The sequence below is a fragment of the Neolamprologus brichardi genome, chromosome 13, assembly GCF_056152115.1.
Source record: "Neolamprologus brichardi isolate AB-2024 chromosome 13, ASM5615211v1, whole genome shotgun sequence".
NCBI lineage: Eukaryota > Metazoa > Chordata > Actinopteri > Cichliformes > Cichlidae > Neolamprologus > Neolamprologus brichardi.
Genome location: NC_142116.1, coordinates 22,649,060 through 22,721,148, shown reverse-complemented (window position 1 = coordinate 22,721,148; position 72,089 = coordinate 22,649,060). Strand labels below are relative to the sequence as shown.

Genomic DNA, 72,089 nt, shown 5'->3' with positions numbered 1-72,089 from the left:
AAGTCAGAATTATATAGTCACATTTTATTGCAGAGGTCTACAGCAAGGTGTTAACTACTGTTTCATATTTATGCGCGCTTGTATCTTTCTGTGACGCTGTATGTTCAGTCAACTCAGATGTCCACAGGCGGACTCCAGTCACTGCAAACAGTGTGGCCGCAAAGATGAGAGCGCGTTCCTGTTTAAGCAAAAACTACGGTGGCCTTGAGAGGCCAAACGGACTGCAACTTAAGAAAACACCAGCAATAAGAAAAATGCTGCAAAAGCACACAAAACACAACGGAAATAGGAAAAAATAGATTTCCAAAAGCACAAGGGAAGTGTTTCTGGGGAGACAATAACCCGACGGACGAGTTGCAGGAACCAAAATATGCTAAAAATTGCGCTGGGAGACACTTAAAAGAAGTGGAGGATCTATCGGTTTTGTGAGGAAAGAAAAGATGAGAGGTAAGTGTGTTAGCCTAACTATTAGCCTAAAAATCCGTCATCAGTATTATATGAATCATGACATTAAAACACGCTTACCTAGCATATTTTGGTTCCTGCAACTGGTCCGTCGGGTTATTGTCTCCCCAGAAACACTTCCCTTGTGCTTTTGGAAATCTGTTTTTTTTTTGTTTTTGTTTTTGTTTTTGTTTTTCCTATTTCCATTGTGTTTTGTGTGCTTTTGCAGCGTTTTTCTTACTGCTGGTGTTTTCTTAAATTTCAGTCCGTTTGGCCTCTCGGGGCCACCGTAAAAAACTGCACAATATAGCAATAGTGTGTTAACCAGCACAGCATGCATCACAATGAAGAGTACAGAAAGGGCGCTGATTATTTTCTGAACCCAGTGTACTGAGCCAGGGTCAGTGACTGCATCACACACCCACCCCTGGCCTCCCTCCTGTTGACAGGTCTTTGGGCAATAACCCCAAGTTTTTCCCAATGGCTGATGAACACACTGCATGTGTGAATAGGTGAAGCACACAAAGCACTTTGTAGACCTAGCTCAGTCGAAAGGGTGGCATAACTGGAAGTGCAAATCATTTACTGTATAGTGTAGTCGAGCAGGGAAAATACATCTATCTACAGTCGCAAAGGTATGTGAATTGGGCTTTTAAGAATTTAAAGGATTGTGTTCGAGCAGACTGGTTGCTATTTGAAAGGTCACTGACTCTAATGACATTTCTGAGAGGATTTGTAATGGGGCCAACTGATGCATGGCGAGCATGCCAGAAAGCTCAAAAAACATCGCGGCACGCAGACTGGAACATGTCTGCTAATTGATGCCGCCCCCCTTCCATCTGTTGTGTGTTTGTTTGGTATCTCACTCACGTTGTTCTTGTCATACACCTCATTTCCCAGAGATTTGAAGCGGCATGTAAAAGAGACACTTAGTGACACCTTATCATGTCTGAACAGTGTTTCCTAATCCCTTTAATTACGGTCTTGATTTTCTCAGCTTTGTTTCAGATTTGATGAGCTTCCAGTTGCAGCATTAACTGATTCATTAATTCAGTGTCTTGGATGCTGTGTTTGATGTCAATAAAACATGTCAAGTTATTTGTTCACATGCTATTATTTGAACATTTCTGTCAACTGAACAGCAGATATTCAGCAGCAGACAGCAGTGCTGAAAAACTTTGTGTCAATCTGATACAAAGTCAATACAGCGCCAGTGTTGCTGGTACTGATACAGAAACTTTTAACTTATAAAGGCACTTACAAACTCATCAGTTTGCAGTTTGCAGTTTGAATCATCAGTTTGCAAAGATATTTTAAAGATATTTGATTCAAAACCCCTAAATCAACTTTGAGCTTTTCATGTATTCATGTATTAACTGGTGTTTTTGGAGCCCTGGATTGTAAATGTGCCCGTCTCCAAAGCACTTTGGGTCAACTTCTTTTGTTTATTGCACTTTAGGCTATAAATAAAATAGGCGTGACAGTCAACGCAAAAAGGTTCAGTCATTTTTCATAGTGCGAACATGCCCATTTTTCATTTCCAAGGAATAATTAATTTAACACAGTTTAGTGTGCTAATACTGAACTTAAAGGATAAATCCAACAGCGATACCAGTATTGGTACTGATGCTATCGATATTTGGATCAATCCGTCCACCTCTAGTATACAGCAACTCTGACTTATAACTTCTTTATCTAAACTGAAATTCACCATCATCCACCCTACCACAGCTATATAAGTGCTTAATTTCAGCATGTTAACATTTACTGGCTTTTCCCACACTCACAGTCGTAGTGCATAAACATACCAATACGAGCAATGTAACATTAAATGACAGACCTTTAATTTCGAAGGTATAGTGATTATTAAATTTAACATTTTGACCTGATGAAAACCATAAATAAATGTTAATGTCAGTGATGATAGTTCCAATAGGATCACTGTGTAGTGTGAAATTACCTCGTGTTCCCAGGCACTACATTTTACCTCCACACACTTCTGCATTACTTTACAAAACTTTTTATGTTCTACAACTTTAATAAATGCTGCCTTATCCAATGTTGTGTTTTTTTCCTGTTCTGTATTTTTATTGCATTTCCCTGAGCCAAAGAAAATGTTCTCACTTTGGTCCATTTATAATGCACTTTAGGTTTAGGGAAAATCTCTGCAGATGCTATAGAAAGATATAATGAGACACACATTGCAAACGTGTTTATTGTTCATCCTTTTAAAATACCAAACTGCAGCAATGTTGTAAGTACAACTGCTTGTGTTTGATGCACGACTATCGCTGTACTTGTAGTTGAATCTACACTACACTTTGACACTATGAGTATAGCTACAGTAGCTGTACTGTTGCTATTCTTTACTGCTTACTGTTTGCAATCAGGCTTGACTACCAGTTCTTGCCTAACGACAAAGAGCAGCAAGACAGATAAAAGGAACCTGCTTCTATATATTACACCCCGAGGGCTCTGTAGAAAGAGGGGTTCAGGGGGCTTCTTTAAAAGAAATTATATATATGATACAGAGATATACAATACTAAAACTCCTCTAAGAAGGGTCTTTTTTTAATGAAACAATGGACCATGAGGACAGCAGGATTTTGGATGCCTAATAGAAGTATTTTGGTCAAGTGGCTTTTGTCTTTTGTGTGGAGGAAACTGATTTATGCACCTGACGCTGCAAATGTTCACAATTACAAAATAAATCATCCCTGTAAAATCAATAAAAACATGAATAAAGATGACCAAACCCCGATGAGCAACGCCACAGCTACAAACACACACACCATTTTTCTGTGTGTCGGGCACCAGATCCCAAAGGAGGGGGCAACCAAAATGGGCTAAGGATCATTAATCATTAATCATCAATCATCAATCATCAATCATCGATTGATGGATTATTAAAGTTTGAAATGGACAACAACTACAATAGGCACCATTAGATTATTGCAAGATATACACAATAAACATTCTGGTCATGTAAAAGACAAAATATGTGGAGTACACACAGACCTGTCTGCAAGAGGTTATTAATGAAGCTCACAAATGAGTGTGATCTGGGCTTTTAACTAAATGTTAACAAGAGATCAAGTTTCATTTGGTGCTTTTAGCTGTCTGCATAAAGACCTATCTTCTAACTTTATTAAATATCTACAGCTTCAGCTGCCTGAGCAGAATAAATATGAGGGCATCCAAAGCAATTTATCGATTTGCCGACTTCAATATTCTTACTTTTACTTATTCCCCAAACAGACGCAGGATGTTTCAGTTTGTTCTATACAGCAAACCCCGTGTTGCGGTTGTTAGTTAGAAAAAGCAACTTGTTACATTACTTTTGTGCTATTTAACAGCTTGGCCTTATATGTATTTACCCATATAAACCTTAGGCTACAGTCCCACGCACAGACACGGGATATTTCTTTATGTGTCTGGGTTTTAACACAGAGCCACAGCAATGTTGAAAACCAGCCCGCAGTGATGTTACTGTAGAAATGAAGACTACAGTACTACAAGCCTTGCTGTTCATAACTGCCTTTGTTACTCTGGCTTCTTGACTGGCGTTGGCAGCACTCAGCTTTAACATCCCTCTGGGGTCTTTCAACTCCTCAAAAATTGTAGATTGCTCTCGTCTTCTCTCTGCATGTGGCTTCAAGTCAGCTGACTGTAATATAAGTGAACAGGTTTTCTATCCGCCTGCAGATAGCTGAAGAATCCATCTTATGTTACTGAGTTCAAGAAAAATGTAATGTGATTACAGTAATGTGTTACATCCAACACTGGTCAAACTCCTGAAACAGACACAGTCGGAGTACGGGGACATATCCAGGTTGCCGAACAGTCAAATTGATTAGCATCAATGATAAAGTGAGCAGAAATGAGTAGAAGCACTACTCTGAATCAGACAAATACAGGTGGTGACACCAAATCCTAATCTCCTTGTCGTCAGCCTCATGTGGGAATCCCTTGGTGGTTTTCCCAATAAATAACAACTGTTTATGGACCGTGACATTCAATTATATATCTAGACTAATTGGAAAAGAAAAAGTTTCTGGATTGACTTTTGACAAGTCTGTGTTGGACTGGTGCTGAAGGGCGCAGAGGCCATTTCGCCCTGTGCATGAATGAACACATCATTATTATCCCATGAGCAGCTGAGCAGTGCTCTCATTGTCACCTTACTGCTCTTTCACCTCATTTGCATTCCTAGAGCTGGATTTTCCTATTAGAGAAAGTTAATAACTTGCTAATACTCCAAAATTCCAACCTCAGCAAAAAAAGGCCGTTCAGCACTTTAAAATGCACCAACATGCCTCGAACGAAGCCGGCGAGCACCCGTTCAATTTTTCACCCTCTCTACGTTCCCCTATAATCTGCAAAGTTTGATTAACTGTAATTAATACTTGATTCTTGCTGCCAACTGAAGGGGACAGAGTAATTTCATCAACGCTAGAACATGGCAGGGTAATATGAACTCCGTATTTCCCTTCTCAGTGGAGCCATTTGCTTTTTATAAGTCACCGTTGGTGAGGCAATCCAAAGCCATTCCGCTCAGTCCCTATGGTGGCGTATAAAGCACTAAAGGTGAACATCCAGAGCATCACATGCTTCCCCTCAGGCTTTTATGTGTGTAAGCAGCTAATACTGTCAGGAGCCTGTGACCTTTCATGTGGACAGACACGCTCTAACTGCCTGTGATCGATGGAAGAGAGAGAGGGGGGGGGGAGAAGAGCGGTGACGACTGCTGCAGTTTCTGCTCGGGGGAACACATACATCTGTACCACCCACTACACCTGTCAGTCACAGCCAGCTCTCCTCCAGTAATGGCACTGTGACTGAAAGGCCACACACAGCAGGAGAGCACAAATCAGTTTAGATACAGTAAAGGATGCCTAAATTAGGAAGACAACCCAACTATGTACAGTTTGAAGAAATCTAGAGGGTTTTTTAAGAACAGAAAAGCCTTCGCAAACCCATTTTTATTTGCACTGTTGTTCATGTGTGTGTGTTTTGTAACAAAATGCTTCTAAAAACTTTGATTTATTACTTTTATTGGCTGATAAATCACTGACGGAAATGTGTAATGCCCACTGAGACGCTTTAAAATGTGCTCTCGCCTTTGGAGTTTATTGTTCAAAGAGAAAGAGGAAGGACGATCATTTCCCCCGTGAAGAATGACCCGAGGATCACTGCTAAAAAGAATACGAGGAGGAAATTATTCAAATGATGCAGTGCATTGTTATTAGACTCCGAAATATAAATTTACACACTCGTTTTGAGTTCGTGGAGTTTTTTTTATGGCTGTGAGCTGGTTGATAATTAGGGCGAAATTTAATAAGCTCAAAGAAAGACAGAACAAAGGAGGGGGAAAGTGCACAGGTTTCTAGTGATTAAACCGCTGCCTTTGTCTCCTGTTCATTCTGCCACTGCTGTGCAGATAATGTATCACTGATAGTGTTGTTTGTGACATACAACTCCGAGAAGAAATAACGCACAAATTCAGCACTCATCGTCGTATGAATTATTTTTAGCCAACGTATTGAATTTAAAACTAATAAATTTGCCTTTGGTTGACTGAAAGTCGTAATATCATATTGCAATTAGTTTTGCACGTAGAAATGTGGCTGAAAATCAATTAAATATTTTCCATTCACACAAACACAATTAGACGTGCGTCAGTGTTTGTGTGCCTTACTGAGTGTGAAACCAAATGCCAAATTGCAGAGAAATATTTATTTTTCTCAAGAAAAACTTACAGTTTTGCCTCTCTGCAAAGGTGTTACAGTTATAAGAAAAATGCCGGCACAGAGATTTTTCTGGTGTGGGAACAATTTTACATTCAAGTTACCGCTTATTCAGTCAGGTCTCATAGCTCGCTGACTCCATTAAATGTACCTCAGCCAGTACAGTGTTTTCATTATCTACAGCATGTATTTTGACATCCCTAAAGTGAAAAGTAAGAAATAAAGTGTACCCAGTGCCTGGATATGACTGTCTACCAACACACAAACAGAACATGCGAAAAAGGAAAATAAAAAAATCAACAGAATCTGTGTAAATTTGACAGTTTTTTAATGCAAAAACACTTAAATGTTACTCAATTCTAACTGGCCCAGCAATACTCAATATACAGAAGCGTGTTCCTTTTGCTCTATTACTTCTTTTCTATTTCATTACACTGAAAGTGGCTTTTTTACTGTGATAAAATAAAAATTGGTGTCCTATGTGGTCACGAGTCATTGGGACAATTATAGTTTTTGGAGTCGACAACTCTAAAGGAGTGTGGACGGTTTGATCGCTGATGGCGACACATCCCCCTCTCATTTGTGTTGAACTTTAATGCGTTTTGCTTGTAAGATTGGAGGATTAAATTGTTATAAATTAGCGCAGTGAAAGGATACTCCTGCACCTTTTAATGGAAATAAATAAAGTGTGACCGAACGCATCAGGTGCAGTGACTTTACAAGTGTAGAGCGGTGAAATGAGACATCAAAATATGGCAAAGGAACGTTTCAAGGCGTCTTGGGCCACAGGGCTTTGTAATGTTATTGGGAACAGTCACCACGCCTCACAGAGAGGCAAAGGTATTATGGGGTGTTAGACTGAAATGAACGGTTATGACTGCTTATCCACAACTGAGAGTTGAGGAGGGCGAGGAACTGCGTGCAGGTTTTCAGTGAAGGATGAAACAATAGTGTAACTCTAGGTTGAGCACTCTCCTGTCCTGTGGGTGCCTCATTAGTGGGTATGAGTCATTGTCGGCGCAGAAATCGAGTGAATGCAAATGAGCTATGATGGAAGGCATCTCCCCAGGTGGCACGAGCAGAGCACACCTTCACTGACTACTGTACTATAAATCATCCTAGTGTCAAAGCCTCAGTTTTCATAATCATAACTCCCAATAGACGTCCGAACTGTGCATTCACAGTCATAAACCTCGGATTAGAAAGAGAACGAGGAAGTAAAGTGACAACAACATACCAACAAGGTGGCGTGGAGAAATGTTAAAAAGTGAGCGCGGTGGTAGCCTCTGTAATCATTTTAGATATCCTGATGGAGCTCAGAAAGCAAGAGGAGGGTAACGCTGCTGCTTTAACACTGGATAGGCTTTATTCAATTTAAATCAACTGCTTTGCTGTCCAAAATCCAAACAGATCGTGTTTGATTAGCTATGTGAAACAGTTATTGATTTTTGTTTGTTAGACCACGGAGCCATTTGTTTGTGCATGTGTGTGAGTGTGTGCAAGTGTGCGCTCTGGGACTGCACAATAAAATATGTGTACTATAGCAAATCTATGTTCATTTTAATTTCTAATTACATCTTTATTTTCCATTTGGCAGCCGGCCCGAGCTAAATTATCACTCACTCTATTTTCTTTGCACATAGCTTTGATTGTAGTACAGTTATTCGCCAACTATACCAACTGTAGAAGGGGTGTGCGTGACCTGAGGAGGTGACTGGGCTCCCTGCACACCAGAGGTCACCAGGGTCACAGTCAGCGCATTAATCTGAGGGTAAAATGAAGGAATCAATGAGCGGGCACTGCCAAACTCTCGCCCAGGCATGCGCTGTCTCCAATTATCAACATTAGCGAGAGACAGAGTGAGCAAAATTTTCATCAGCAAAATGGACGGGTCTTCTTCTTTTAAATCCTTCTACATGTTACATTAAGGCTACATATTATGGCTCCAGTTATGATCTAAGACTGATGACGAAGTAGTAGCGCACATTTTATAGAGACTATCTGCTAAAATTCATAGCAGGTCCTGGATCAAGAGATGACCTTTAGTGCTCAAAGGTAAGAACAATCAACATCCTCTCTATCCGGTCGTTAAGTCTGACGTCACTAGCCGTGTCTGGGCCTAAACTCCGCTGCAGGTCCATATATCAAACGATCACTATGGCATTACTGAGAGTTGAAAAACTGTCTAAAGTCTTTCATCTTTAATAAAATGATCAGCGTTCTGCTCTACCAGGTGTAACAATTGAGTTTAACATCCAGGCATCCATGAAAACGGAATTTATGACATTTAACGGAGTTAGAAGTTAGCAGGAAGTTAGCTCGCTAGCTTCTATCTAAATACAATATAGCATGTCCTGACTGCGGGGTTTGGAAACAAATTAAAATGTACAGCTCTGTTATCACTTCCAACATAAATGAAGACAGAAAACTAAACAGCAGTGACGTTTGTAGGGTTACTGAAGTTTGGCTAGCTGGTATATAATGATGTGCTACGTGCTAGCGACACAGCTATGTTAGCATAATATAAACAAGCTAACTTTTTTTCCCACTCGATAAAAGTTAACGTGAGTGTTCTCGGTGGTCAGGAACAAATGTAATCGCATGGCAGGATGCTGCAAAAGGACCAAACTTCAGGAGAACAACTGAGATAATCCATCCACAATACGAGGTTAGTCATTCATATACTGCTGCATGGGCTGGGCTGTAGTTACATCCTAAGGTTTTAAAAACTGAGCTTAAATAACTGATTAGCGGTAATAAAAGCCGAGGGAGGTCAACAGTGATCACTGACTGTTTTAGGAGCTCTTTGAGATTAAATAGAAGAAAATACAAAACATTAAACATGTTAACAACACAAAAGCCATATTTAACGCAGACTACTTTAGGCCCGGAAGTAGGATTCGTCACAACATCACTTAACGGCCGGATTTTCCTTGTTTAATAAAATCAGGTTATTTATAACATCAAGGATAATCTATAATAATAATGTAGTCCAGGCTACCAAGAATAAGTCTATGAACCTGTATATACAGTGGTCTGAGTGCTTTACAGTTTCCATGGTAATATTTGTCAATGTTCTTTGTGCTTGAATTCAGGAACACTTGATTGCAATATGATGAAATACCTTATTGTGATACAGTAAAAAGGTAATAATGTTCATCTGGAACACTACAAGAGTCTCTCATCCACTGCCGCCCAGCGTGTGTTTTAGAGGAAAAGTGAGAAAATAAAAAATGGATGCATGAAGCCATGTTGAGCAGCAGTGGAGCGAAGTTTTACCTGTTCTGCAGAAGGTCGAGTGATTCAATAAAGAAAAAAATGGGGGAAAAAAATGCACGAGTGCCATTATGGTACAGGGTCGTTCTTCCCCACGTTGTCTTCTCAGCACCTCTCAGATCACCCACACAGTTACACAGCGACCACCGCCAGGCTCAGTTTGTTTTGCAGAGTGCTGAAACCACAAGAGCTTTCCTCTGTCCCCACTGCCACCCAAAGTTTTTCTCGTGGGTGATCTGAGCTCGCTCAGACGGGGAGGCTTTTTTTTCTCTGTAATGGGAAGACTTTGGCTCCTTTTGTTTTACCGTGTCACTACACTTTACAGAGCACTGTCTGAAATCATTCAGAAATATTAACATCTACACAACACATACATTATGTTAATCCCCGGAACTTCAAAGTAGCCTGCAGAGAATGCGGTTTTCTGAAAAGCCAGTGGATTTCTCTTTTCTCCGTGTATCTTCAATAATAACAAAACTCCTCAGCTGATGGACACAGAAGTCAGAGATTTTGTGCCAGTTCAGAAAAATCCAAATGTGTAGATGAAAAGGTTTCCAGAGAGTCAAAGGAAAAGATTAAAAGGACTGGAGCTAGAAGAATTATGCACAAAAATTCATTCTAAAATAAGAATGTGGAAACATTTGACTTGAATACTGTCTCGTTATGCATGAGCTGAGCCTTCATGCCCTTTGAGTGAGATACACCGTCAGAATTATTAATGAGAGCTAAACCCAAGATATCTGGGCGTCGAAAGGGGTCCCATGATTTGTGATGAATTTCAAAGAATCATCCACTCACCCACAGAGTCACACAGAAGAAAGGCAAAAAAAGAACGCTCATGCCAGTCAAGGCGGATTAAGAACAGAGACAATAACTCATAAAATGCCAAACGTGTATGAAAGTACAAACTAATGGCAAAGAGGGAGCAGACGTTTGAGATGGTGCAAACCAGGCATACAGTACAGGAATGTGAATGTGACTCTGTGAGCTAGCTTCATCCCTGGCAATCTCTACTTCTGCTCCTGGGACAAACTGACAACCAGCCCAGGATGTACCTCTCACCCTGTATGCCCACAGTGACCTTCAATTAGATAAAAGCTTAAGAAAACAGTTGTGAAAAAGGAACACAATTTGTTTGTTATTCAGGAACATTGTGAATGTGTTCAAATTGTTATGTATTTAAACGGTCATAAGCTGTCACTGTAATGTACATAACAAAGTCATAATACAATAATGCAATATCGATCCCCCCATATATCACTCCTTATGCATCATATATTAATTACATAGCAGTCACGCAGCTCCCTGCTTATATGTTGTCAATACAAATAATAGCAGTAGGAAACATAGTTGTAAAAATAGCTATAACACTATAACAATATATATCTATCTATCTCTTTTTTTTTTACATTTATTTAAAATGTATTGCCTCAAGGCAACAATATACCATAATGCACAAACTGAAACATTTGATCTGTTCATGCAGAAGAAAGATTTCTATTTATTGAAAGAAAATTTTTGTTCTAACCAAACACTAGGGATGGAAATAAACGGTTCTGAAATAAACGGTAGTAACCAGACCGAAAAGCAGCGCACATTTCGGTGCTTTATTTCGGTGCTTTTTTTTCCCTGAGCTGTGATACACTTTAGATTCTAGCCAATCATTTTACGTTTCCATGGATAGTAGGCGGGTCCAGGTACGTATGCGCTTTTAGAGCAGAGCTACAGATTAAAATGCCCAAGGCCAAGCGGTCAAAAGTCTGGCTGTACTTCACAGCAAAATATGCAAACTCAGCAGCCTGCAACAAGTGCTTTAAGGTGATACTGTCAAAGGAGGTAACACCTCAAATCCGATGAAACACCTGGTGATGCATAGCGGGGGTTTTTTAAAGCCGAGAAATGCACCGTATTTGATAGCTGGCTGCGAGACCTCACACCGAGCACATCTACTGCGGGTGTGGTGCCTGTTATCGGACCCGGAGTTAGCAACATCCCCCAAAAACCCGAAGAGGAGAGTCCTGGCCCCTAGCCCTGCCAGTGTAGCAGAAATGATGATGGCAGCAGCAGCCGTTCTTCTCTGCGTGAGTAGCTTAATGTTGTTAATGTGTAATTTACATTGAGTAGGCTAACCACTTATTACACTAATGCATGAAAGGTGAACTAGCAAACACCATCATAGCTACATGCGGCTGTCTTCTTGTCTAATGGCAGATACTCCCTTCACCCTGGCCAAAAAAGCTAAAATGACCAAAGAAAAAGTGGAAAACAGTTATACATGAGAGGTTTTTGGACACAGTTTGTGTTTTTTCCATTGTTTAAGCACTGCTTCCAGCCAAGAGTGATACCATAAATCCCCCATAGCTGCAGAAAAGGCTAACATTGTTATCTTTTTACAAACAAACAGCTAAACATGAGAGGTTTTTGGACCAATTTTGTGTTCTCCATTCATTAAGGACTGGTTCGAGCACCGTTTAAGCACCGGCACCATTTCAAAAGTACCGGTTTGGCACCGGTATCGTTTAAATTTTAAACGATACCCATCCCTGCCAAACACATTAAAAACTAGACGCACTGTTTGTTTATGTGCTGCACATTTCACGTTTAATGAAAGCAACATTTAATTGCATGAACATATACACAAAAATCACCTTCCTCACTGATTATAAAAGTTTAGAAAGCAATTTCTCTGAAATAAGGATATCAATCATACATCTATTTCTGATCAAAGCAAGCAAAAGTTGACTTTTTTAGTTCTATATGTTTGGATATACAATATTTGGATGTTTTTTCAAGCTGTTCCTCTTCAGTATCCAACACCCCCCACCCCATGTTTTTTTTTTTTTTTTAATTCTTCGTTTGAATGTATTGGACAAAATATTCTACTTAAAAAAAAAAGTAATATGATGTAGAAAGAGTTGAATATGACATGCAATGAAATCTCCAATCATCTTACTCTAGTACTGAATTTCTCCCTCTTTCTCATTCAGAACTTCTTCCCATTGATTTCCTGCTATTGTGGTACTTCCGTTTCCATCTTCACTTTCACTCTCACTCTGCCAGATCACTGTGACCTTATTGTCCTCATCACCATATGACATCTCATCATCACTCCATTTCCTAATATGTGTGAGTAGAGAATGGGAATTACATATTATTTTAAATCCATTACAAAATACTTCCGTGGTCTTTTGCAATTACAGCACAATGTTGCCCCAGGTAACATGCAGGTTATTTATTTTTTGTACTTTCCTATAATATATTTGATGATGTGTCATGAAAAGTTTTTGAAACTACTACTTTACTTCCCAGTGATGGTGACTGATTTGTAAATAATTATCTGGATGAAAGTGAAATCGATTTTTGTGTGAATGCTTTCATCGGTTAGTATTTGAGTTCCCCTCCCACTGCACATTGTCTCATTTTATTTAGAAAGGCTAAACCACAATTACTAGATAACAATACAAACTGTAGGCTACGGTTACTCAAATACAACAAAGCAAACTGGCAAGAATACAAAAAGACTTCACAACACATTACTATCATTAAGAGGACGCTAGAGCATTAAAGTAATGCTATAGCAGTATTTTAAAGATGTGGCAAATCACATCTTCAGCAAGCTTTCTGTGCTCGTCTAGCCTGCCCTTTAGTCCTTGTGTTATATGTCATGCAATAGAATTTCAGCTACAACTCGAGTTGTGCTGCTAAATAGTCTTAGAACAAGTAAAGATGGAAAAAATGGTAAGAAAGCTTACTTGAGAAAGGCTAACGCTGCTTTAGCATTACATCCCAGTGGTCTGCGGTGACTTTTAAAGAAAGGCAAGCAGAGATGCACATGCTAAAAACCGCCAGGAAAAAAAGTTACTGGCATCTCTGCTCATTGTTAATGGGAAAAGGACACGCCTGTAAAACAGAGACACCTACAGTTTCCTAAGAGCACAAGAGAAGTGCAGCTTTCAGCAACAATAGTTGACTGTGGCCACAAGATGGCAGTAATGTAACGGATGAAGGCAAACAGACAAGAAGTTTAATGGCAGCGCTGTCTGAGATGAAAGAGGAGAGATCGCTTTCTGGTTGTCTTTCTTGTCCTGACAGAATGCTACCATCATATCCTTATAATAAAGATTACAACCGTAAAGATATTTAAACTGCTCAGAAGTCCGGAGGAAAAAATTGAAAGGAATAGTTTCTCCTAAGGATCTGCAGTTCTTGACGATTTGTTTTTACAGACTGTGTGTGAAACTCCATGGGCCTATAAGTACGTCTTCAAATGAAATAGCATATCTGTTAACATATTATCTGCAAGAATTAGTTCTTTCCTTCCACGGTCAGATATGAATTGAAAACTGCTTCCTCTTTGAACCACACATGGGAGTGAATAATGACTGCAGCAAACACATGAGTACATAATGGGAAATGAGAGTTGAACCAAAGGAGAAACTGATTGAGAACATGAGTCAGGGAAGAGGTAGGCTATAGCTCGTGACTGAAACAGACTGAAAGCGAGACTTATGATGGAAAGACAGGAGCGCAAATCGAGATGGCGAAAGAGCCAGTATTAATGCTTCTTGTGAACTGCACAAAATAACTTTACCCATCAATGTTTTAGAGTTTAAGTTAAGGTATAGGCTGAGTATAGGCTGACTTTAGCAACACTGTGCAGCTTTTTTGGGCCTTGGGACCTCCTATTGTAGCGACATTAGCTAAGAGGGCTTTATGTTTCGCAAACACTGTCTGATGTTTTCAGCTTTAGTTTATGGCCTTTTAAAGCAGTAAACACATAAGCTGAAAACAACCAGATGACCTTTTTTAAAACTCTAGTGTTGTGCTCATCAACAGCTAGAGCTTTTTCCTCATTTGATCTGATATATTGTCTGATTTTTGGCCCTTTGGCCTCATGCAATCGATATTCTGTGAAAATCCTTGGCATGATCTGCAATACCTCCTTCAAAGTCAGTAAACAGATCAGATCGCTTGTCAGCGCTGCTGTTTTCAGTTAAGACTTTCCACAGAGGTAAATGCCCATTTCTCTCACAATGACTTTGAGAAAGTTACACCTGCTTTTAATACCACTCAGTAAGACTGCTGTAATTCTGTGTGTGTAAGTGCAAAGTAATGACTTCCCTACTGTCTACAGGTGACACAAAACATGGCTGCTCATTTTCCAACAAGAGTATGACCATGAGGCACCAGTGCTATCCTCCCTCCACTGGCTTCCTGTCTGTTTCAGGATTGATTTAAAGGTTTTATTGTTACATCCTCTGCCTCCACTTCCTCCACACTTGCCTGGAGTTCCTCTCTCTCTCATCTGAGCGCTTGATTGTAGGAGTGAAGACAGGTGTGTTCGAGCTGGAGGAGAGAATCAGCAGCTGCACTACATCACAATCATCAAGCCTGCTTCAAATACTCTGCTCTTCCCCCTACACACTACCAGCACATAGACTCTGCTTGTGCAGTCTGTCACGTTTCTTGCTATCATCTGAGCTCTTATCATTTTGTCTTCTGCTCCTGTGTTTGCCTGAATCCCAGTCCTTCTAGTACCCGTCTGCTTCTCCAATGTAGTTTAACTTCCAGGTCCCTGGATCCCATTCTGCCCACGATCCACACCATCAGTTTTCCTGCTGCCAGCATGCTTCCACTTCAGTCTTTTCCATCCATCCCAATATGACTTCATTAACTAGCCTGCACTTGTGTTTCATCATCATCATCATCAACTTTATTTATAAAGCACTTTAAAAACAACCACAGCTGACACAAAGTGCTGTACATTTGAACTATAAAATAAAATTACATAAGATATAAGTAAAAACCAAATAAAATAAGAGTAAAATCATAACTACTTCAATTAAAAGAGAAACTAAGTCTCGCTGAGGTTAAAAGCCAAGGAATAAAAGTGGGTTTTAAGACGTGATTTAAAAGTGGACAGTGAAGGGGCCTCTCTAACGTGCATGGGCAAATTATTCCATAATTTAGGAGCCACGATAGAGAAGGCCCTGTCCCCTCTGAGCTTCCTCCTGGATCTCGGTACCTCCAGGAGCAGCTGGTCAGCTGACCTGAGAGACCGACAGGGTATGTGGGGATGAAGAAGCTCAGAGAGGTAAGGCGGGGCAAGACTATGAAGACATTTAAAAACAAACATAAGAAGTTTAAAATTAACTCTAAAAGACACAGGCAACCAGTGCAGAGAGGCTAGCACGGGGGTTATATGCTCTCTTTTTCGAGTTCCTGTTAGGAGTCGTGCAGCCGCATTTTGAACCAGCTGCAGACGTGAGAGCAATGACTGACTGACCCCCACATAAAGTGAGTTACAGTAGTCCAGGCGGGAAGAAATAAAAGCATGGATCACTGTTTCGAAATGCTGCCTCGAGAGAAAAGATTTTACTCTTGCCAGTCGCCTTAAATGATAAAAACTGGACTTCACCACTGCTCTGATTTGGTTGTCCAATTTAAAATCACTGTCCAACTTAAAACCAAGGTCAGTAACAACAGGTTTAAAATAGACTTCCAGGGATCCTAAAACAACAGAGGAGGACTCACAGGGACCACTGGGTCCAAACACCAACACTTCTGTTTTCTTTTCATTAAAATTTAAAAAGTTTAGAGCCAACCAAGCTTTAATTTCATCTAGACATGTCAAAAGAGGTTTTATGGAGGTGGCATCCTTGTGTTTTAGTGGCAAATAAATTTGGCAGTCATCGGCATAACAATGAAATGAGATCCCATGCCTCCTAAGGATAGAACCCAGAGGCAATAGATACAGTGAAAAGAGCAGTGGCCCTAAAATTGAGCCCTGCGGGACGCCGCATGACAGAGGAGCAGAAGACGATTCATAACCGAGAAGGCTAACAGAGAAAGTTCTATCTGACAAATAAGACCTAAACCAATTAAGTGCAGTTCAACAATCCGCAGGTAAAAGTTCAGATAGAGCACTGGACTCACCAACACTCAGCCACGTCTCAGTCACACACAGGAAATCCAGATCACGGGAACTGAAGAAGTCCCGAAGAATAAAAGTTTTGTTTAAAAGTGATCTGGCATTCACCAGGCCAATCCTAGCGGGAGCTGGAGTTGGCGCTCGGGGTTCATGAGGTCCAGAAACCCACCGCAGCGATCTCAGGTTCCGATAATGTTGACAGAGAAGGTTTAGCCTGGGAGGGCATGGGCAGCGGGGCCGAGGAGCATCATCATCAAAGCCGACCACAGGCACCAAACAGGCATCAACAGGATCCAGAAAACGCCGACATGCAAACAGCCTTGGCAAGAATCCATGCACTGGTCGGAAAGCAGCAGGATAATTCGTTAGATAAACCTTTAGCTTCACCAGACGACCGCTTCGTTTACCCCGGCGACGATAACGCTTTCGCCGGGAAGGTAGCGTGGGAACCCGGTACAGGTAACCTGGGGTTTCAGATCGAAATGGGGGCAGGGGTTGCTGCCCACCAGCTCCAAAGGACACAATATTTTGGACCACAGGTTTGAGGTCCAATAGTGTCTGGCGATCATACCTCAGCAGAGACTTTGTTTCATGGATGACACAAATTAGAAATAACATAAACAGGAACAAACTTGGCAGTGACAGACGAGCAGCCACACACACCGGCGCCATCTTGTCAATCGGAGCAGTTTCAGCAATTATATTATCAACCCTGGCTGTGTTTTTCTTTTTTTAAAAGGTGATGACACTACCATATGTGGCCAAACTCTTGCATTTTCATTCCCTAGTTAGAGAGCTACATCTAATCAGTCAGATTATCTTGGATACCCCAGACACAAAAATTGAGATTTTACAGTGATTACACCCAATCTCTGCAACAGCTTAACCTGCCATAGGAGCTACTCAAACTTCGGAAAGTTACTGGTTTTGTGCACAGCTTAATATACTAACTCATTTCACTTGTTTATGAATAAATTCAACATCACTGAAAATAGTCTGATTACTCTTAATCAGCACTATATAAATTTGTCCACAGTAACTCTTTTATGAAACTGATTTGCATTATTGGATTAAATATATTTAGCTATGCATGAGTTTTTTTTGTTTTTTGTTTTTTTACTTTGACTCCTTTTTTCATTCAACTCTTATTAAAAAATGAACTAGCTCATGTTAAGGCTCTAATTGCATCACATTTAATTGCTTTTAAAATCATCTTTCAATCTTCTGTGAACCCTGCAAAAAATGCACTCTTTCACGTTTATTTACTTCGAACCCTGAGATTGTGAAGAGGTAGAGGGATAAACTCGTTAATCATGCATGCCCTGTGTACATATATAATACGCGTGGTGCACATGCGGAAAATTACAAGCATTACCAGCGTCTTCATCGCTTACTTCAAACATCCACATTACTGCAAGGACAACGGCGCTGCTCGGAAAATCAGACTGTGTCGTGGAGATCTACCTATGAGCAAATGTGTATTGAAATTCCTGCACAGATCATTGCTTTTCTGAATGCTTGAGTCTGAGTTTATGGAGGTAAATACAGAATATACCAGGAGACCTTACCTCCCTAATACCAGTAGTATTGCTTCTGCACAGTAAAGAGCTTCAATTTAAACCCGTGGAAATCTGTTTGGGACTGCTGTAAAGCACTATACACTATCTATGCATGTATTCTAAATTCCCTAATGGAATTTTTTTTAGAACTATTTTTATTTTTTAGTACACAAGAATTTCCATCAACAAAGAATAACATGTTTATCAAATCTTGCCGCCGTGGGATGCTTATCTCTCCTCTGAGGACAGGTGCTCTGCCTCGAGCAGCAATCTCTTCCCTGAAAGAGAACAGTAGAAAATGAAACAATCATTCATATGCAAGTAGGATCCACTGTTAGGCCGCCATTTGTATTCTGCTCCCCGGCTGGTTGGCCTTTCTCTGTTGAATATCAGCAGGATATGTTGACTGTTCATGACTGGGATCCAGTGTTGAATCAGAGCTGTGGTTTCAGGCATAGCAACAGGACAAACGGGAGGGGAGTGCTGAAGGAACAGGCTGCGGCCTATTTTGAGTATTTTTGTTTAACCCAGTTACAGTGTCAGTGTGCTGTGACTGAACCAGGACCAGTCAGGTGATTTTGCCTCTTTTTGAAATATGGGGCAACAGTGTTATAGATGAAAATGTCATGTAGTCAAAGCGAGCTGCTTCGTACATGGAGACGAAGAGAAAATAAATTAGACTAGAATAAAAAGCCAGTTTCGGGTTAACACGTAATAACGGCATGGGTGTCCCTCAAGACAGCTTGCAGCACCTCTCTGTGACCTTGGTGGCTTCGGTTTGTGTCACCGTTTCCATCTGCCAAACAATCCCAGAGCAAAATGGACAAATCATTGTAGCCGGGTGGCTCGCCACATCCTCATCTATTTCAAAACACACGTATAGCCAGAGATAAGCTTCCAATACAGAGCTCTCGAGCGTTGGTTGCAGCAACAATAAAAGCATAAAGCCTGTAAATAAACGAAGACACGGCCGTGCCACCTGAGGCCCTGTTTCCTGGAATCAGCTAGAGTTTCAATTTGGAGAGTTTTTTTTTTTTCTTTTGCAAGCAAACGAGGCAATTATTGTGAGAAGCCACGGGTGAGGGGGGGATATGAGAAACTGGCTTTCTGTGGGAGGCACGGATTGGAGACGAATCCCATCCATGAGTTGCTTTGTTCAAATGCACCCCTGCACCTTCCCGCCTCCAAGCATCCGCCCTCCAGCCATCCACCTGAGACAGCACTTTATGAGCTACTGAAGTAAGGCAGATGACAGTTTTGCCTCCGTTTCTCTTTTGTCAGTTCCACCGTGCGGTACCTCCAGCCTCAGTAACACTCTCAGATCCTAGATATGAATCACAGCATCACCCGAACGTGTTTCATCTTTCACTTCCACTGCCAGACACCTACATTACTTCACCACTCCTGTGAGGCATGGATTCTGTTAATTTCACCACACTTCATCTTAATTTAATATCAGAGAGATAGCAGGGTGGCCTATGTGATTAAGTGATCTGAGTAATAGATAAAGTGAGTGCGTCCCTGCTTATAGCCTGTGTCTGTATATGCGTGTTTGCGTCTTGATTTTTCATCTCTCTCGCTTCTGCTTTGACATCATCAGTGTGTGCCATTACTTTGCATCGCTATTTCCCCTCACACCATGAGACACTAATCTAATATTACAACTGCATCTACTTTTTATATATAATATAATAATAATATAATAATAATGTTGTTTGTGTCGATTTTCACAGATGGAATAAAAACAGAGCGCACAGCCTGAGCTTATTGGAAGTGTGTAACCACAGCGACAGAAGAGTGCCAAACTGACTTTACTGCTGAGCTGTGTAATCTGCAGAGACATGGGAGTGCTTGGAGTGTTCATTGTGTGTGTCGGTGAAATGAAAAGGGTTTATATTTTTTGCAGTCTGCTTGGTGTGGACAAATGCGCCAAAGCCGCGATGTTAGTGTCACCGTGCCTCGGGGAAATCACTGATGTTTCAGGTGCTGCTGAGCGATGCGGGGAGACTGGAGCACAGCAGATGTGGGGACTTGTTAGGAACTTTATTTGCCATTGTACCCTTCAACAGACATCACTCTTAATTGGGTCTCCGTGGATAACGCTCGGCACCTGGACTCTTTGCTCATGAATGGACCGAACTGATGTCCTTCTGTGCTCTCATTGCCATACACACTCCTCTTTATTTGCTTATTTAAGTAGTGTAACACCAACAGCACGTAGTGTCTGTGTTAAGACAAAGGTGTTGGAGTTATCACTCCATCTAGTGGTGAATCTAAGTCTCATGACAGAAACATGAACACTGTATTAGATGCATGCCTGTAGTGCCTCCCCGCGAGCTTTCTCCCCCACGTTTGTGCATGCATGCAAATCGTTTCTGCTTTTAACCTCCGCGATCCATCAGTCACATAAATGCGCATTTATTCATCGACTCTGCACATCAACCTAAATCTGTAACTGATTTCACTGTGCACAGTTTATGTGCTCTTGTTGGTGTCACTGCCCACAAGATGTAAAAATCAATGGAGCCCCGAAGAGCCCAGTAGACAATGTGCTGTGGTCTGATTGGCTACAAAGTACTCAGTAGGCCCTCTTGTGATAAATAACTGTTATTCCATAAAGATGCGTTTTGTGCCTGCACTAGTCAATATTTTATAATGATGGCTTACATAATAAAGTGTAGTATGAAAGGTCATTTCTGGTGATGGACCTCCAAATCAACAGTCTTTCTAGCTGTAAAGGGTGCTTCAGTATCTTTTACAACACAAAGCTTTTGGTCCACTCAGGTCACTGCAAGCGTCCAGCTACACCAGGCAGCTCTGATAATAAAGAAGGGCGACCTGTGATGTGTAAGAGGGCATCTCAGTAATGTGCACACGTCTTTCTCTCATTAAAAATAAAGTTTCAACGTTTTTATATATTACCTCTTAAATATCTACTATAGGCCCCTTAACTGCATTCAGCAAAACTTTGAGAACGTGGGCAGTCCTCTTTATTAACTCTGTGTTATAATGAATAAACAACAAAGCCTCTGATTTTCTTTAGATTTATTTACATTTCAAATATTTCTGAAGCAAACCGCAGGAATGACTCAGAGTTCTGAATATGCAGGGAATAACACAATTTAAGGCACAAAATTCAGACTTTGAATGGATTTAGCTTTACCACTGAGGTAGCTTCATCTTGTCTAACATCTTTAACTATGACAGTATGAAAGTTTTAATGGCATACAAAGAAAAAAAACCCAATTTGTGTTAAAAAAAAAACTAGGGCGATAAAGCAGGGTGAATGATCTCACATACTTTTATTTTGTTTTTCAAGTATATTTTTATTAAAAAAAGACTTTAGCAAAACAAAACGCAGCTGACAGCAGGTTTTATCCATAGTGTTGGGACAGTATAAAACCCACAAGCACAAGTTGCTTGCAGACACGACATTTTAGCGAAGATTTCCTTGAAATGTCTTTTACTGATATTTGTTTTCTTGATGTAATAGAAGAATAGAAGATGACGGATGTCTCAGCCTGTAGCTGGTGGCACATATGACATTTCAGTTTGCTACCTACAGGATTGTGACACCTGTCAATACTTTGAGTGAAGCCCAAGGAAAACAAAATCTACATGAGCTTTAGCTCTACATTCAGGAATAAGTTTCTTATAAAAATAACATCTGAGAAGATGTCCTTTAGTTGTCTTTACTCACACTCTTCTTTAAATCCAGTGGAGGTTTATGACAATATGTCATACAAGTGGTCGTCCAGTTAAGTCTCAGACTTATTTCAAGACGGGTTTTCTTCAGCAAGTTCCACCTAAAGAGAGACAGAAAATAAAATTAGACATTACTTAAATATCTCTAATGCTTACATAACAAAGCAGCAAATCAATAAATAGGTGGACTGTTTAGTAGAAAGTACCTTGCTGAATGCTGCTTTGCATATAGCTGGTGAATTGAGTTGATGCAACCCAGTGGTTTGATCACAGCGTCCCAGCTGCATACTGATGGGATCTATGGCGATGCTGCACGGTGAAGTGCTCTGCAGCCAGCAGCTTCTGATGGGGATGGGCCCCATTCCTGTTATACACTGCTGCTAGATGGTAGCTGGTATTGCTCAATATGCTGCTTTTCCTTGTGAACATGTTTAGATCTTTAATGAAGCTGTCTAACAGGCCAACATCAAGAACCAGCTTCTGTGGCTGTAGAAGATTGGTATGTGTGGATAAGTCAGGAGTATCATGATGCAGTTGGACAAAGCTGCCTCAAAGTGGCTGCAACAGAAGGCCGAAATCATCTGGATGCAGAGCACAGTCCGCTGGGCTCTCACACATGTCGGACACAGAGAGACAGTCTGGAACTAAGCGAGCGTCAGATGTATCATCTCTGAAATCACAGGATGGCGATGATGAGGTGGGTGGAGTGTGGCTACTGAGCGTGTCAAAGGATGGCTGGTCAAAAGGTTTGAGTGGCTGCAGAGAGGGAGTCTGAGGGTGAATGGTGACAGGTGAGCCCGGTCTCTGAGCAGAGAGTAGAGCACAGCCCCTGATCTGTGTATGCATGCTCATCCATCAGAATGTCATGGCTGACCTCCTCCTGCTCCAGCTAATGGGCTGGCACTCTCCATATGGCTCAACTATAGATCCAGCACCATGACAGATCCCTGCACTGGAGTCCATGTCTTATACTGCATCTCCCTGCAGTGCATCTAGCTGTGGAAAAAGACAATATTTCCCATTAGCTCCCAAAGATTCAGAAACTAAAAGTGCTGCAACATTACACCTGAAAACACAATGTAGCTAACAAAAAGGCTCACCATGGAAACCCCGGGATACTCGGCTACATTTTCTGACACATACACCAGCCTGCCCTGTGCGGTGGAGACGAGGATGAAGCCGTGCAAGGCTTGAAGAAAGACCTCATGTGGCAGAGAGCAGTGTGATCGCTCTCCAGCTGGGAGCCCATAGAGAGGAAAGAGTGAGTTCAGCTTTGCTTATACAGCATGCATCTCTGCGGGTTATCACATCTGTTACTTTTTGATATGGTCTCAAGGGTACTGAAGATTTAGTCCCATTTTGTTTGACAGCGATGCAGGCTGAATGCAGATTAAAAGTTCAAAGGCATTAAAGGATGACTGCTGTATGAAAACTTACCCTGGACAGACTTCCTGATGTAGGTACAGATGACGGCCATGGAGTGAAGGTACGAGAGTCGCTCCTGGTCCTCCAGGGTGATGGGCAGCAGAGCACGCATGTTCTTGATCTCATGACTGATGTGGTCCCGTCGAGCTTTGGATGCCCCTTTGGTGGATCTGTGAGAGACCATGGTCACTGAGGTCAGAAGGCTGAACTGAAAACTAAAGTAGTAAATCTGGTGAGCTCGAACTTTTGTCTATTTCCACACTTGCATTTAAAAATCCTTCTGATGTGTAACTGCCAAGTGTAGTGTGCTTTTTTTTAAAATGAAAATCTAATTGCAAGAACAAAAAGTAATTGGCCTGAACTCATGCAGCCTCTTTTTCATGGCTCAGCCTGCCTTATAGCGTTAGCTTGTGGGAAGGTGATGACTTTGAATATCAAGGGTTCCTATAGAAACTGCTGATATTTGCAGTGACAATGGCATTATGTGCTCATTTTTAAAATGTAGACACAATATTAGAAGATAAACAGATCTATGTCAGTGTAAATGCTGTCAGATTCTTAAAAAGTACTTTTTCTCAAATTAAGACATCAGTGTAACGTAAAACCCAGCTGACAAAATTGCAGAAAGGAAAAATAAAAGAATGTCTACATGATCTTTAACTAAGCTTTTCAGGATGGGAAAGTGTTGCATATGAAAATAACATCTGAGAAGATGTCCTTTAGTTGCCTTTACTCACACTCTTCTTTAAATCCAGTGGAGGTTTATGACAATATGTCATACAAGTGGTCGTCCAGTTAAGTCTCAGACTTATTTCAAGACGGGTTTTCTTCAGCAAGTTCCACCTAAAGAGAGACAGAAAATAAAATTAGACATTAATTAAATATCTCTAATGCTTACATACCAAAGCAGCAAATCAATAAATAGGTGGACTGTTTAGTAGAAAGTACCTTGCTGAATGCTGCTTTGCATATAGCTGGTGAATTGAGTTGATGCAACCCAGTGGTTTGATCATGGCGTCCCAGCTGCATACTGATGGGATCTATGGTGATGCTGCCCACGGTGAAGTGCTCTGCAGCCAGCAGCTCCTCTGCAATGAAGCCAGTGTGCTCTTGCTGCTCCTGATGGGGATGGGGCCCATACATCCTGCACACTAAGCCGTACTGCTAAGCCAGAATACTGGTTTCTCTGCTGTCAGGCTCTATGGATGTGAGATACTGGTTGGGATTAAAGAGACTGGTACGTATGGGTCATGATGCAGTTGGTCAACGCTGCTGCCTTGTGGCTTAACCTGAAGGTCGAAATTGTCCGCTGGGCTCTCACATGTGTCGGATACAAATGAGCAGTCTGGAACAAGGCAAGCATCAGAATTGAGAATGTACACGCTCTGAAATAATTAGTTGGAGATTAGGAGATAAATGGAGAGTGGCCACTGAGCATGCCAAAGATTTGAGTGGCTGCAGCAAGCAAGTGTCTGGGTAGGAATAATGGGGGGGGGGGGAGGGGGAGGCCTCAGGGGTGCACAGCCGCTGATCTGTGCATGCATGCACATCCATCAGAATTTTATGACTGAGCTCCTCCTGCTGCAGAGAGGAGCTGGAGGAGGCGGGGCTGTATGGAGGGATGAAGACAGCAGGGCTATCACCCAGGAGGGCAGGTGAGCTCGGGGAAGAGCCGCTCACCACACAGTCTGTGTCGTGCTCAGACTCCCTCGTATCTCTGGCACCAGGCTCCTCACTCTGGCTGTTGGGTGTCCTCTGCCTTTTACTGTTGGAGCTTTGAGGGTGTTGAGCACAGTGGTAGGAATTTGGCAGAAATGCTGGTTTGAAGGCCATGCTGCTGATTTTCTTCTGAAGAAATCTGGCCTCAGTTTCACTGCAGGAACACAACGTGCAACAAGTCAGCGTCTTTACTGGGAAAACACTCAAACATTTGCTCAGTTTTTCCAGAGGAGGTCATAATACCTGATGATGAAGTTGGTGCAGCTGATGGTCTGGCATTCCCCAGAGACTTTGGTGGCTCGACTATAGATCCAGCACCACGACAGATCCATGCGCTGGAGTCTCAGCACCATTTCCACCTGGAAGCCGTCATCTGAGTGCACTGGAGGAAATGTTTATGGTTATAACCGTGCACACAGAACCTCAAACGTATCTCACACGCTAAAATAAATATGTAACATGCTGAACTAAAGAACTGTCTTTAAAGAGAATGATGCTAAACAGTCTTAATATTTAGGGTTTCATATAATCAGTCATCAATCATTCAACAACTGAAAGCTAAAGTGCTCAGTGTGCTGTGAATAGATGACAACAGCTATTTAATGTGCCAGTGAATACTGAAATCTTAACATTTAGCTGTCTCTTTGTCTTAAAGGCTGTTGTTCACTTACTCAAACTTCTGTGAGAATCTGCACTCAGCGACAGATCGTCAGGATGGATGAGGCTGTACCATGATCGACCAATCATTTCCTCTGCTGAATACCCCAACAAAAGAGAAACGCTAAAAAGGAAAATCAAAATGTCAATAAACAGAAAAACGCTGATTATTCCTGCTCACAGAAGAAGTTGTGCAATTGTACCTATCTGACAGCTTCATAAAGCTCATATCCAGTCCATGAGAGTCGGTGCTCCTCAGGCGGTTCACTGCTGGGGTGCAGACAGTGACAAACAGTGGCTCAGTGGTGGTGGTAAGGAAGGACACACAGAGGAAGCTTCCAGATCTTCCCTCAACTCTGACCAGTGTAGAGGAGCAGCTGCCATGTTGCAACTTAAAGGTCTTGGAGGATTTCATGCAACATATAAAGCTCCGCTCTGAGGAAAGAAAACACATCAGTTTAGTCTTTCATGTTTGTTAAAACATTTAAGACTAGTTTTGCCGAGTTTTAAAACTAACTATGAATTAAATGGAAGAAATTCACTTAAAATAAGGGCTTTGTAGCACAATGCTGCATCAGTAATGGATTTCATAAACAGATTTCAGGGGAAACTGGCTCATTTTTTCCACCTACAGCAGCAATGTCAGTAATATTACAGCAAAAAGAGGGGGGTCGTTTTATACAGTCATTTTAAATGCCGCACATCATTTGAATTTTTGGTTACCTGATAATATGTTGCTTTCGATGTCCAGGTTTGATTTAACAATCTCAGTATCGGAACATCCCACCATGTCATAACGTGTCTCCTTGCAGTACATACACCTGCGAAAGTGACATAGTTGGTGTTAGATCTAACAGATTCAAAGTCCATCACTGCTGCAACATTACACCTAAAAATGACAATGTAATTCACAAAAGGGCTCACCGTGGAAAGCCCGAGATATTCAGCTACACTTTCTCAAGCACAGACCAGCGTGCCCTGTGTGCTGGTGATGAGGGTGAAGCCATGCAAGGCAGCTGATCTGTCACTCACTCTTTGTCTCCACTATAGATCCGGCACCATGACAGATCCACAAACTGGAGTCTCAGCACCATCTGTACCCGACAACTGTCATGTGCCATCTCATTAGGGTGGACTGTTTAGTAGAGATGATGTTGAAGCAACCCAGTGGTTTGATCATGGCGTCCCAGCTGCATACTGATGGGATCTATGGCGATGCTGCCCACGGTGAAGTGCTCTGCAGCCAGCAGCTCCTCTGCAATGAAGCCAATGTGCTCCTGCTGCTCCTGATGGGGATGGTGCCCGTTCCTGCTGCACACTAAGCCCTGCTGGTAGTTGGTATCGCTCAATGTGCTGCTTTTTCTTGTGAACATGTTCAGATCTTTCATGAAGCTGTCAAACATGGCAACATCAAGAACCAGCGCAGGATTGGGAAGACAAACTGAGGGGGGAGGAGAATTAGGGGGCCAGTCACAGGCTGAGGGCATCGTGTTGGTGGCTGTAGTTTGGATCACATGCTGATAGGGATTCACAGTGTGATGCTGGTCAAACCTGCTGGCCAGTGAGGAGATCTGCTGGGCCAGAATACTGATCTCCACCTGCTCACTTTCGCTATACTGGTTAGACTCCAGGGATGTGGGAGACTGGCTGGGATTAAAAACACTGGTATGTGTGGATAAGTCAGGAGCATCATGATGCAGTTGGACAATGCTGCCCTCTTGTGGCTGCAACAGAAGGCCAAAATCATCTGGATGCAGGGCACAGTCCGCTGGGCTCTCACACATGTCGGACACAGAGAGACAGTCTGGAACTAAGCGAGCATCAGATGTATAATCTCTGAAATCACAGGATGGCGATGATGGGGTGGGTGGAGTGTGGCCACTGAGCGTGCCAAAGGATGGTTGGTCAAAGGTTTGAGTGGCTGCAGGGAGGGAGTCTGAGGGTGAATGGTGACAGGTGAGCCCAGTCTCTGGGTAGGAATAATGGGAGGGAGAGGCCTCAGGGGAGCACAGCCACTGATCTGTGCATGCATGCACATCCATCAGAATGTCATGGCTGAGCTCCTCCTGCTGCAGAGAGGAGCTGGAGGAGGCGGGGCTGTATGGAGGGATGAAGACAGCAGGGCTATCACCCAGGAGGGCAGGTGAGCTCGGGGAAGAGCCGCTCACCACACAGTCTGTGTCGTGCTCAGACTCCCTCGTATCTCTGGCACCAGGCTCCTCACTCTGGCTGTTGGGTGTCCTCTGCCTTTTACTGTTGGAGCTTTGAGGGTGTTGAGCACAGTGGTAGGAATTTGGCAGAAATGCTGGTTTGAAGGCCATGCTGCTGATTTTCTTCTGAAGAAATCTGGCCTCAGTTTCACTGCAGGAACACAACGTGCAACAAGTCAGCGTCTTTACTGGGAAAACACTCAAACATTTGCTCAGTTTTTCCAGAGGAGGTCATAATACCTGATGATGAAGTTGGTGCAGCTGATGGTCTGGCATTCCCCAGAGACTTTGGTGGCTCGACTATAGATCCAGCACCACGACAGATCCATGCGCTGGAGTCTCAGCACCATTTCCACCTGGAAGCCGTCATCTGAGTGCACTGGAGGAAATGTTCATGGTTATAACCGTGCACACAGAACCTCAAACGTATCGCACACAAAAAAAACAGAATAAATATGTAACTGAACTAAAGCACTGTATTCAAAGAGAATGATGCTAAACAGTCTTAATATTTACTATTTCATATCATTCAACAACTGAAAACTAAAGTGCTCAGTGTGCTGTGAACAGATGACAACAGGTATTTAATGTGCCAGTGAATACTGAAATCTTAACATTTAGCTGTCTCTTTGTCTTAAAGGCTGTTGTTCACTTACTCAAACTTCTGTGAGAATCTGCACTCAGCGACAGATCTTCAGGATGGATGAGGCTGTACCATGATCGAGCAATCATTTCCTCTGCTGAATACCCCAACAAAAGAGAAACGCTAAAAAGGAAAATCAAAATGTCAATAAACAGAAAAACGCTGATTATTCCTGCTCACAGAAGAAGTTGTGCAATTGTACCTATCTGACAGCTTCATAAAGCTCATATCCAGTCCATGTGTGCTGTTGAAGCTGTGACAGAAGTGAGAGTCGGTGCTCCTCAGGCAGTTCACTGTTGGGGTGCAGAGAGCCACGAACAGTGGCTCGCTGGTTGTAGTGGTAGGGGAGCATGCATAGGGTTGAGGGAAGAATTGGAAGCTTCCTCTGACCAGTGTAGAGGAACAGCTGCCATGTTGCAACTTAAAGGTCTTGGAGGTTTTCATGCAACATATAAAGCTCCGCTCTGAGGAAAGAAAACGCGACAGTTTAGTCTTTCATGTTTGTAAAAAAAGAGGTTGGGCAAGTTTTAAAACTCACTATGAATAAAATGGCTTAAAATAAGGGCTTTGTGGGGCATTTGGGGGATTTTGCATCAGTAGCACATTTCACAAATTTGGCATTTTCTGCAGATCTGAAACCTCTTTAGTGTCCTCACTGGATTTGCATCAAACCAAGTTGAATTTCCAAGGAAACCGGCTTACTTTTTTTCCTCACAGTAGAAATATCTGTGACAGTACCAGCAACCAGCACGTGATAACACTATAATCATTTCAAATGCCATACATATCATTTTAAACTGAATTCCAAATCTTTCTTACCTGACATTGAGTTGTTTTCAAGGTCCAGGTTTGATTTAACAATGTCGACATCAGAGTGTTCCACCATATCATATATCGTGTCTCCCTGCAGCACGTCTACCTGGGAAAGTTACACAATTTCCCATTAGCTCCCAAAGATTCAGAAACTAAAAGTGCTGCAACATTACACCTGAAAACACAATGTAGCTAACAAAAAGGCTCACCATGGAAACCCCGAGATACTCGGCTACATTTTCTGACACATACACCAGCCTGCCCTGTGCGGTGGAGACGAGGATGAAGCCGTGCAAGGCTTGAAGAAAGACCTCATGTGGCAGAGAGCAGTGTGATCGCTCTCCAGCTGGGAGCCCTTAGAGAGGAAAGAGTGAGTTCAGCTTTGCTTATACAGCATGCATCTCTGCGGGTTATCACATCTGTTACTTTTTGATTTGGTCCCTAGAGGCCTTCATGCTCAGTCCCATTTTGTTTGACAGCGATGCAGGCTGAATGCAGATTAAAAGTTCAAAGGCATTAAAGGATGACTGCAGTATGAAAACTTACCCTGGAAGAGAACAGACTTTTTGATGTAGGTGCAGATGACGGCCATGGAGTGAAGGTACGAGAGTCGCTCCTGGTCCTCCAGGGTGATGGGCAGCAGAGCACGCATGTTCTTGATCTCATGATTGATGTGGTCCCGTCGAGCTTTGGATGCCCCTTTGGTGGATCTGTGAGAGACCATGGTCACTGAGGTCAGAAGGCTGAACTGAAAACTAAAGTAGTAAATCCGGTGAGCTCGAACTTTTGTCTATTTCCACACTCGCATTTAAAAAAAAAAAAAAAAAAAAACCCAAAGATGTCTAAGTGGCAAGTGAAGAGTAAAAAAACAAAAACCTAACAGAGTTTTCTGAACTGATCCTGCCTCTTTTTTTCCACAGTTCACCCTGCCTGATATCTCTTCCCCACAAGCCAAAGCTGACTTTGAATATCAAGGGTTCCTATGGAAACTGCTGATATGAGAGGCTGTTGTGCGTCTCCAACAGAAATGAGGGCTCTCGATAGACTTTGCGTGATCAGTATCTGTCTGGACCCATCCACGGAGAGCCTGGGGTTTTTATAGCTGCCAAGGCTTCAGCGTGGGCGTCACACAGGGAAGGCTGGGCTTCTGATGCTCCCTTCATTGCCTTATAAAGTGGGTGTCCTCTGAGTGGGGTGCCCCACGTCACAAGCTCTCAGAAAGTGCCACAAAAGGAGAATTATATCACAATGTATCCCAGTGAGTTAATCAGAGATCCACAACTGGACTTTTTAGGGCAGTTATCTGGACTTAGCTTATGTGTTATAACCTTTCAAACGGACACACTATGAATTTCCATTATTATGCTATATTCAGAACCACATTTCCTATATATATGTATATTAAAAGAATCACTTTGAAAGAGTTTTCTTTGATTCAGCATAATTTTGGCGGCATCATGTGCAAGGCTGGATTAGTATGTATCACAAATAATAAGCTACTAGGCTGTAGACATGGGGGGGGATTAAGTGTTCCCTGTCGTGCATGCACTATAACGCACAGCTGATTCCAAATTTTCCCAGCAGCCGTGCGCTGATTCAGCCACTAGAGGACGTGGAGCAGAGAGGAGGGGAAAGAAGAGTTATCACTGACCTGAACCTCCTGTAGACTGGGCTCCGGTGATCCGCGGGCAGATGGTGGGAAGTGCAAGGAGTACTGACGTGACATTTACACAAGTTGCACCAAATAGTCATTTTTGTCGCCGTTGTTTCCACCTAACGAATAAGCATTGGTTGCAAACGATCAGGCATTGCTCGTGCTTTTTTTAAAAAAGGCAATAAAATTGTCTTTTTTCTTAAGTTTTAAAGAAGTTTTATCGTGAGTATTTAAAGCAGCCCCCTGTGAGGTGAAAAGAAAAGGCGTCTTCATCTCTTACCTCAGCAGACCGAAGACGAGTGTCAGGCACTTGTGACCGTCCCTCCTTTTATAGCCCCAAACCCCACACCTCTCCTCCGACCCAGCCAGTGAGGAAGAGGAATGGGATAATGTTACCTGTTGTGACGCGATGACAAACGACCGAGGCGGGTTATATTTGGTGAAAAGAGCCCTAAAAATAACCCGTCAGACAGGACGCAGAATGAGCGGTGATGAATTAAAGTGCAATCATCAAAAAAAATGTTTGAAACTTTCCTCTTATATGTGCAGACACTGTGGTATTTTAAGAAAACTGCGATTCTCTGGCCAATCAGGACGTCCCCTGGCACCCGGACAAAGTAGTCCATTTTTTTTTTGTTGTTGTTGTTTTGACGGGAAAAAATTGATAATCCATCTTGGAACAGCTTTGAAATTCAGATCACACCACACTGTAAAATACTTTTACCTTTTTGTAAATTGTTGGCTATTATTATTTAGTGTTGATCTATCTTCTGTGTTGTAGGAACTCAGACCTGGTAACCGTATAACGTGATTTTTGTCCCCCATAAAGTGCACAAAAACACCGACTGTCGCAAAAATTAGTCATAGTGTACATTTATATGTAATTTATTTTTACTCATTTTATTCATTTTTACTTTTGTAACGCGGTTTAATAAAGGCTCCAGTAAAATAAATAAGTTTAAAAAAAAATCATTTTCTGGGAACTTTCATGGTTCGGGCTTTGTAGGGTTAAAAAGAGAACCAACTACAGATGGCGCTCACAGGACAGAAAGATTAAGAACCAGCGGTTGAGTCTGCTGGATTTTACAAACTCACTCCAGCATTTGTTCTGAAATGCACTGGAGTAGAAATTCCGCATTTGATAGTTTTCTGTGCTGCTTTAGAGTATGAAAAAAGTCTTTGGTTAACTCTTATTTCTTTATTTTTTGCTTTCAAGGAATCAGACTGTCTTGTAACTATTATTTATATATCAAGTCATCCTTAATAATTCTTCAGACTTTAGAAACGTTGTCCACGCTTTGTATCGGGGGGGGGGGGGGGGGGGGGGGGGATTTTCTCACTCATTTTCAGTCCAGTCCTTGCGTCTGAACATTTTCGTTTTCTTTCTTTCTTTATTCAGCCGATTAACACTGACGTATAAATCACTGAAATATAAAAAAGCACTTAATTTAATATTTGTATTACTGTCACAAAAATGTTGTTCTCATTTCATTGAATCTTTAAAAAAAATACCTAAGTTAACAAAAAACTTTTGTCCACAAACAAGGTGATTCTCAAAAACAAAAAGGTATTAACCAAAAATGTGGCACCTCACGACATAATGTGCTGTCCATAAAAAATAAAAAAAAAACTGAGGAAACTAGGGAAATGGAGGACCATCTACAGCAGATGTACGGTTTCTGAAAGTCATGTCTTTAAGAAATTGAGAGAATCCAAAAAAAAAAAAACCCAAAAAAACCCCAAAAAGGCCAAAGAGATGCCCTTTGGCCCTTACAGTTGATCCGTCTGCTGTTCACTGAAGCCTCATCAGAAATGGTCTCAGTGGAAGTGTGGCTGTCATGAAGCCATTCTTAAGGAAGGGAAGCAGGGAGAAAAAGTTGAGTTATGCCAAATTACACAAGAACTGGACTGAAAATGAGTGTTGATGAGTCTTATGCAGTGATGAATCCAAATTTGATTTGTTTGGGGGATTTGTTTTTCGCTTCAAATGATCATCAGTATGTATGGAGGACAGGAGAAAGGTACAACAGTGAGCGTCTCCAGCCATCTATAAAACACACTGCAGGCTCTGAGCTGCATTTCAGCCAGTGGTGTTGAAGATCTTGGCAAATTTGATGGAATTATAAATGCAGAAAAGTAGTCAGATTTTGATCTAACATGCAACACAATATAAAAGTGTCTAATTGGCATTGGCTTTATTTTTCAGCACGACAATGACCCCAAACACACTGCGAACACAGTGAAAGCTCACCTGGATAATAAAACACAAAATTAAGCAGTATCAGCCGTGGATTGGCCTCCCCAGAGCCCGGACCTGAACATTATTGAAGCACTGTGGCATCATCTTGACAGAGAACAGAACAAAAGGCAGCCAACATCCAAAGAAGAGCTTTGAATGAAAGAAATCTTGCTTGTGTTGAAGAACAAAGGTGATCATACTAAATATTGACTTGTTAAATTTTTTATATATATATATATATATATATATATATATATATATTTTAAATATAATAATTAATATAATATATATATATATATATATATTTTTTTTTTTATTTATTTTCCAACCGCAGTGTAAATGGGGACTGGCTTAAGCCTTTTGCACAAAGTCACAAGCCATTCAAACCTGAAGCAAAAAAAACAGTTTGGTGCATCATTGTTTAATCTGTGAACAGACTTATGAGTGAGTTATGGCAGCCTTCAAAGGGCTTTGACTGCGTGCATATTAGTCACTCAATTAAACCCCTGCTGGAAGGGAAGTAAGCTACAGGTCTACAAATATGACGCACTGCGTCTGAGCGGCTCACACAAAATTAGTTCTTTAAGCAGATGAGTAGATTACGGGCATCACAAAACATGACTAAAGCATACTAGAAACTTAGAAGTCTACCAAATTCTCACACTCATCTAAGACGAGAGTGATGGCAAGTGTGATGCCTGCATACAAAACTGCAGATTAGTTTGCACGTTTATTCGTGTTCATTAGTGAAATTACTACTTTTGTTTCTCTTTGGGCGTATTTAAACAGCTATGCCTCCTATCCTCTAAGGACTCATGCTCCTTGAATCCCTCTATTCTCAAATCCCCAATTTAGTCGCCTTTTACCAGAGAACTAGAACTTGAGTGAGCGAACTGGACATCGATATGGGAGGGACAAGACAAAACAAATCACTCTGAACAAATCCTCAGTCCAATTCTCAAGGGCCAGTGGGACCGTCTGAGTCCTGAGGGGAAATTAGAGCGTAATTTGGCTGAGTGTCTTCTTGCATTAGCGCCTGCGTCACTGGTCGAAGCAGGCTCCGGGGCCAGACAAAGGGGACCCAGCGAAGCACTGCTTCCTGTGTGCGGTGGGACCAGGCGGGACAGGGTGTCTCTGCTGCCTCACTTTAAGCTGACCCTCCGTCTGTGGCGTGCACTTAACACTGAAGATAACACTGGCTTTATAGCAGGGGGCTGGTGACAGACAGGAACAAACTGCCAGGACACCACTGGTAGCAGGGGCAGAGCTTGGTGCTGAGGTTCAGTGCAAGATGCTTTATTTTATGGAAACCAAAAAAGCAACCACACACAATCCATTAGTCTGTAGACTGGTGCGGGGGGAGCGGGTTAGGCGGTAACCCAGTCGAGTAGACGGTGAGGGGTCTCAGACAGGCTGGCTCGGGTAGATGTGGATGGTTTTTAAGCAGGAAACGGAAAATATAGAAGTGGAGGCTTCAAAGTCCTGCTAGCTATTAAGTACCATATACAGTAGCTCAAAGGGGAGTTATCAGTCTGTAGAGCAAAGAGGTGGAACCTGGACACACATGGCTCTGCCTTCCAGTGAGTGGAAATGCTCATTATTTAGTGATCAAATCCATTCCTTTGACAAAGGACTGTTGGTGCAGAGAAGTGGTCAGAAACATAAAAGATTGTTTTCTTTCAACAGTAAATTTAAATTCACTTCATCCTGTGATCTCAAAAGACAAAATTGTCCACTCTGCCTGAAACAGGCCCCCAAAAATCAGTGTCTTGGGTTAACAAAGGTGGTGAGGGACTTCGATCACATGTTTGCATCATGCAGCTTGCCACATGCCAAATACTGGCCTTGAGATGTAACAAAGTTTAAGCATAAAGGGCACGTTATTATAGTCCTATGGCACAATATGTGCAGCGACGTGATAAAGAAAGTAACCATCTCTTAAGTCTAATATTTGTATGAGGGAAGACATTTAAAAACACAGATGCAACATCTGTAACTAAAACCTGCTAAAGTCAAAGTTCAGAAATCAACAGGAGCCTTAATTAAGACCGTATGTAGCAGCCAGGTGCCGCTGAAGTGTGAGCACCTCAATAAAAGCAAATGTTTTGATAGCTCGCTGGTCTGCAGCATTAAAGCAGCACATCAGTGTGAATGTTGTCACAAATGAAAAAAGAAAAAAAGAAAAAAACCCATTCAGTTGCCAAGAAATGGACACTTTAGCAGATTTACCCCAAGGTCAGATTGGGCAATGCTCAGAAACTAATGTTTTGGCCAACACCAAACACAGCATATCAGCATAAACACCTTATCAGCTGTGAAGCGCGGTGGTGGAGGGGCATTTTGGCTCAGTGTTTGGTGAACGGAGGATAATGCGTCATGTTTTGTTGTTCATCTGAGGTTGCATTTACTCAATTTTAAGACCTGCTAAGAACCAAATGGTTTCTTGGGTCCTGATGGGTAAAACCTTACAATTAAAAGGGTACAGTACACCTTTGCCACAGAGCAGTATATGAATGAATGACAACAACTCTGGACACTTTTAGAAATCAATGGATACAAAGAGTAACCACTTTGACTGTCTCAGATTTATTGACACAGTTATAAAGCATATTGCACAGGAAGTCCTGACCAACTTTGCCAGATACAGAGACCCACTTAAAAAAAAAAAAAAAAAAAATTATATATAAAAACAAATCAGCAACAGGAGCCCACACAGTCGTAAAAGGAATCCAAACACATTCCAGATTTTGTTCTGTTTTTAAAACCATGTTGCTTTTGAATTAAACAACTTTTCAAGATATACTTACTGGCATGAAAACATTTTATCGTGGTTCTGTCCGCGACACAAAAGATGGTAAAGCAGGCGCAACCACGTGAAGCTTATCACTCATTTGTAAATCCAACTCAAAGTAAAATGACGCTAACCAATTAAACATGTGACGCTAAAATATTTGGGTGGTGGAGCAGGACACTTCATTATGTGGAGGAAAGAGAGTGGCTATTATCTAGGAAAGTTATGCAGGTACTTTTAAAAAAAAAAAATAAAAAAATAAAAAAATCAGACTATGGTGCAATTTACTTTAATTTTAGGTCCTTACTAAAAATGTCACCCGTAAACTTTACACAAAACAAATTAAAGAAATATCAAGAGTGTGTCAATATGCATGCGTGTGCAGGGGCTAAGAGTCACCGAGTCTCAGTGGCACCACAGGTCTGTAAAGGGGTTAGGGCAACCAAATGCCCCAAACTTTGAAGTCTGTTTAGGCAAACGCAGCATCAACATATCTCCTCTCTGTCAGGTCAAACGTCCCATGGCTATAGTGCACTTATCTGGCTACTTAAATGTTTAAGATTGGGGGGTTTTGTTTTTTAAAAACCACTGCTTTATATGACAGTTGTAAATATTTAGGATGTAGGTTATTGAACGCTAATATTTGGGACCCAGAGCCCTGCTGGGTTTTTTTTTTTTTAAATGTCAACCAGCTAATGAGAGACTGAAAGCAACAGAACACTTGGTCCCAAGGACCGGCACTTAAAACATCCTCACGAGTGTGTGGCTACACAGCTTCCAATCCCACCTTAGCTCAGGCATTTCCTTCCCAGGACCAGATTAAAGTAAAACCATGGTTAAAATAACTTTATCACCTATGAATTTATGCTCATTAAGTCTGATGTTGTCAACAAAGGCCAAAACCAAAAATATGTATTAAATTTTAATCAAAGATTGTCTGTGTATCCAAAGCCTGAGACACTACTGTTGTCAAAAAATAAAATAAAAATCACCCAAAATGTAAAAACCCACAACCTAAATAAATGTCCAATTTGAGAATTTCCAAGTCATTTTCAAGCAGTGTGGTATGTAATCTGTTAACAGCCCTTGTGCATTTAAAACATCTGCAATTTTGCCTGTCATTATGCACAAACATAAGAGGGTCACATTGTTAAACTATGGGATTGTCTCTAAAAAGAAACTACACTATGCATATCAGATGATCTCCTTAACAACAAGTAAACTAAATGAGGTGGGCGAGGACCACTAGCTTACATGCAAACTCACACTTTGCATCAAGATTCCCTTCCACGTTTGGCACTGTAAAGCATATTAAGGGGGGGTGGCAGGTGAACCCTTTAGTGAAACTACAGCATTTCCTGCAAAACACCTCCTTTAGTGATTCAATGTATGGGAAATCTTAAAGGCCCAATGATGCATGCGGTTCAGGAAGATAGAAGCGCTCCACTCTACAAGGCAGACATTTTCATTGGCTGCCTTGCAAATCACATTGTAGCCACTTAAGTAGGGTACTGACAGAATTACAATGAAGGGAAATGGCAAATCATTGAAATCCAGCTTATTTTGTAACGATCATATTCCAATATTGTGGTAAAGAATCTTCTCCTTTCATTCAACATGCACCAGCTCTATCTGCCCATGAACCTGATAGTTGCACATGGCTAAGTAAAGGAACGCTGCAAGTGAAATAACCATTTGCATTTGAAACAGAAGGTTCACACTTGTATGAGTGTGACATCTGGATGACAATCCTCAAAGAGGTTGGCTCTCAAAACCTTTGGCTGAAGTTCTTGTCTCTTCCTGTGCTTAACATTAGAAGTCTATGATTATCATAGGCTGATTGAATTTCTAGAGAGGCTAGAAAGAAGAGAAAAAAAGGTGAATAGGCATCAACGATTTCCATCTTAAGGGCTAAAATATCCCCAGACAGGGCAAAGCCGATGGTGTCCAAGGGAGTCTCACACGGGATGTTTTGGTCAGTAAAAGTTTCCACTTGCAGAATGTGTAAAATAAATCTGATCCAGACTATACAAAAACCGTCCTTGATTAGAAAGATAAAAGCCCAGTGTCCTGAAACAGAGTCTGGGTTCTGCTTCACTTTTAAGCTTCTTCAGCCATGGGAGGAGAAGATGGGCCTACTGATGTTGCTGTTGGTTGTCATGGCTGCCAGTTCCCACCTGACGTTAAAGAAAAAAAAAAACAAAAAAAACAAAACAAAAGCTTTAGTAATCACCAGCAAACAATAAATTTGATTTCAAAGTGCACCAGTGCAAAACCCAAAGTCATTAGTGCCAAATATGAATAGGCATGATGTTCATGCTGGATTAAATTTTTTGGTTTTTAAGCTTCTTTAACTCACAATTCTATAGTTCAGTCATTAAAATAACTGAAATGAGCAGTTTTGAGCCTTATGCTAAGCTGTCTACAATTTTATATTTGCAGAATCCCTTTCTTTTTTAAATCAAGTAGTTTATATTTGGACCCCTGACCCCACCTTACCTACGTGAGGGGCTACATCGTGGCCCCCGCTGTAACACGAGCATCAGGAGCAGGAGCTGACAACAGGGTCTAGTGCTGACCTGATGACAGGTCAGAGGTTGAGCTCCAGATTGTTATCACTGGGTCTGGTTTCACACTCACTCCCTATCAAACGGCTTTGTTCGTTTTTTGTTGTGCACGTGTGTGTTTAAGAGGGGAGATTGGCACAGGACCTGGAGATGCCACTGAGGGGCAAAAGGAGTTAACCAAAGTCTTGTGACCCCGACTGAAAACCCTCTAAAAGGTTAGAAACACAACTGCAAACACCAAAGTGGGGAACATGCAAGGTGGCAGTGACGGTGCAAGAGAAATGAGAGGCTAAGAGGAGTAATTAGTATCAGGTTCCAGGGGGTCCACGTGTAACAAAAATCCCCTTAGTGGAAGTCCTCAATTTTAGACAAACACCTTTCCTAATGATCTCCATCAGCTTGACCGAATCTATGAATTAAGGTTTTAGGGGAACAGTCATGTACTTTAAATTGCTTTTCTGCAATTTATATATACACACATTTTCTGACAGCTAGTCTATTTTAATGCATCTTACCTTTCTATGCATTAAACATGGGCTTAAATGCAGCTATCAAAACTTCCCAAACCTGTCATTACAACCTCACAACAAATCAAAGTGGAGCTGTCAAAATTGACTCTCTTGCTAGTCATGTGTCAAAACAATTTGATATCAGTCAGCAAGACGGGAAAATTATGCGTTATTAATTCAAAATGCTGAGGGGGGAAAAAAAAGACTTTTTACACACTTGTGTGGCAACTCCTGTGCAGGATATTCAACTAGAAGAACTGCGATAGCATTTCATCCTGTCATGATCTCCATGAGCAGTGTGGTGCAACTATGACGTTCCTATATATCACCAAGTCAAACAGGGCGCATACGGTGGGAGGGGGAAGCAAAAATAAACTTTCAGCAGACGCTACATTTTCTCAAAGGCTCATAAGCTTTATTCATTTAAATTAAACCATTTAGGGTCTTTCATAAGAAACCTTGGAAAGCTCTCTTTCTACACAGTGAGGATTATGGACATTGCCAATCATTTCACCTTGAGTCATTACTAGACTGATAGGTGACTGGGATGCTGGCTGGCTGAACTGGCACAGAAGCTTGTTTGACGGTCAGATGTTGTTTTTTTTAAATAATCAAGCACAACTGTCTAAGCTTCTTTTTTTTAAATTAATTAATTTTAAGCTATCCTAAACCATTTCAAAACCTTTCAGGTGGACAAGTAATTTAAGTCAAAGCCAACTTTTCACTTGATTAGTTTAGAATAGAATAGAATAGCCTTTATTGTCATTGTACAAGGTACAACGAAATTGGAGTGCCACTCCCGTGGTGCAAAATGCAAAATAAATATAAATGTAAAATATAAAAAGTACAATAAAACAACCGTAGTACTCAGACAATAATAAGTACAATATATACAGGATAGCAGCATAATATAATGATAGTATGAATAGCAGCATAATATAGTGACAATGGCAAGTCTAGTTAAGCAGGTTTAATTGTTTTGTGCTTATTTACTACGGTGATAGCTCTGGGAAAGAAGCTATCCCTGAATCTGTTGTTTATGGCTGTTTATGTTGCTACTTTGTAACCACACCTGAAGTTGTTTAATGACTGTTAATCATCTCAAAGATATAAAGTTTTAGCATTAAGATTTTGTTATATTTAATTTCCAAGGATAAAGTAGTGAAATTACTTTTTGTAGTCCACTTTAGGGTTAATTTCAGTTCTTTAAAGGCTGAATAGGTACTCTCTGCACACCATGTACTGCATTTGTATTTTAGCCTTTCCTCTGCATCACAGGGCAGGATCTTATACAAGCTGTACATGTGATCACAGATAATGAAGCAACTGAAAGCAGCACTATACAAATGGTTCCTGGCTGTCTGACTTCTGTACCCAAACCTTTATGCATTTAGATCTATAATTATGATCTCTACATGCGAGGACCTAAGCCAAGTCAGACAAAAGCCAGAGTAAAACTTGCCACTAGTTAAATGAAGGATAATGAATCATAATTTGCCTCTTTTGAAAAAACAACCTAATTAGAGAGAGACTGAGTAGTGGCAACAATGACAGGCATAATAAAAACAGCACGAACAACAATATGTCAGCTCTATGACAAAACAGTGCTAATGTTTGAGAGGAGGATGCTCATCTGACCTGATATCATGTGGGAGTCCCGACTGCTCCAGACTGTACTGAATGACAGCTATTTTGCATAAAGTCTTCAAATTAGGGCCTGAAAAGAGAGTGCAGTGAGTCATAGGATGATCAGTGGCACTAATCATACTCAAGCTATTAATATCAATTTCAGCTGTGGGAATTCAAAATTGAGCCAGGCAGGTCAGATCTAAAGAATCTGTAGATGGAAGGGTGCAAAAATAATCAATAGCTGGAAAAATAAAAAACAAAGCAAGTGTTCACGTATGAGAACAAGCAGGACATGATGACGTGAGTGTGGAAGTCACTTCAGTACACAAATCATCTTATTAAAAGCCAGATTTCTAATAATACGTGCAAACTCCCTGTCATTTACTATCATCGGCAAAGGCTGTTCCACCATATGTTCAGTGATAAACAGTGTGAAGGCACACGTGACTGGCACGAGGAAGCGTAGGCCACGGGGGTTGTCATTGGGTACTGCCAGTCCCATAAGGTCCCTGTGTAAGCCCACCTACACAAACCCTAACTGTGACCTGACAGCATTACAGGCTACCCCAGTGCAGGCAGGATATTGCCATATTTGGTAGTCCAAGAGACGGAAGTGCCGCATTTGACAGCACCGTGCAGGGCCAAGGCCAAGCAAACTAGGTCTGGTCAGAAATAAAGCAGTCATTTCATAATTTATTACAGAGAAGGGGAAAAAAAACATCCCCAATCTTATTTTAAAAACAATCATTTGTTTAGCTTGCTTTTCTGACATCTTAACAGAAAAGTCAATATAATTCCCTTTTAAGTCATCGGTGGGCTGCCTGACAAACATTTCTTGTACAATTCACAACAGTTATTGAGCAGCATTGGCTTCTGTTTGTACTCAAGTCTGAATTTGAGTTTTTGGCCATATGGCAAAGTTTATGCCAGAAAAGATGTTAACTGCAGCAGCTTCAACTGGCAAAAACCGTAGTGCTCTAATTAATGTTGTACTTAATTAACGCATTACAAATCAATCCGAACAGCTGTCTGGCAGAGATGTCCCTGTACACACGAGAGTGGGTAATGAGAGAAAACCCGGGATTTTATGTCCTTAACTCTTCATCATATCTCGTTCACATATGACAAACCGTATTTTGGTTTAATTAATCTATAATTAGCTGAAATAAATGGATGAATATCAGTTGAACAGGTAAAACAGTCTTAATTACAACATCTGCCTTTTTTTAAACTTTTATTTTGTTGAGCTGCTTTGATATGTATAATATTTCAAAAAAAAAAAAGTCAAAATATGTTTGCAGGATTTTTGTTTAAGTAAATGAATAAAATTCACAAACCCTTAGCTCAGCAAGTACTCATAATGGTAAAGACTCTGGAAGCGTGCAGCCAGGCTTGTAAATTTAACTCTCGTAACAGTTAGTGGAGACCACCTACTGTCTTTTTAGCTGCAGAACCTGCACTTTACCAGCCAGTTGCTGCCAACTCCTTTGTTGAGAAGCAGTACAGTGGATTTTGTGAGATAATTCACTATTAAAGCAGCAGGACTGAACTAAAGCAGTAAAATAGATATGACATCTAAACCATGAAGGTGCAGGTTCAGATTATAACACAGTTCATCGATTCCGGTGACTCCTTTGAGATCATCCTAATGTCTTCTTTATTTCATTGAGTCAAAAATTGCTTGGGGTGGTGCATTATCTGCAACAACACAGAATCCTAAGAGAGATACCAATAAAGACAAGAGTACTTACTGAAGTCTAAGATATACAGGTCTGAATGATCCATGAGGTTAAATTCATCTCCCATTCCTTGCTCTGGACAGGGGCTGTAAAGAGAAAAGTAATAGGGTTAGAGCGATTCTATAAACTTCCTGTTTCATGAGCACAATTCACACAGCTTACAAAGACTGTAAGCATCACTCAACTACTTAATGCGACACACACTTCATAGAATTCCAGCATTGGACTCTCAGTTATTTATCTCATTACATGAATCAGCTGGGACCATAATCAGGGAGCCACAGACTGTCCTAAATAAGAGCTATCACACAGCTCTCCTTATCATGGGTTGCATGATTTAGGTCCACAGGAAGTGGAGCAGTCTTGTAAGACAGACTGGCCAATGCTGATAGTCTCCCAGACCTGAGCAACCATAGATATCACTGCACATCTGTTTCCTGCCACAGTTAAGCACATACACCTGTGACACCTGGTGCACCACAGCTTAACAAGCCCAAACTATATACCTGTTAAACCATTCTTTTAATTACCTTTTTTAGGTAATGTAGCCTGTGAGTTCAGATTTATTCGCACATATAGCAAGGTAGTACATATAGCTTTCCAAATGCACTCTAACACACGACTGCTTTATATTCATAATGTAACAATAAAACTCATCTAGAAGACAAAACTACACTTTAAATTTAAATTCACCAAGCTGTTTGCGTTCTATGGAACCATTAAGGAGAAAGTGTGAAATGCAGAAGCCAAGTTTTAAGAGTAAAATCAAGATGCTTTTTGGACCAGCTAGTGATTGGCATCCCAGACATTACCACAGGAAGAAAAAAGTAAAATGAAATTGTTGGCAACAGATTTGTTGCAGTTTTTTGCATTTACAATTTTCATCAGTCTCTTCATCTTTCATTCTTGCCTTGAACCATCCTCTTGCTGATCTCAATGCACCGTCTCGCCACCACCCATCAATCTCTCTCACCCTTTCCTGCTGTCTTCTCCATCGCATCTTCCTTTCGCTCCGTGTTCAGGATGTTGTAAGGGTTTTACGTTGCTAATCTTCCCTAAACAAACACGGCGGTGGCTTAAAGCAGCCAGGAGAGATGCAGAGCACGAGCTCCGTCGTCCCAGGGGGCCAGCTGGGGAAGTCATTACGCCCCCCGCCCCCCAGGAGGTGACCCACCCGGGCTTAAAGTGGGAGCCTTTATCAGAATACTCACCCAAGCTCTAACATTACTGTGGTGATTGAAAGGGTACATTTCAATAGTGGTGAGAAACACTCACTCTTTAATGTATGACACACATGTGAGTTACCTGAAACTTTAAAACTACCACCAGAATTAAATTAGCACAAACATCCCTCATGTGAGAATTAGTATTGATGATTAACTTTAAACAAATTGCTTCGATATGACTCATTAAATCAGTCTTACAGCTGTTTGTTTGTTCTTTTTTTCCCCCAATCATCCTTAAAAAAAAAAAAAAAAACAAAACACCATGCTGTTGGGTGGCATTGCCGTATTTAGTCAACAGTTTGTTTTTAAGTGCATCATTCTTAAGTTAAGCCAGGTAACAGCATTTGTTTAACATAAGAAACAGTATGATATAGAAAAATTCTACTAAAAAACTACTTGGGAGTTTTAGATACCACATGTGTGGAATGGACATATATCAGCAACCTGGCTACACAACAGAAGTAATGAAAAGCAACATCTCTATCTAAAGAGCACCCCGCAGTAGCTGTGAACTACTGTGTAAACCCGTAGGGAGGGTATCGGCCTTGGATGCTGACGCGTGAAAGAGTACAGATAAGGGAATGTTTTAACACGAGAAACCACAGAGATGAAGATTGCATCCACTGGGGTGTGGCTTCTTTGGATGGTCGTGGATAATGCAAGTCAGGGTGTGAAATTCAGCAGAAAATTAGGGAATGGTAATACTTTATGGGTCACAACAAAGAGAAAAAGGGCTGAAGCAGACTATGGAGGCAGCGGCAATAATGGCTGTCTGACGCACTATTCGGAAACGGGAAAGTCACAGTGTGTGACTTTATGTGGCATCCTGGTGTTTGATGGGCCACTTTGTTACTTGATCAGCAAAGTATCACTATGTGTGAAAGTGCTCCTCCCCCTACAGCATAGTGGTTCCCAGTCTGAATGAGGCCTTAGTGATGCCGCCCCCCCACTAAAACAACACTGACTGCTATTTCAAACAACACTCAATGAGGGCGTCTAATCACCTAATTGCCGGTCCTCTCTAGCAATGCACTACCTGCTCCACTTCATTATCTTACACACCAAGGTTTCAAAAGTGTAGAACAAAGAGTTGAGCTACAGTCCTAAAACTAATGAAAAGACACCAAAGAGCCGAGGACTATTTCAAAGTGTCGAAGAAGTTAATTGCCCACAATTTTTGCAACTTACTTTCAGAACCAACACTGAAAACGAAGTGGCGAAGAAAAGATTTGGATCTGATAGAAATTCTATTCATGACACCTCTGCTATCTCAAAACAAATAGAGTCAACAATATACCTGGAACCTGACCTGTCGTAAGCATGTTTTAAGTGGCTTCATTGGGCATATCCTCATTCTTGGGAGTGATATGATCTGCATCCCTTTCCTTTCTCCACTTCCTATTGAACTTTGGTCCAACAGAACCATCTAACTCACAGGAACTCATCATGCACTACAACTTCCTGTAGAGGACTTTATCAGGAGAGCCAGACTTGCACATTATTGCTGAAACACCTTGACTGAAAACACATGAAAGCAGCGAGAACAGTTTGTGATGCGCTTTCAACATTTTAAAATTACTTCTGATATGATGGGCAATCCAGGTCCTGACTGGTAGGTTATATTTGTTAAAAAAAGAAGAAAGAAAAAAAAAGTTTAACTGTTACTGTCATTCAGACAACAGTACAAGCTAAAAATTATTAAAATTCAATACATTAGAGTATAGACAATGCTTGGTCATGTCTATTAACTTTACCCAAGGTAAAAAGCAAAAGCATTTAAAATGTAATGAAACAATCTATATAGACATTATCCAATAGGAATTTAAAGGATTGTTAAGATTCCAGCAAGAGTTGGTAATGGTCTTGGTTATCACTGCTCAATAGATTTCTATTCAATGCTTTTGGCTTAATCTCTGCTGTCTCAACTCGTCTTACCCAGCTATCTGTGCCCCCTCCTGGGCAGTGGCTGGACAGTGGATTAAGACATAGAGCTGCCCAGACCTATACCCCATGCAGAGGGTGAGATACAACCTGTAGCTGGCTCCCAGTGAGACAAATAACTGACTTTAGATTAGAAGAAGAGATGCCAACCCCTAATGAAGCATGCAACTCAAATTTCAGTCTCTCTAGATAAAATATAATTGCACTTAGTGATAATACTTAAAGGCACTGCAAAGCCAGAGTGGTTAGTAATTTGGTCCCTTGGTCCCAGGATGGGTTCTTATCAACCTAGCTACCTAGAAAAATTAGGGTGATTAAAAAAAAAACAAAAAAAACAAAAAACAAAAAACATTTCTCACAGCTCTCAACATAACTGGTTTTCAAAGCGTTTGTCAAATGTTTAACTGCCAGATTCATTTTGGAAAAAATATGTTATTTGGTTGATTTTGATACACTTCCATTTACATACTAATAAACACAGTTCTCATAGATCATTATAACATGTATTAGCTCACTGGTTAACTTTCCATCAGTGCACTGCTTGAGCAATTAGTTCTTATAGTACTGCTATAAGAGTACTCCATCATTTTCCAGAAATATTAATTTTAATGTAAAGCAGCACTGTTTAAAACACGACTTGCTGATTAAAACATCAGACATTATTCTGTTACACAAGTTGACTGCTGGGCTTTTCTTGTAATTTACTACTTAAATAGCTTCAGCACAAAATCCAGACAATGTAAGGAGGATCACAGTCCATAGTTGTCTTTTCCCCTCACATGCAGCACATGGCAGGAGATACCCTGCTTCAGACCTGCCCGAGTAGTGTGTGCAGGAGGCAAGTAACACTTGTCGAGTGAATTCCCTGGCCTCCTCCCAGCACCACTCTCACATGAGTGCAAATCAGTGTTGTCAAACAGACATTGTACTAGGCTGCAGAGACTTACACAGAGCATTTAAATTTCAGATGCAGACATATGTGCAAGCTCGTCTTCTAATGTCTAAATTTAAGGGATGTTGTGCATGCGTGAAATCGGCTAGTCTTGCATTATTCTACTAATCCAAAAAGCAGAGGTGTTTTAGTTGTAATGACAGCACTAACTCAAAAGTTATACTACTATTTAGAAATGTCAACTGACATGGACAACAGCATCACAATGCATCATCTGTGTAAGGCTGTTTATTTGAGCTGCTGTGCAACACTCAACCCCTACGACACCATAATGTATACAGACCGTTAGCAGGTTAAGGAGGGTTAAGATGCAGATGAAATACTATCATGAGCTTGTCTTTGAAGAGTAAATCACAGCGTAGCTGAGCTCCCCCAAGGTCTTGTCCTGCCACGCGCGGCATGCCCCATATCCTGATGGGGTCACCTTCGCTGTTTGACAGGTTTTATCTCAGGAATACTAAACACACACAGACAAATAATAAAGGAAACTTCTGCAGGGTACCCTTTGACACCAAAGGCCAAAAGACAACATGTGTGGTATCAAAATCTGTTGTGCTGACAGGCGTGCATCTATAGAGTCGATTTCCACTGTGGCAGATCTAAGATATGGAGTTGGCGTTGTAGCAAGCCTAATGAAGCTAAAAATATTAAAGTTTCAAGCAGAGTTTTTTAGTTTTGGTACAATACCCAGCAAGAGAGCACTTTCATTTCTCAGACCCATGCTGTGTTGAGTCTAACATTTAGACAGGCAGGTTCCAGGGTGATAACAAGTCATGTTTTAACCAGATGGTCTATTGTAACAGCTGCCACTTCAGCTATTGATAAAGGCGCAATTCAGCCGTGTGCGAGATATAGAGGCACCAGGCTTCTGACCTTCCTGGACTGCTAAATAAAACCCCCTGGACTTTGCAAAACTTCTCTGGCTCAGCAAATTGCAGTTTTATAATGAGCTGTTAAATTCCACACAGATTAAATAGCCCAGTGAGATTTTGGTAGCTTAAACTAGAGGTTTGGAGCTGGAATGTTTTGGCTACCAGCGAGATTACCTGCTATGTGGTCTCCCACTTGCTAATTACGTAAAGAAGCAATTCACTTTCAGTGGAGATCAGACGACTCAGATCTGTTTGAGTTTTAGAATCAAGTAATTCAAGCCCAGAGTCTTATATTTAGAGCTTTCAACCCCCTCATCCAGTGCAATGACTCGACAGAAGCCAGAAATATTAAAAATGTTTGTTTTTTTCCATCTAATGTTAGAAATGGCGTCAGCATGCTTTCCATCTTTACTAAATGTACTAAGTGACTCTGCATATTTCCAAAATGGAACAAATGTGTTAAGGTTGGCACAGCAGAGTGTGTGTACCATGCTGACGTAAGCCCAACAAGAGCTGTGACTCACCAAGTCATGTGAAGACATCCAGACAAATCCAAACACCACCAGAAAAGGCACCAAGTGTCCAAATACATAAGCCAGTAGAATATCTAAGCATTGACATTCAGATGCAAATAAGTAAATTAATGGGAAAAATAGATTTTGAAGGCCTTAAAAATATCCCAGGTTGCTCAATATCACCCAACTGTGGAGACACGACCAGCAGTTTCAAGACAGGAGTTGTATGATTCTCCTTAATCAACAAAAGAGTTCATTTAATGAAGGAGTTATTTTTGAAGAAAAACATACACCTCACTTTCATCTTATTAGATATCCTCTTGACACTGGTATTATTTTTTTATTAACTATTTGAGTTGCACTCACACTATATTTATCATCATGTATTTGATTTGTAAATGTAAATACAGATTATAAGTAGGTTTCTGTAATCTCTGAAATATGTAATAGTCAGATGTATTACCTGCTCTTACTTATGCACAGTAATATCATCCTAGGTGTATGAAAACTATACCTGCTTTTGAAAAAACTAATTATCAGCAGTATACACAAAAAGGTGCTGAAGGACTAAAAAAGGCACAAAGGACAACAAGGATCAAGCAATTACAAAAAGCCTTCAATCACAGATTAATATTTAAACACACAGATAACTTAAGTCGGTCATCATTCAAAGATGAATGAATGCCGTCATGGTAAAAATACATTCCCTAAAAGCATTGTTGGAATGAATGCACATCAGGTCCAAGTAGTTCAGAGGCCTGTGCCAGATTTCCCTTCATAGATTCCGAGCTGTCTGCTCCCAGCATGCCAAGCTGTCATGTCCTTGTTCACTTCCTGCCCCTCATAGGATGCCCTGTTCCCAGGCTTAAAATGCTTCCTGATTTAGCTCAACCTGGGTTTGTCGTAAGAAATTAAACACACAGTGAGAAGAGAGCCAACAATGACAACATGAGCACTGTGTGGCACTGCCTTCATACGCAACTCAACTTGAGCTGCGTTTCATGCCTCTGGGAACAAAAAAAAAAAAAAAAAAAAAAAAGAAAAAAAGCAAGAAATAAAAAAGAAAATGAAATTTACAGGGTTTAACTGTTCATTGCTTGTATGCATAGGTGAAGGTCGGTACAGGTGGAGTTGGTCATGCACGGGTCGTCCTTCGTGGGGCAGTGAGCAGGACTCAGTAAATGAGTGTAGCAGAGGCACTGGGGGTATATCAAATTGCACTCTGTGAGAAAGAATGCTCCCTCAGGTCATAAATCAGAGATGGGGCAGACTTTCGCGCCTTTCTGCAGCTCAGCAGTCCTGTTTACACTGACGCAAGTGGTACTCAACACATTGCCACTAATTCCCAGCCCGTCTTTTACACACACAGTCTGCTCATTTACCTTCAAAGTAAAAGCATGTATGAAAATAGAGGTATCCTCCACTTAAAAAGGATTATCTGAATCCAAATTTAACAGCACCAAATTAGAGTAAACCAGGCTTGTTGGCTGCAAATCTTACTTAAACTTGGAATTTCATGTTCTGCTAACAGCAGTGTGTCTCATTCAGCTGTTCCTACATTTTATTTTACAAATGCATTTTAGCATATTGCAAGAAGACTGAAGCACAACCCTTTGGAAAGCAGAGCAGTCATGCTTGAACTAATGGTTTAACAGTCCTTCACTAAAGTGATAAATTATTCTGAACAAATTCCTGCAGGTAAAATAAACTGGGAATAAATATCAGAGGGGTTCTGTTTAAGATCAGTCTGAAAGGACAACCAACTCAGGAAAACAACATTTGGACTATAAATTTCAACACAATTTCCTCAGAAGATCTACTGAAATGAGGAGCCCCACAACAAACACAAGCAAGGTGTCCAACAAATAATTCATGGCAGCCTGTGCAAGCATTCGTCAACTGCATTGAGACAGACACTAATAACTTTCTAGCCCTGTTAACAGCCCTCATGTTGTTAGGCCGTGCAAAAATAAACACAAGAGGTGCTGGTTTTAAAGGGACTGTTCAAACGTAATTAGTTAATGAAACTGGATCAGGCTAGTCTTTATCAATGCAAGTCAAGACAAAGCCTAAACACTGTTCAAATCTTAAAATTACAACTTTATTAGTCAAAAGACGAAAAAGAATTTAGGTCTGCTTGGATGGTGTTTGTGTGCAAATGCTTATGGGAGTTCCTGCGTGTAAGAGGCTTAAGTGTGCTCTAAAATAACAAAAACAAAATAATGAGCAATGCTGGCCAAGAGAACCTGTGTGGCCAACTTACTTGGAGCCTGTGAGGATCATACTCCAATTTTTACAGTAACAGAAAACCCCTCTCCAGACTTTGAACACAGCAACCACCAAGCACATAATAGACAAAGCAGTTTTTCTCTAAAGATAGATTCATGAATATGTTAACCTCTGTGCCCTTGGGCTTTTAAACAGGATGTCAGAGATATTATGTAGTGTTTGATTTCTTCCTCTGCACCCTTCATCAGCTCAGTGACACTCCCTTTTCCAGCCCTATCTGCTCAGAACAGGAAATCATGACTCCATTCTGGACTAATCCCAGTGAGTACCTAAACAAAGGATAACCTTCAAAAATTAAGACTCCTCCCGAGCTTGTCATTTTCATTATAAGCTTCTCAGTACTACATGAATATCTAATGATTACAAATTTAGAGAGACAACTCTTCTGTATTATGCTTTTGCATATTATTTGAAATGTGTGTCACACATACCAGTTTTGGGGTGTGATGCACAGCACAATGTGGTAGCAAGTGAAGCTTTACAAAACACATCCAGCAACAGTCAGTGGCTCAAAAACTACAGGGCACGTAGACGTAGAGGGTCTGAAAGTTGCCTTATCCACAGCCTTGTGATCCCCACCATCAGGTTATCCCAGTGGAGTTCTCCTGATAACAGAGTCTTGCTGATAACAGTACCCCAGGACATGCACTACCCTGGATGATGCTGTAAGCTACCTCATTACTCCAGCGGCTACTGGCCTATCACAAGAACGTCACCACCTCAGCGGCACCTAACCAGCTACGAAGCCCCTGGTTATCACTACTGTAGACAGCAATCTACAGGATCCAGACTGTGTTTGGCATATTGAAATGAGAAGACCGTCGTCTGTCCTGAAATGGTCAGATGCACAAAAAGTTGCCACCCCCCCTCCACCCACCTAAAGACAATCACTGAAAAAACTGAGTGCAAAGAGCCCATATTTAGTGTTTTTTATGAGAGTTGTGAAGGCAAGGACACAAAAGAACACTTAAGCAGTCATCTTTAGTGCAATGAGGAGCCATTGTGATTTTTCCTGAAAGAACAACTGAAATTTGAGCGACTGAAGTCCATCCATGCTTAATTTCATGTCCTTTGGTACATTTTCTGAAATAAATCTGAGAAGTAGAGGTAAGATGTATTTTTTTTTTTTTTACTCTAATTGCCTGGAAACCTTCACCAGCGCAGATGGTGTAAACATCACTATTAAGGATTTCTCAGATGCTAGGCTACAGGACCAGATTTTTGTCTTTTTGTGAACTCAAAGAGTTTATCAAGTGAACCCAGGTAAACTGATTATGTTTTTTGGGGGGTGATTTTTTGTAAATGTTCAAAATCTTAACATCGATACAAAGTTTCCATCATATTGACTCTGACATGCATGCATCTATTACATTGTGTCATTATATAAACGTCTGGGCAAACTTTGATAACATGCATTTCTTTCTGAATTAGGGAATGAGTTAATGAGTACAGCACACAAAATGTTTGGCAGCGATGTAAATATACAAATGATTGACAAATTAATTGAAAAATAAATAAATATTTGAAGTTCAAATCTAGGTCAAGTACTAATATTTTGTGCCTCACCTGGTTCCTCCAAAGAGGATGATTCGATCTCCAACCATACAACAGCACTGACGCCTCCGAGGGCATGGGCCTTTCCCTTTAGGTTCAACTTTCTTCCATGTGAAGTTTTCTAGTGTGTACACATAAGGCAAAAATAAATTTGATTATATTAAAAGTTATATTTTATATAAAAAACAAGAATAGATAAAAAGAATGGGCATAGATACAATGACAGATTTCTTTGGAAATGTATCTGCAGCACAATAAATCTAAACTACAAGAGGTTACGTCATACCAGCTAAACTAGAAGAGTTTCTCACTATGCCTGCTGTTTATTCAGCTTCCTAAAAATATTAAACGACAAGGCTCTAAGATAAAGGAATATTTATAAAGAAATAAAAATAAAAAGAGACGGGGGGGGTTAACCTTCAACACAAAATCTTACATTTCAAAAATAGAAACAAATCCTCTATGAAGTGCATGCAACGTAAGCGACGATGTTGAAGCTCACTCACTTGTTCCATATAAGGATGAACTGTCTCAGACCCAAACAGCATCACTGCATCTCTATAGCAACAGGCCATTCAGACCCTTAGATAATTATGACTAAAATTAAAGTGCTGCCACCTAGCGAACTGCAGAGCACATTTAAATGGCAACTGAAGAAATCAGCTTTAAATAGCACAGGCACATAAGATCATATCCACTACAAAAAAGACCAAATCCTCAAATAAACTAGAGAAGAGTTTAGAAAACACCTATGGCTGTCCTTGTCCAAATTCCCTGCCAATGTTTCCCAACACATCACTACATTAATGATCTACTTTTAATATGATTCAACACCATGTGCAACTGCCGCCACAATGGTTTTCTCTAGTTACAACTAGAAATGGCAGTTGGGAGACAATTAAACATAAATTAATTAAAACAATGGACTTTTAGCTAGTGCCTGGTATTACCTTTGTCATTTATTTCCTGACACAAAAATAGTATCAGATAATATAGTGCTATCTAACACCATTTAGGACACTAAATTATCAACGAGTTTACCACAGGTGTGTTGCTTCATCAATGACCATGTTTAGCATGTAACAAGAGCCTGAGGCTTTCTTCCAGAAAAACTCCTAAACCAATTTGAAATGCAATCAGGTAACATTCATCAGCAACTGAATGGGCTGTCATTCCAGCATCTGTGTTGCAAAACATGAAACACAGAAAGCAACTTTGTGGTGAAAAAGGAAGCAGCCAATCACCATTACGCAAATGTCAATTATGCAGCGGAGGAGGACCGGTTATTTATGCATGAAGAAACGAGAAAAGTAGGTCAACACAAGCTAGTCCTGCACTTCTTGTATTGAGGTAAATAGTCACAGTGGAATTTAAAGAACTCTTTAAAAAAATAAAGCTACCAGGAATTAAACCCTCTAGTAGCAGTGCTCTACAGCAACAGGACAGGTTTTCCAAACCTAAATGATGTAAATATAGACTTACCTGGATTTAATTTCCAAAGGTCGTTGAAGTGTCGTTCCATATGAGAATTGTATCCTCCAAATATGTACAGCTCTCCATTGTAGGAAACTTCAAAAATAAATAAAAAGTCCAGATTAATGATATTTGAAGTATACTATAAGGAACCACTTGACCCAGATAAAGTACCTTGATTTGTTTAATCGAATAACGTTGGCAGATTATATTTGACAACACTGTTCTCACAACATCAACCCATCAGTACCAACATTCAGCACTCACAGCTTCACTAATCCAACATCTAGATGCATATAAAAGATTAGCACCTGGCCTGTAAATATATTGGAACAAACAGAACTCAAATTAAAATAACTTAATCAGATACTGATCTAATAACACAGTCGATTTTATGTGTGTATTTTGTGCCTTACAGGCTGAATGACTTCTGCGTCCCTCTGGTAGTGGCTGTGTTGAAGGGGTGGTCAGCCAGCAGTTAGTCTCTGTGTCAAATACTCTGATCTTGTTGCAGTAGACCTCATTGTTGGAGTGGAAGGGACCAAGACGATCTGCTCTTCCTCCAAACACAAACATTTTTGTCCCAATGATGGTAGCCGAGTGGAAGTCTCTCCAGCGTGCTGGAGTTCCCTGCAGAGCAAAGACAACACGCGATGTTACTGTTACACTCTTCCACACTCAAAGTTTTAGTGAAGAGAGAACAGAGCAGTCTACTCAGACACTGAAGTTATAGCTATTGAGAACATTTTTGGTAAAACTTAATTTACTGTCTTTATTAAATCTAAAATTTCATCAAGTTATGTTGATCATAAGCCTTGGTATGGAATTCATCTTCCTAAAATATTCCAGATCTTATTCCCTGGGATAAGAAAAAAAATCGTAATATTCAAAACAAAACCATTACATGTCAGAAACAACTCTTACGTTCAATATAAGGGACAGTGTTGAAGCTCATTTGTTCCATATAAATGATCAACCATCTCAGGCATTTTGCCCAGGAAAAAACAAAGCAATTTCAGGTAAACACTGCCATCTAGTGGATCAGTTTTCCAACTACAAAACCACAGTGAATCCCAAACCTCCCCCAGGCACCACCATCCCTTTTCAAAGTGATAGTTGGGTCCAGTCAGCCCAGTCATTGGGATAGTGTAAACAATATAATGGGAGCAAGACACAGAATCATAATCAAGATATATGAACTATATACCAGTCATACCAGAAATATGACTGAAACAGGACCTGCTCTCACATACTGCAACCAACTCTAACAGAGGCAAACCTCACTTTACATGTCACTGCCCTGTAGTCATGCCAAAGTCTTCCACAAGCCTTCCTTTCAGGAATGTGCTGCCAATGTCTAACCATGAACTTTATGCAGACAGGGGGGCTTTTTAAATCTTTAACATGGTTGAAAGAATACCAGAACCAATACTGAAAAGTGAATTTTACACATGCAAATGAAAAAATACAAACGCTAAATGATCCCAAAGTTCAAAGGGGAAAAAAGCAAGTGAGTAACAGCACAGAAGTTTTCATTTTCCTAAAGAGGAATGCAATCCTAAGTATTATTCAGTCACATGCATCGCTAAATCTGTAAGCACCACAGTCCAATCTCCTTACTGACAACATGGCTGTAACTAAAAGTGAATGGATTGACTTCCGCCACAGTAACTCTGTCATATGATGACTAAAATATACTTTACAAGCGTTTAATCCCATGAGCATGTTGACTGCATAAACACAAATAGTATTTGCTAAAAGGAGACTGTATATAATCCAGTGTGAGGCTTTTTGAACTTGCCTAGCAGGAAGCTGCTTTGAAATTCCACACTGCAGTGCTTTTATAACATGCCAATATACCCACAGGGAACTTATGTTGCTGATGTTCAGCTGTATCATCTTTGTTTTTATGAGAGGGTTCCCTGTTTGTTTGTTAGGAGAATTATTTTGAATGCTCAATACAGAAACACTGTCAAGGAATAAACAACAACGGTTGAAAAGCAACAGCTAGTGACTTTTAACTCACTCTGGCATTAATTAGTGACCAAACCATGGTAGTGGTATCCAGTTTGTGGATGTCATTGGAGAAACAGTCAGCCTAAAATAAATAAATAAAAAAAGATTCATTTTTAATGTTCACAGAGAAAGTTCGTGTAAGCAAAAATAAATCAAAAATCAAACTCACCAGCTGCTCATATCCTCCAAATATATACATTGCCTTTCCCAGGACACAGGCAGAGTGGCCGTCCCGCGCCCCTGGAACAGTCCCTGAAGTCCTGGGTGTGTACCATCTGTGAGTATCTGTGAAGCAGTCGCAGTTGTTCAATATTGAGATCAGAGTACTTGCGTTACATGCAGTGGAAAACTATCACACGCATGCAGGTGCTACAGCTTTCTTAATATAAAACAGTTCCTCTACTTTTTGTTGTCACAATTTTAACTTCAAACAGGTTTATCTCAAAGGAAATACACCCTGAAACTCTCAGCAGAACGAGTTAGACAAAGGTCTACTTACTGACATCAAAAGCATAGAGCACATTGCAGGCCCCCTCTGTGTCATTACGCCCGCCCCAGAGGTAGATAGTATCATCCAGCAGCACAGCTGTGTGGCCATAACGCATATATGGCACTTCACGGACACGTTCAAGTCCTATAATCCTCACTGGAGGCAGCTTTATCCAGCGCAATGAAACTAAAAAACACAAAAAGTAAACATTTCCCTTTATTAAAAAATAAATAAAATATAAAAACATAATGAAAGAACATTTTTTAAAAATTAAATTAAAAACAAACACATACAAAAACAATGCTGCCTGACAAGTTTTACTTGATACTTACTGTGTTACAAAGGAAGTTCTACATATTCGGTTATTCGCATTTTTTTTTTTTTTTTTTTTTTTTTTTTTTTTTTTAAATGGAAATTAGGTTGGTAGTCAGTAATTTATTTTATTATTTTTCTTGCTCTGAGAGGTTAAAATGCTAAAAATGTAAAATTTGTTAACGTGCCTACAACTCTCTCACAGTGAGCTTTCAGTACAGTTCACATCACTTTAATAATAAAAAAGTACCATGAAGAAAGGAAAAAATTAGAATCCGTTTTTATCTGGGTGTGAAATTAACTCACAATTGAAAATATTCTGGCATTCAATTATAATTCCTTAACGACGTCAGTTACTGCACTTCTAAACAGATGGATGAAACTACCTATATCTTTAATTGGTCATATTAATATACTAAAAATGTCAATTTTGCCAAAATATCTTTACCTTTTTCAATCAATACTTCTCTCTCTCCACCAAACTGTTTTTTTCTTAGATTTGCAAAAACTATTCCGAAACTTTATTTGGAATAACAGAAGACCAAGACTCAGAATCTCATTATTATACCTCCCTTATGAAAGAGGGGGTTTACAACTTCCAAATTTAAAGCGGTACTTCTGGGCTGCTCAAATCAGAGCGGCAATGTTTTATTTTGTTAATGAGCAAACTCCAGTGTGGGTTTCTATGGAGTCTACAGAAATCAAAATTCCCCCTAACTTATATCTTTACTCAGCCGACAGGAAGACACTAAATAAGCAAACTAAGAACCCCTTTCTAAAAAACACTATAATGATCTGCTTTGAAATACATAACTACTTGGGAGAAATGATACAACTGTCTAGGTTTACTCCGATATTTGGAAATAACAACTTTCTTCCTGGTAGGGCAGATGCAGGTTTTAAATTTTGGGTCGATCAAGGTATAAGAAAAGTGTCTGATATATTTAGGAATAATACTCTTATGTCTTTTGAACAATTTAGAAGTACTTTTTCTATTCCTGTCAAACATTTTTTTAAATTTCTTCAATTAAGAAATTTTATCTTAACCACACAAGGTAACAGCTTAGAAATCCCCACCTACTCTTCTCTAGAGAACCCAGTTATAAAGCATCTAAATGGGAGAGGCCAAGTGTCTGCATTGTACAAATTATTTATGGAAAATTCCAAAGAATCAACATAGTCTATTTTAGAGGCTTGGAGGAATGATTTTCAAATGGATATATCTGATGATGAGTGGTATAAATCATGCTCCTTGGCCCAGAGTCAGACAATTAATGTGCAATCTCGGCTACTTCAATATAAATGGTTAACAAGACAATATATTACTCTGTCAAAAATGCATCATTTTAACTCAAACATCCCAGACACCTGTATTAAGTGTGGAGTGGACAGGGGCACTTTATTTCACTGTATATGGGAGTGTCCACATGTGAAAATCCTTTGGGAAAAGGTATTAAATCTGTTGAGTCAAATTATTGGTGATGTGATTCCACTTCATCCTAAAATATGTATTTTAAATATATACCCGAATAATTTTGTACCTGCTGCAAACAATAGAGCTCTGTTAACGACTGGACTTTAGGAAGCCAAGCGCTGTATTGCTATGTGTTGGAAAAATCCAAAAATATGTGGACTATCTCAATGGCTTAATGGACTGACATCTACACCATCTATGGAGAAAATAACTTATACATTAATAAATAAACTGGACAAGTTTTGGGCTATATGGTCAAAATTCTACAACTTTCTGGAGAACTTACACACTGTGGACTTAACAGCCTGAAACTCTAACTTGATTTGTATATCTGTCCTTCCCTTTTGTTATGGTTTGCTTTGTTTTTGTTTCTATTATTATGTTGTGGTTTTGTTTTTATTTATTTTTTTATTTATTTTTTATTTATTTTTTTGCTCACGGTGCACCATGTAAAACCGGTTAAAACCAATAAATAAATGTTTAAAAAAAAAAAAAAAATCGGTCTTTGCAGTAAATGGGTCAAAGGGGGAAGGAGGACAAAGCAAGATGACAGGAAACTGTAGTTAAAGAGGTCCCATTTCCATTATAGTCAAAGCATTAGTTCCACAGATCTTTTCATGATACACCAATAGCAGGTAGGCTCCATCTACTTTGGGAAGTCGTAAAACCGTAAAGCAGGTGGCTGACCACACAATGGGGAAAAACCATGCAAAATGAGTTAAGGGTGTTTCTCTTAACCCATTTAAAGAAAACAGCTGTGCTTGTCTGATAGCAACTGAAAAACAACAACTGGGAAAAAAAATGTTGCAAACCGCAATGAAAAGCTGGGGTTTAACTGCCAACCTGAGTGACTTTTCAGTAAAGTTGTGCACATTCAACAAATTACAACAGTTTAACCTTTCTCAATACACTGGGGGGAAAAAAAGAAGTGCTGTCCTGCCTGTCAAATAGATTTTTTTCCCATCCATTTAAGATGGAAAAAAAGTGCATGAATCAATTTTACATAAACACCAATATAGTCTTTTTCCAGAATACCCTTTAATTATTTTTTTTAACCTAAACACTTTTACAAATCAAACAATGGATCTCTACACACACACACATTTACCACATACCTGTGTTGAAGACGTGCACATCAATCTGACGAAGTGTCTCATAGTCCTCCCCGGAGCAGTAGCCTCCAAAGGAGTACACCTTGTGACCCACTGCCACAGCAGCATGGTTGACTCTCCGTGGCCCTCCTTCTAGGTGCACAGTCCAGCGCAACATTCCCCACTTCTGTGACTGTGAGCGCTTAGACCATCACTCTGATGCTCCCATTAAACCAAGGCCATTAAAACCTGTGACCACAACAAGGGTAGTAGCAGCACTCTGCTAAAGAGAACAACAGGGTAAGTTGTGAGTGGGTAATCAAGGACAACAAAGGGTAACTGTTGTTCCCTTGGGCTAACCTCAGCTCTGTTGTTGCTGACAGGTACAAGCCCCTGTATCTATGCTTGCTGGGTATTTTAAGAGGTGATTAGACCTACACTTACCACGCCTTTCTATTCACTCTTCACTTTGTACCCACCCACTGCACTACAATGAGTTTAAAGTCAGAGTATACATGTGCCTCCTTTAGGCAGTACTATAGGAACACAAAACACTGCCACACTACTCAAGGAGATTGCTCAATCTATACACAGTATTGAAATCCTGCCAATTTAATATTTGTGAGTGTTTCTATTGTTTTTTTCTTAAAAACAAATACAACCATAATTTTCCTATTTTATCCATAACGATTGACAAAACTGAAGTACACCTGCAACTCTTAGAACACTTAGAAACATTTCCAAAGCGACATTTTCAGCTCTGAACAGTGAAATTTAAGTGATATAAAACGCTACTTGTTAAACACAAGTAACTCTGCCTCTCCCCTTGCTTATTCTGTCCCTGTGACACACTTTACCACTGACCTCCAACCTTTGTTTACCGTTAAAAATAAAACCTCCCTAGTGCACCATTTAACATAGACCTATTTCAAGCCCACATATCTATGAGGAGCAACAGAAGCACAAATCTAGTCACCAGGCATGTGAACCTTAACTGGAGCCAATATTTTCGATGATTGCACTATGTGCACTATGGGTAAATTGACACCCCCAACATGCAAATACAGTTAAACCGTTTAGCCTTTCCCAGGTTATTCAAAGTTAGCAGTATAAGTGCACACAGTTTCCTTTATACATACTTAATACTCATCTCGAATAATTTGCTATACAATTAGACAACATGAACATTTTGCAAGAGCCTAGCTGAGTAGAAAGCACCTTCTATCCCCCTGTCCTATTGAACAGTGCACTGTTGACATGAGATGACTAACAACGGTGCTTCAAAGTACACAGCGGCTATCAAGTAAATAAGACTCGTTTGTAAATGGGTGCATACTTCTGCACAGATCTCGACTGACTGAAGCACAAACTGTTGACAGATGAAGCTAATCTAAAGCTGGTGACATTGAGCTGTAACAGGTATAACACCCAGTGGACGCCTCACATACTAGCTAGCTTTGCTCTTTAGCTAACGTTAACAGGCATAACAACAACCTTTTGAGGCGCACTGGCTAGCCGCCGTGGTCGCTTATCTCTCAACATCACCACCACAGTAACGAATATGGTGCTACTGCAAACAGCTGTTTGACAGCCAAGGTGCTAGGCTTTGAGAGGCTAGGTTAAAGCTAAACAGTCGAAGCTAACTATTTAGCTGTTAGCAAGCTAACGTAAACTCTAAACAAACGACAGACAACTTGTAACACAAAGACATTCACTCCCAGCTTTGGCAAAGTTACGAGTTAGTCAAGTAAAACAAAATAACATTCATATATGTTCAATTTTTCTACCTTCGAGCCGGTTGTGGTTGACAGGCAGCCAGGCAGGGCTATCCCCCGAGAGCCCCTACCAAGCGTGATGGAATGAGAAGTTATCGCGAGCACCCCCTGTCGGCTGTTTTATACTTGGGGAAAGCACGCACGTGAGTCTTTCTGCTTTAAAAACAGATGGATTTACTAACTGCCGTGCTAAGTGCAAAATAGGTCAGCGGTTGCATTTTTTCGACACCGTTTTTGCATAGCACAGAGAGAAGTTAGAGTTGAGTGTCTTGCTGTAACTGTGATGTTATGCAGAATAGCCGGATTAACCTGTTAGGTGACCCAGAAGCTTAACGTTTTTGTCATCCACGTGGTGTGATCACATAATAATGTCACCAATTACTATAACAATGAAAATTTTTAACATGTAAATGAAAATATGCCAAGATTGCAATCACAATGTCATCCAGGAAAGCTGATTTTTGTTTGTTTTTTTTAGGGTTCATTGCAGTCACTGCTTAAAGGCTCTCCCGTCAAGATAAACTATCTGTTGGATATCTGTTTGACACACTCCATTCAAAAATTTACATGAATGCGGAAATATAAAATATATTCAGCAAATGCAGTCTTCCTATTTAAACAGTAAAACAGTTACTGGATTTTTTTTTTCATGTGTATCCATCTACTATACCCGTTAACAGCAATGGATATGTGTATTGATTAATAACTCACTGTTTGTCTTTTTCAGTCTGATGGTCCAACATTCAAATCTAGGCCATTCTCCCAGTGCAACAAAGGGAGGCTGGAGAAATAATTTACACAAGAAACAGAAAAACAGAAGAGCAAAACTCAACCTGCTATTGGCAAGTTCTCTGTCAGAAGTGATAAAACTTCCTTTAAAGTCATACTTACATTTGAACATACTAATAACAAAACAATCAAGACCTTCTTGACACTATGTTTTGTGGCTTGTATTACTGTGTCCAAACAAGTTTGATTTTTGGTTCAAAAACATTTTCATATCTTTCTTTATCAAGAAGTACTTTCCTAATATGCTAAACAACCCTCAGTTCTTTACATTTTACTTCCAAGAAGCCTCAAGGGATGAACCACTGCAGTGGCTACACATAACTTAATTTAAGAAACAAATGCAGTGTGTCCTTAAAAATTTGAGGGAATTGAAAATGGAGGACAAAAGAAGAGCCAGACCGAAAGCTCTTCTACAGTGTGACTTTTGCCCTGTCTTCTGCTCCAACTGGTTGTGGCAGATAGCTGCCCATCCTTGAACCACATGACTCTGCTGAAGGTTTCTTCCTGTTAAAAGGGGGTTTTTCTTCCCACTGTCACCAAGTGCTTGCTCATAGGGGATCGTTTGATTCTTGGGGTTTTGTCTGTAGCATTGTAAGGTCTTATGAGGTCTTACAGATTGCTGTTGTGATTTAATTATTATATAAATAAAACTGAACTGAAATGAATAGGTTCACTAGCCACACCCAGGCCTGATTAGCAATCGTTAAATAGAACCTGTCTGTAAAGTAAAGCAAGTTCAAAATCACAACAAGCACCGCATCATGCCACAAATATGTAAGTGCTACAAATATTTATTTTTTTTAAAAGGGCGCCAGGAACGGGTCAAATACTTTTTCACAGCCAGGCATGCTTGTACATATTTCAATAAATACTGCATCTAGTTCCCATTTTCCTAGCAATATATAAAGAAATGAGGTGCGTTAAGACCTTTCTAAAGTACTGTAAATTTATGTCACAGACTGTTTTTAACTTTTAAGCAAGTATCTGTCCTTTCATAAAAAGGCTTCTAGAAATCCTTGTAATTGAACAATTTGCAAATTCTGAATGATTTTTGTTTAAATGCTCTAAGCTCATAATTTAAGGTGTCATAAATACAAATGATGTGGAATTGCTGCTTTAAACAAATATAACACTGCAACTGAAAATGAACAAGCAAGGTGATGAAACGCCATTGTGTTTGATACTGTTGTGACCCAGACGAGTATTTATGTGACATGCACAGTAGCGTGACTAGAGCAGTAGATGGCACTGTTGAATTGCAAGGTTAACAGATACCCATCACACAGCCTCCTGCCCAAAAGACTGTGAATCCCTGTCATACCCTAGTGTACTGTTTCCTACCCCAGTATTTGGTCATATATTGTGACCAGCTTATTCATTGGGTCTGGTTGAGAAGCTCTTGGGCAGCAAATTTAATCTGATAATAATAATTTGATACTGTTTGCATGACAGCCATTCATAAGGCCTGGCAGAGCATGAGCATTTTGTATGGAGCATCCCAGGAAATATCAGTGTTACACTGTCAGCATAGTAGTCACATATAAACAAAGGCTGAAACCCAGCTTGCCTGGCACTAAACCAGTGTACTTAACCACAAAATAAGGCTAACAACCTCAGCTTATCCCAATATAATAATGTGGTCAAATCGGTGAGTTCTTGCATATCTATTTATGTTTGATATAGAGAAAAGCCCTTCATGTTGCAACTTGCAAGCACTGGATCCAAGTCAATGCTGTCAATAAATAAGAATGTGCTCCTGGGAAGCTTGCCTGGGTTAGAGAACAAAATAGCTTTCATCTGAGGTTCATATGGACATGGCTGACTTAATTCCTACTGTAACTGAGGGCCAGGTGATGGGGCCGGGGGTAAATGTGAGCAATTAACTTGCTATTTTGGTATGTTCAGCCTATCATATATACTAGCGAATTTTACTGAAAACCACAAAACGGCCTGTTTCACACGTCCACACTGTGAGTATGACACACTATGCAATTTTATTATCCTGCCTAAATGTTCAAAGGTATAGAATTACAGGGGTGGGTTAAGTGTGATCAGCTTGGTTTCAAATGTTCAGACTGATATGAAAGGAGTCTCATAAAAGGATTATGGCACTGAGGATCCATATTACAGCTGCTACGGATCTGACCGCATCACTGCCCAGGTCCGAGTCCACTCAGGAGGGGCTCTGATTGATTCACTGTGTGTAGGCATTCCAGCCCCGCGCCAGCTGCACGTCACGCACAATGGTGAGATTGTGCCTGCGGCTGTCCAAAGACAGCTGGTCATGGCTGCCCCTCGGAGCTCTGATAGGTGATTAGAGAGATATCTGAAACTTTGTTGCTGCTGTAATTTTGTCAGCTGACATTAAAGCATATTTCATACTGTTTTTTGTCCTTCATCTTGACCTGTTACATGCAACTGAAAACTTTAAAATGAAATCTGACAGTCTGATCTGGTGATCCTGAAAGCTGTCTACTCGGCAGTTCTTTATTATGCTCTGACTGACATTACACATTTACAGCTAGATGATGTTATGGTCTGGAAGCAGCCCCAGGAATTTCAACTTGGCTGTTTTTTGAAATGATGACATGTCTGCAGCACATGAAAGGTAATTGTTTTATTTTTCTACTTGTACAGTCAACCTTCATACTGTATATTGTGGAAAACAATACGCCTGTATACTACGGAGGAATACTATTAGTTTTTGTGTGTGTTCTAGACATAATCTGTTTTTTTTTTAAGTGAACAGAGAGCCCACCCTAGTGAAAGTGTTTCTTGCAGCTACACCCAGTCTGCCGTGCCTAAAAAAAAAAGAAGAAAAAATCCCAGCCTGCCATCCCACCTGTCAGCGTTTGCACAGATTGCGTCACCCATCTGCCCTGCTGAGCCATTCTTTGACACATTTGCTTAGTGGCGTCCTTTACAAACTTTATAGCCAGCACATGTGTGTGTGCGTGTCTGCTTTGACATAGGGAACAGAAGTTGCCCAACTGCAGCATAGCTCCGCAAATCAACAACAACTGCTAAAACCCAACTGTTGTTCGCTATTCTCGGGCAGGCCCGGTGATGGAAGAGCTTTGCAATGCTTTTTGTGGCCGAGAAAAATACAGCTTTTGCGTAGAAGCGGCTCATTCGGTTAACCTTTTTCTTTACCATGGGGTATAAAACTTCTAAGTGTGCTGTTATTATGAACAGTAAAACCAGCTCCATGCAAAATAAACCAATTTATATAAAAGGAAAGGGGGAAGAAGGTTTTTTTTAATATAATGTTGACCTGAAAAACAAACACTAATTTAATATACTTTTGTAACATTACTCCTTTCTGCCTCACGTTTGTGTTAAATTAGTGCATGGGTCTTGCCAGAAAATGTTAATATGTTTTACATTATTATGGACCTGCTCCTGATCTTCTTTCATAGTTTCCACTACGTGTTTTCACTGCATGGGTCTAAGTTAAGGAACATTCTTACAGTCATAGTGTTGTTTGAGCATTCTCCCAAAATGTCCAATCCTATGCATCCACAAGCTATCAGTGCTTTGCTACGGAGTGCCGGCAGGATCTCCGGATGTTTAACGCACGGATTTGACTTCCGCCGTAGCTCGATTAGGTAAGCAGTATTGAGCAGTCCAGAATGATGTCATAGAGCATGATCTAACTCTGTGGCCAGATGACTGAATCATACATTTTCCTTTAATTTCGGGGTTATTAAATGAACAGAGCTCCTCTCTGTGAGTCTCTAAAGAAGACGATTGGTATGCGCCTTAGGTAATTTTCTCGCTTATGGTTCATTTGATTTGCTCTGAATTAAGAGAAAAATTAGTACTTTGTAGCAGCATTTATTAGTTAGGCTGTGTTTCCAATTACCAATTAAGTAACAAGCTGTATTTTATAAGGAAAGTCATGTGGCGGTGCAGGGAGGCGGGTTATTGGACAAAGCTTAAAATCCTAAACAGATGAGTGATTTAATAGCGCATTATCATTTCCACACTGGTCATAAAAAACGCAAAAATGCTTTGGCAGCAGCCAAGATGGGGGAAGAGTAGGATCAAACCGATCTGACCATTCTGTACTTCACCTCAGATCCTCTCTATGGGAAGAAGATCGCTTAATACAGAATGCTGATTGTAATCTTTTGCCCACAGTCTGCACATTTTCTAAAGGTTTTCTCTAGCTTCTTTATCTCTTTCAAGGTTGGTCTGAGTGATGCTGTTGGATAGAATAGAGAGAAGTTTGTCTGTGGTCTTCTCACCTCCCAAATTAAAAAAAACAACAACAAAAAATCCCAACAATTAAAGACAGAAGTGTTCCTGGATTCAATGCAACTGCACAAAATAAAGCGGATATGAATGTACACGTAATTTCTTACAGTCTCATGTTCTTCCACAGCAGTTTTATCTTCTTTTGAGTTTTTTATCCTGTGTTATTTGTGCTTTTAGGAGTAGGATAAAATAATTATCGTTCCACAGAGTTTTCAGATTGACTGCAACAGCAGAGAAAGGCAACTGTCTGCAAGGCATATTTTCAGTTGAACCGCTTCAATTATGTGGCTCACTTTCTATTTTTGCCCTAACCTCACCCCTCTTCTTCTCATACAGTTGGTACAGTTGTTTTGAAGACTGCACAGCACCTGCTTGAAACCCACTTGTTGTTATCATCCATGGGTAAGGGCCGGATAAGGCAGTGACTGCTACTTTCCTTGGATGTCCTGGGGATCTCTGAGTCAGTCAGTGACAGGCCCCAGTGGTTCTCCCACACCATATCTGAAGACACTTAAACACTTGAACCTCCCATCATCCTATTTTGATGCTTAAAAATAGTTTGGCGCTGCGGTCTTTTGAAACTTAGTCATTTACTGTTTCTTTAAGGGACAGATGACCTAGAATAATATAAAAATATGTGAGTCTTAACATCCATGCAACAAATATGCCAAAAGAGGCTCATAATCTGGGTTCTCGTGTTATCGTGTCCACACAATCGTTTTGCCGTGGCTTACAAATTGTGACTGAATGTTCAGAATTTTAAAACGGTTGGTTAAAATCATTTTTGTCCTTTTATGTATTGTAAATTGTCTGTACAATCTGGGAACGCACAACCCATGTCTTGTCACTCTGCTTAATTTGTCAAAGTATACCACAATGTGGTGCTTTGTTCATATGTCAGTTGATTTTTTATCATCAACAAGTCATGCATAACTCAGACTGGTGTCAGCAATGAGCTCATTCATTCCTCTAACAGGAGGTGACATGAGTGAGGCAAACAATAACGCAGAACTTTGAGGTAGGTCCAGCTTGTTATGTGAAGGCCTCAAGGCCATCTTGTTTGTCAAAGCAGGAGTGGGGGATCGCATTTGCCTTTCCTATGTTAAACCCAGACTCCTGAGGTGAAATGTAATGACGGTTTCAAAGTAAGACTGAATGAGTGTTGCCCTAACTGGTTTAGAAACAAATGAGACATTTTCCAACTTGTCTGTGTGTTTATTGATGTATGGATCCAATAAAAAAACTGACAAAAATAATTACCTGTACTGAAGCATTAAGCTAATCTGCAACAGGGATTCATAGGATAATTCAATATCTTCTTTTCCCTGTCTATATTTCACAGTTTTCCTAAAACACTTGGATTAAATGTACTTTTTTTCTGCTGTTTTACTTTTTTTAATTTGCATGGTGATTACAGATCCACTGAATGATTGTATGTATAAGAATTTATTCCAAAATGTCAGTATAAAGGCTGATGTCTCCTTATTTACTCCCTCTGTGCTGACAGACTTTAACAAACCTGTCCACTTAGCAACAGTTGCCTATTCAGATGTCAAGTACACATGCTATCAGTATACTCTAAGCAAGATGCATCACATGATTAAAGTTCTTGCATGCGATTAATAAATCACACCGCCAAGTCAACTGAGCTTCAAAATAAAAGCTTCAAGGCACCCAGCTTGCCACTGAAATGACATCAGGGGTCAGATGTTAAGCGTCCCTCTCAAGGTGATTGATACTTTCGGAGAGGGCAAAAATAAGCTACAGCTTTTATCCTGTTATTCAACCTTTGATATGGGAAAATTGCTTCCTGCTGTTGGAGCACAGATGCCTAGTCAACTGATGATGTCACATAATGGGACCTGATCCCAGCTTTTAGTATGACTGCTACCTGAAGGTGCAGTCTGTCTGATACAGTGTGTCCATCTTCTTGTCCTGGGGGAGTCTTGAACCTGCAGCCCTGCAGCCACACGAGGTTCCTTATTATTATTATTTTTAATTTAAACAGGAAGTGAAACCACTGAGATTAAAAATCTTCTTTGCAAGCTTGTCCAGGTTGACATGGGCAACATTAACCTAGCATGTTTTTGTGCACAGGCACAAGCAGACTGCAAATTCCACACAAAACAGTCCTTGCTATGAGGAAACAGTGAGAACTGCTGAGACATGGTGCTGCCATTTACCCAGTGTTTGTGGCTTTGATTATATAAATATGGAAATTAACAATAGTGGGTTTTTTTTTTTACATATTCATATTTATCATTGCTTTTTTATTCTCTATTTACACTTAAAAATTGTTAATATTTTTTCAGCTAAAATTTTCATTGGAGCTTAATGTTATCGATATAACCACAGTTCTCTAAATAGCCAGCTTCTTCTTCTCACATAAGCCTGTTAACTACTATGTTTACGTTCCCTCAAAGTCCTGGATTAAAGTGCAGTCACTGCTTGTTAGGTGCCCTGCAGTAGCAATACTGTACTGTAGCTATTGCAGGTACTGAATAGTAATACTTTCACCCTGGGAAGTAGCAAAATTTACTGAAGCAAATTAGCTACACTTTGCTAATAATGTGCATTACCATCAGGTGGCAATACCCATGAACAACAGCACTAGCAATATCTCATGTTAGCAATGTCACTAGAAAGTAGCACTACCTTTTTCTTGTTTCTTCTTTTAACTTTTACTATTTTTAAAGCTATTAGGCAGCTTTGTATTGTATTTATTGCTCTCTGTTGCTTCCATATATGACTTATTGTTACAAAAAAAGAGCTATAAGAAGTATAAATCAATCAAACTATATAGAACCAACTAACATTTTGGGTTTTTTATTTTTTTATTTGAATACCCTGAAATGTTATGATTTAGTTTAATATAAAATGGCACAGATAATGCATTTCTGCATGCTAAAGATCTTTTGTTAAAAGGGTTGGCATAATAAGCATGTGCTTCAGCCAATGCCTTTTAATTAGCCTTGTCTTGTGCTTTCTTGCTTTGTGGTAGATTTTATTCTGTATTCACTGAGATATTTGAATGCTAATCAAATAAATAATTAAAAAAATAAATAAATACAAAATTTATGATCAAAGCTGCCCTTAATTTGGTTAATTTTCCTGAACAGTTAGGAAAATTACAATTGTTCAAATTTGTTGGTAATAAAGATAAAAAATAATAGGCTAAACAAATCATCGTTTCAATTCTCTAATTTTATAAATACAATAAAGTCATAGTGATATTGTACTGAAAATGCAATGTGAAAGTGTCATACAATCATCGTTAATAGGCCACTGCAGACTAGTCAAAGATTTTAATTATTTACATGTATACTTTATTATTTTATTTTTATTTATTTTAATTATTTTTATTAGTTATGTTGAATGGCTAATTTGTATTTAATAAGATGTGTAACTATTATTATAATTGACAGTAAAGGTTATTGAACCCTACACTTACACTAAAACATGGAAATGTTCAGATGATCTTCGTAGATTATTAGATTTGATTCAAAGGCTAAAATTACATTGCTATAAGCTAACACGTGCATGCTAGCATGCTAACTCTAATAATACTAACAGGTACAAACCTTGCCAAGTTTTCCCTTTGACTTTACTAATAACAATGCGCCAAAACCAGGGAGATGGATCGGCCATCACAGAGGCATGTTGGGTAAAACTTCAGTCTTTTCATTTATATCCAGAAATGTTCTAATCCAGCCAGATTTCCAGTGAACATTATGTCGTGACAGCTAATGAGTCCATGAATGCAAGTCTATTTTGAGTTTAAACACAAATCAGAAGTTTAAACACAAACACTAATGGGATGCAGCTGATCATCTGAAAACTTCCCTTCAAATCTTTTGATTGATTAGGTGAACAAAGCTTTTTGTTGGGAACAAACTTAACTACAAACCTCCCCAGCTATAAAACATCCCCAGCTCCTTTGTCTGATGTATTTTTCTAATGTCATGCTCAATTGTTATGCTAGGATGTTAGGAGACTCTTATTTTAAAACCAGGTCTGACTCCTGCCTGTATAGTTTTACAAACTGCACTTACTAACAGACATATACATTGTTTTCACTCAATACTACAGTGCAGCCAAAGCTGGTGTTTAAATATTATAAATATGACAGGTTACATATGTGCATGGAAGATTGCTGCTTCAGCTTAAAATGCTCCTGATATGCGTCACGGCAGACAGTTGAGTTTCATTGTTTTGCTTGCCTCCTTATACTGTGACAAACTTGGCACTTTATTGCAAGTGATGTCATCCAACACTTTAATTTGCTTAGCCTTTTTATATCTGTGATAAGCGTGGACATGTTCAAAAAAAGTGAGAAACAGGACTCCTGGCATGAAGTATCACAGGTGTGCGGGAGCGTCAGATGATAAGCATGCAGTCTCACCAGGTCAGATATTGCCTCAGGTGAGCCTCAAGAGTGGTTTTCACAATCATTTCATTATTAAATCGATGACTAAAGGGTTTGGAACTTCAGCTCTTGGCTTTCCAGCCTGCAGCTTTTATGTTTTCAAGAAGACTTAATTGAAATTAAAAACTACATTGCAACCCACTCCAATAGATCTGGGGTGGGTAAATCCCATGTGGGCGCCATGTAGTAAATGCTGAAAATGTGTCTTCTATAATGTGTTTATATTACGCACTGTCCATAAACTGCAGATGCTGCATTGTTCCTTTGAAGCACAAATCATTTCACTTTCACTCAGCAGATGAGGTACAAAAATCCCGCAGGCGACCCAACTGAGACGAGCTTGGTCACTTCAAAGCTGTGTGTGAAGTACAAATGAATTGACAGTGATAAGCATTAGCAGAAATAGGAGTTCACCGTTTCACTGGAACTGTCTCCCTGCCATTTTGATTTTATTTCACTGTCATTCAGACAAACCACCCTCTTTGTAGTCTGTTGTTTTATTCCATTTAAACAAAAAAGTGAACCGGTTTAAACATGACTGTGTTGGTTTAAAACTTTACAAACACTATCATCACAGTTTAGACATAACTAAAACTTTGGTGGTTCTGATGACTTAACATGTGGCTTTTGATTAAAATTGGGCTTCTCTAAAGGTTACTTTTTATGTAATCTTAAGTCCAGTTTTGGCCAAGCAGGGCTGACATAGCACCTAATTTTTCTATTCCTTTCATAGCAACAATTTCTAAAACCTAATCTTTTTTTGGATTTAGAGCAAAAACTCAGTCTTATCTGCACTGAAACTTGACCAGGAGGCCAATCATGCCTTTGTGATGACATACACCAAGTGGAAAAGTACAGACCCCCCCTCTTGCCCCCATGAATATTCTCTCCTCCGCCGCAGCTATCAACCTCCTTTCATGCGGACAGACTCGGTGACATCACCCCTTGAACAAGTCCTCTGAGTTGTATTTACTGACTCTAACTAAATGGAAGATATCTAACAAGGGCAATCACTAACCAGGGCCTGTGGTGAGAAAACATCAGGTTTTTATTATCGTCTTGGGAGGCAATGATATCAGCCATCAGGCCAGAACCAGCTTGTCTTTTAATATCCATCCTCAAAGGTGCGCACAAAGACATGGAAAGGGCAATCACATCAAGGCTGACATATAAAATATTTGTAATGGATGTGGTGAGAGCGCTTAAATGTTACACACAAGACGCGAATGCAGGCTGTGGTGAGCGAGGGAGCACTTCCAGGGTAAACAACATAAGGAAGGTGTTACAGTAGCCTAATCTGACTCGGTTGGCAGAGGTGGGACACCTGGTTCAAATCGAATCAGATGGTAACTCTCTGAGCAAACAACTCTCCGTCCTTTATAAATGTTTATAGTCTAAGTGGAAAAGAGGCAAAAGATAGACAAAAACTTTTAAAGATCAAAAGAAAGAATTTTTAAGGAATCTCTAGTGAAATGATCTCACTCATAAAATATAAAACATGTACATTTTAATGCTAATTGTTTGCCTGGATCACACTATAGAAACCTGAGCAGCCCCCTCGCACTCTTATAGTTGTTCACAAAAGGTGCAGCTTTTACTTTGAAGGCAAACGTTCTCCGTTGCCAGTTTGTTCTGCACTTTTTCAAATTTCGCTACAGCTTAGAGAGTAAATGATGAGTGTTTGCAGGCGAGTTCAATGCAAACTACGGGCCACTGCAGCAGACTACAAGTGACCAAAGCAATCACCAGAGGTTTGTGGTACAGCACCCTCTTTGTGACTGACATCACCTTGCAGTAACCAATAACCAGCAGCAACCACTCACCAGCTCGTCATGAAACACACATTTTTTCCCCTAGCGACCAGTGGTTGCCTGATGGCCCCTGACTGTCTCTACGTCTGTGTGACTGAGGCCTTACTGGAGTAAATCATTTGACTTTAAACAGCTGTCAGCATGATGAAATAAAATAGTCTTAAATTGTATATAAAATAGTCTTAAATCGAAAAGAATCACTAAATTTTGTTAATGACTGCAACTTCTAAGTAAACACAGATCACATTTTTATCATTTGCCGGGTTCACAGTCGCACGGTTTAACCACTGCGCACATAAATTGCAGACTTTAAGAGCCACTCACACGGCAATATGAAGAAATGTAATTTTAAAGTTAGCCAAACCCCCTTGAACTCCACCCATTCAGCCTGTGCAGAATTTATCTCTGATTTCAAGCTGCAACACATTAAAAACTCTGCCTTAGATGACTTCATCATGAAACTAGAGCTCTTTTAAAAGCATTATTAACCATGACGACTCTGGGGATACATTTGTCATACGGAGCCCCGCTGAGTGAACGCTGTCCCACTGCTGGCTGTTTTGACC

General features: G+C 40.2%; 3 protein-coding genes across 5 annotated transcripts; all 3 read right to left on the bottom strand.

Moving 5' to 3' along the window:
• Nucleotides 1-21,643: 21,643 nt before the first annotated feature.
• Nucleotides 21,644-24,142, bottom strand: LOC148099997 (neuronal PAS domain-containing protein 4-like). The gene is made up of 6 exons (XM_087849772.1): nt 24,036-24,142; nt 23,825-23,930; nt 23,100-23,257; nt 22,763-22,899; nt 21,869-22,658; nt 21,644-21,763 (listed from the first exon to the last, which is right to left on the bottom strand). The coding sequence occupies exons 3-5, from the start codon at nt 23,197-23,199 to the stop codon at nt 22,629-22,631; spliced, it is 267 nt and encodes an 88-aa protein (XP_087705898.1). The 5' UTR covers nt 23,200-23,257; nt 23,825-23,930; nt 24,036-24,142; the 3' UTR covers nt 21,644-21,763; nt 21,869-22,628.
• A 2,314-nt stretch (nt 24,143-26,456) lies between these two features.
• Nucleotides 26,457-30,881, bottom strand: npas4l (neuronal PAS domain protein 4 like). 2 transcript variants are annotated; one of them, XM_087849770.1, is made up of 8 exons: nt 30,781-30,881; nt 29,676-29,839; nt 29,339-29,484; nt 29,136-29,235; nt 28,519-28,780; nt 28,330-28,439; nt 27,914-28,052; nt 26,457-27,824 (listed from the first exon to the last, which is right to left on the bottom strand). In XM_087849770.1, exons 1-8 carry the CDS (start codon nt 30,879-30,881, stop codon nt 26,603-26,605), a joined length of 2,244 nt encoding a protein of 747 aa, XP_087705896.1. In that variant the 3' UTR covers nt 26,457-26,602. The 2 variants fall into 2 exon arrangements, with proteins under 2 accessions (XP_087705896.1, XP_087705897.1); XM_087849771.1 differs by having other exon boundaries at nt 29,339-29,475.
• A 4,956-nt stretch (nt 30,882-35,837) lies between these two features.
• Nucleotides 35,838-60,335, bottom strand: klhdc3 (kelch domain containing 3). Of its 2 annotated transcripts, none has more exons than XM_006807678.2 (11): nt 60,250-60,335; nt 58,487-58,742; nt 55,595-55,771; nt 55,265-55,380; nt 55,106-55,177; nt 53,496-53,709; nt 53,089-53,175; nt 51,619-51,727; nt 42,270-42,343; nt 40,528-40,606; nt 35,838-37,990 (listed from the first exon to the last, which is right to left on the bottom strand). In XM_006807678.2, exons 2-11 carry the CDS (start codon nt 58,638-58,640, stop codon nt 37,924-37,926), a joined length of 1,149 nt encoding a protein of 382 aa, XP_006807741.1. In that variant the 5' UTR covers nt 58,641-58,742; nt 60,250-60,335; the 3' UTR covers nt 35,838-37,923. The 2 variants fall into 2 exon arrangements, with proteins under 2 accessions (XP_006807741.1, XP_006807742.1); XM_006807679.3 differs by having other exon boundaries at nt 58,487-58,745; nt 60,250-60,333.
• Nucleotides 60,336-72,089: the final 11,754 nt, after the last annotated feature.

Coding starts and splice junctions, on each gene's coding strand:
- LOC148099997 (XM_087849772.1), bottom strand. CDS start 23,199: ATGCGTGCTCTGCTGCCCATCACCCTGGAGGACCAGGAGCGACTCTCG. Junction 22,900..23,099: donor CATCAGGAAGTCTGTCCAGG/GTAAGTTTTCAT, acceptor ATGGGCTCCCAG/CTGGAGAGCGATCACACTGC. Junction 22,659..22,762: donor AGTATCCCGGGGTTTCCATG/GTGAGCCTTTTT, acceptor CTTTTTCCACAG/CTAGATGCACTGCAGGGAGA.
- npas4l (XM_087849770.1), bottom strand. CDS start 30,881: ATGACTATTTGGTGCAACTTGTGTAAATGTCACGTCAGTACTCCTTGC. Junction 29,485..29,675: donor AAAGTCTGTTCTCTTCCAGG/GTAAGTTTTCAT, acceptor TTCCTCTCTAAG/GGCTCCCAGCTGGAGAGCGA. Junction 28,781..29,135: donor TGAAAACAACTCAATGTCAG/GTAAGAAAGATT, acceptor TTCTTTCCTCAG/AGCGGAGCTTTATATGTTGC.
- klhdc3 (XM_006807678.2), bottom strand. CDS start 58,640: ATGTTGCGCTGGACTGTGCACCTAGAAGGAGGGCCACGGAGAGTCAAC. Junction 53,176..53,495: donor ACGCAGAAGTCATTCAGCCT/GTAAGGCACAAA, acceptor TTATTTTTGAAG/TTTCCTACAATGGAGAGCTG. Junction 42,344..51,618: donor ATCCTCTTTGGAGGAACCAG/GTGAGGCACAAA, acceptor TTCTCTTTACAG/CCCCTGTCCAGAGCAAGGAA.